Raw genomic sequence first — 72,089 nt, 5'->3', positions numbered from 1 at the left:
CCAAAGATTTCTTTTTCAGTAACCTTATTTTAATTGGAAGTACTCTGAGAAATGCATACTCCTGCTTGGAAGTTTAGGAAAAGGGTAAGAGGAGATGTGGTGGAAGAAAAATCATCAACTTCTTGCTCTGTGCCAATCAAACCATAGTGGGGAGGGAGGGAAGCATCCTGGTTTTTCTGTTAGTATTTAGCTGGAGTTGAAAATAGATTACCAGACAACATCTAATGTTGGGTTGTCCAGTTTGGGGCCATTTGGTTATAGTTTCAGGCTTTATTGGAGATTTTTTGGTTTGTTTGTATTGGTGATTCAGGATTGGATGCTTCTGTAGGACATTAAGAAATCCAGGGAACCCCCTGACATGCTATTCTTCAAGTCCTCCATTCTCCAAGCACCATGTTTTCTTATTCCCATCTTTCAGAGAGTTCCCATGCTTTATGTGCAGGGCTTTTTTGTTATGTGTGAGAAGACCCATGAGGAATGAAACTATTCCACACTGACAGAATTGGAAATCCATCTACGTTGCCCTATTTTTTTAGAATAAAATAAAAATTGAGAGAATGTTTGTGAGAATTACATGATGTGATGATTAACTCAAAGCCTGGAATATTAAAAGTATATACTTTGAGCTATTAAGGGTCTTCTAATGACTTTGATGAGAAATAAGTTCAGAAGCAGGAAGGGTGGGGAAGAAATGAGAAAAATGGAAAGTAAAAAAGGCCAGAGTATGAAGTACAGGTTAAAGCTCTGAAGGACTGAGGTGACAGATACTCAGTGCAAGCACACATCTGGTGACCTAAAAGTGCTGGGCGGGACTGGGCCATCCTCTCTCCTGTCTTTCAGTGCCAATCCACTTGCCTGATATCAGATATTTCTCAATGTCAGAGAAATACTGATATGGCTAATGGAGAGAAAGTGAAGATAAATTTTATTTTCATCTGAGGGTAGATAAAAATGAATTACTTTAATCATCTGTATTTTTTTTCTTGGCTTTACTACAAACTCACATTTAGAATATCTACTATAATCTAGTCATGAAAAACACAAATTTAAAGCTATGTCAACAATCATGCAATAATTCATAGAGGTAGGGGAAAAATACCTGAGACTTGAAAATAAAATATTAATATTTGGTGATTTAGAAATACTCCTAATAAGTAAAATAAAGCAAAGTCAGGAAATATAAACATAATCACAGTATCAATATTTAATCATAATATTTTATCAATCCATAAATCTCATTTCTCCAGAATTCTGAGTGAAGTTCATTTGAATCATAAAATAATCATCCATCTTTTATAAACTTCACTAATGTAAATAAAGTTAAATATTGACAACAAAATTAATTTTTTTATAAGACCATCAGATAAATATCTTTTTTTTTTCCCCCTGACAAGATAGTGGACATTTTTTTTTAACAGTTAATCTAACATTTTATTAGTTTACTGGTAACAGGAGGCTGAGAAAACTTCCACCAACCTTTAAGAATCACTGAATTCAACATCACTTCTTTCTAGAAAGGACCATATTCACATGCTGCTAGATAAATTAAGTTTTCCTTTCTTTCTTTTTTTTTTTTTCACTTTATGGCAAGCATTTTTATCTTTAAACAACTTTAAACTAACATAAAAATGACAAGAAAAGTACCAAGAATTTATTTTTGCTCTTCACCTGGATTCTGCAAATGCTGACATTTTGCCATATTTAATTTTATTACTGTCTTTCTGATTCATTAGAGAGTAGGCAGCAATCACAGGACTCCTTTCCTATTAAGTATGTCAGTTCAGATCCCCAAATTATCCACAAATAGGAAACAATATTAATAAAATAATATTGGCTAAGTAAAGATTTCAAGTTTTTTTTTTAATTAACACTTAATTTATTATTTGCCCCAGTGATACAGGTCTGTGAATTATCATGCTTACACATGTCCCAGCACTCACCATAACACATACCTTCTCCATTGTCCATACCCAGCGATCCTATCCCTACTCCTCCACCCTCCAGCAGCCCTCAGTTTGTTTCATGAGATTCAGAGTCTCTTATGGTTTGTCTCCTTCTGTTCCCATTAGATTTCAAGCTTTGTAGATCGTCTCAATAATGTTTGTTACGGCAAAAATTATATTTCTGCTCTATGATACAATCTTGAATCACATTTCACATTTAGATTTGGCATCTTTTTTATTAATAAAAACTAAAATTTAATGAGTATTTACTAAGCATCAGGCATTTGTGTAATGTTTTTGCATTGGTATTTTATTTATTTATTTACATGTTTTTAATGTTAAAAAACCTCATTAGTTTTTGAGGTAGTGTTCCATGATCCATTGTTTGTGTACAACACCCAGTCCTCTATGCAATATGTGCCTTCCATAATACCCATTACTGGGCTTACCCATCCCCTCTACACCCCCCAACCCTCATTTGATTCCCAGAGTCCACAGTCTCTCATGGTTCATCCAACCCTCTGAATCCCTCTCCCCCTTCATTTTTCCCTTCCTTCTCCTAATATTCTCCATGCTATTCCTTATGTTCCACAAATAAGTGAAACTGTATGATAATTGCCTTTCTCTGTTTGACTTATTTCACTTAGCATAATCTCCTCCGCTTACATCTGGGTTGATGCAAATATTAGGCATCCATCCTTCCTGATGGCTGAGTAATATTCCATTGTATATGTGGACCTCATCTTCTTTATCCATTCATCTGTTCAAGGGCATCTCAGCTCCTTCCACAGATTGGCTACTGTGGACATTGATGCTATGAACATCAAGGTGCATATGGCCCATCTTTTCACTATATCTGTATCTTTGGGTTAAATACCCAGTAGTTCAATTGCTGGTTCATAGGATAGCTCTATTTTTAACTTTTTGAGGAACCTCCACACTGTTTTCCAAAGTGGGGCACCTGGGTGGCTCAGTGGGTTAGGCCGCTGCCTTTGGCTCGGGTCATGATCTCAGGGTCCTGGGATCGAGTGCCACATCGGGCTCTCTGCTCAGCAGGGAGCCTGCTTCCCTCTCTCTCTCTCTCTGCCTGCCTCTCTGCCTACTTGTGATCTCTGTCTGTCAAATAAACAAATAAAATCTTTAAAACAAAAAAACAAAAAACACAAAGTGTTTTACCACCTTGTATTCCCACCAGCAGTGTAACAGGTTACACAGGGGAAAGGATCCCCTTTCTCCACAACCTCTGCAACATTTTTTTTTTCTTGTCTTGTTAATTTTTGCCAAGCTGATTGGTGTAAGATAGTATCTCAGTGTGGTTCTGATTTGAATTTCCGTGATGGTTAATGATAATGATCATTTTTTCATGTGTCTGTTAGCCATTTGTATGTTTTCTTTGGAGAAGTGTCTGTTCATGTCTTCCGCCCATTTTTTGACGTGATTATCTGTTTTGTGTGTGTTGAGTCTGAGGCGTTCTTGGATATCAATCCTTTGTCTGTAGTGTCATTTGTGAATATCTTCTCCCATTTCGTGGTTGTTGCTTTGTTTTGTTGACTGTTCTCTTTGCTGTGCAGACTTTTGATCTTGATGAAGTCCCAAAAGTTCATTTTTGCTTTTGTTTCCCTGGCCTTTGGAGACATGTCTTGATAGAAGTTGCTGTGGCTGATGTCAAAGAGGTTACTTTCTATGTTCTCTAGGATTTTGATAGATTCCTACCTCATGTTGAGGTCTTTCATCCATTTTGAGTGTATCTTGTGTATGGTGTAAGAGAATGGTCAAGTTTCATTCTTCTGGATGTGGCTGTCCAATTTTCCCAGCACCATTAATTGAAGAGACTGTCTTTTTCCATTGGATATATTTTTTTGCTTTGTCCATAGAGTTGAGAGTCCATATCTGGGCTCTCTATTCTGTTCCATTGATCCTTGTATCTGTTTTTGTGCTAGTACCATGCTGTCTTGATTATCACAGCTTGGTAATGTATCTTGAAATCAGAAAACATAATGCCCCAGCTTTGTTTTTCTTTTACAACATTTCCTTGGCAATTCACGTTTTTTTCTGGTCTCATACAAATTTTAGGATTATTTATTCTAGCACTTTGAAAAATGCCATTGGTATCTTGATTGGGATGGCGTTGAAAGTATAGATTGCTCTGGGCAGTATAGACTTTTTAACAAAGTTTATTCTTCTGACCCATGAACATGGAATGTTTTTCCATCTTTTTTGTGTCTTCTATAATTTCCTTCATAAGTCTTCTGTAGTTTATCTAGAGGATAGATCCTTCACCTCTTTGGTTAAGTTTATTCCAAGTTATCTTATGGTTTTTGGTGCTGTTGTAAATGGAATCAATTCTCTAATTTCTCTTTCTACAGTTGCATTGTTAGTGTATAGAAAAGCAACTGATTGCTGTGTATTAATTCTGTATCTTGCCACATTACTGAATTGTTGTATGAGTTCTAGTTATTTAGGGGTGGAGTCTTTGGGGTTTTCCACAGAAAAGGATCATGTCATCTGCAAAGAGAGAGAGTTTGACTTCTTCTTTGCCAGTTTGAATATCTTTTATTTCTTTTTGTTGTCTGTTTGCTGTTGCTAGGATTTCTAGTACTAAGTTGAACAATAGTGGTGAGAGTGAGTATCCTTGTCATGCTCCTGATCTTAAGGGAAGAGAATGATATTTGTTGTGGGCTTTCATAGACGGTTTTTATGAAATTGAGGAATTTCCCCCTCTATCTCTACAGTTTGATGAGTTTAAATCAGGAAAGGATGCTTATTTTGTCAAATGCTTTTTCTGCACCAGTTGAGAGGACTATATGGTTCTTCTCTCTCCTCTTATTAATGTGTTCTACCACATTGATTGATTTTCAAATGTTGAACCACCCTTGTATCTCTGGGATAAATCCCACCTGCTCATGATGGATAATCCTTTTAGTGTATTATTGGATCCTATTAGCTAGGATCTTGTTGAAAATTTTGGCATCCATATTCATCAGGGATATTGGTCTGAAACTCTTCTTGATGGGGTCTTTGCCTGGTTTTGGGATCAAGGTAATGCTGGCCTCATAGAACGAGTCTGAAAGATTTCCTTCTGCTTTTATTTTTTGAAAAAGCTTCAGAAGAATAGGTATTGTTTCTTTAAATTTTTGGTTGAATCCCCCAGGGAATCCATCAGGCCCTGGACTCTTGTTCTTTGGGAGGTTTTTAATCACTGCTTCAATCTTGTTTATGGTTATTGTTTGTGGAAACTGAGGCTGTCAGTTTCTCCTGTTTCAGTCTTGGTAGTTCATAGGTTTTCAGGAAGACATCCATTTCTTCCAGGTTGCTTAATTTATTGGCATATAGTGGTTGATAATAATTTCTAATAATTGTTTCTATTTCTTTGGTGTTAGTTGTGATCTCTCCCCTTTCATTCATAATTTTATTAATTTGGGTCCCTTCTCTTTTCTTTTGAATAAATCTGGCTAGTGGTTTATCGATCTTATTAATTCTTTCAAAGAACCAACTTCTAGTTTTGTTGATTCCCTATACTATATTTCTGGCTTCTAATTCATTGATCTCTGATCTAATCTTAATAACTTCTCTTCTAATTCATGATTTAAGCTTTATTTGTTGTTTTTTCTCCAGTTCGTTAAGGTGTATAGTTAATTTGTGTATTCAGGATATATATATATATATATATATATATATATATATACATATATATATATACATATATATATGTATATATATATATATATATGATTATTTTTATTTTTATTTTTTATTTTTTTGATTGAGGCTTGGATGGCTATGTATTTCCCTCTTAGGACTGCCTTTGCAGGATCCCATAGGTTTTCTCCAATGTGTTTTTATTCTCATTGGTTTCCATGAATTGTTTAAGTTCTTTCTTGATTCCCTGGTTGACCTAAACATTCCTTAGCAGGATAGTCTTTAGATTCCAAGTGTTTGAATTTCTTCCAAATTTTTCTTGTGATTGAGTTCCAGTTTCAAAGCATTATGGTCTTAGAATATACAGGAAATAATCTCAGTCTTTTGGTATCAGCTGAGTCTTGATTTGTGACCCAGTATGCGATCTATTCTGGAGAAATATCCAAGTGCATTCAAGAAAAATTAATATTCTGTTATTTTAGGGTGGATTCTGTATATATCTATGAGGTCCATCTGGTGTGGTATCTCATTCAGAGTTCTTGTTTCTTTATTGATTTTCTGCATCAATGACCTGTCTATTGCTGAGTTGAGGGCTGAGGTCTCCTCCTGTTAGCATGTTATTATCAGTATGTCTCTTTATTTTGGTTAATAGTTGGTTATGTAATTGGCTGCTACCATGTTGGTAGCATACCATATTTACAATTGTTAGATACTTTTGTTGGATAAACCCTTTAATATTTATATTGTGTCCTTCTGTAAAGACTATAGTCTTTAACTTAAAACCCAATTTGTCTGATATAAGAATTGCTACCCCAGCTTACTTTGAGGTCAATTGGCATCCCTTCACTTTCAGTCTGGATGCATCTTGAGGTTGAAAATGAGTATCATGTAGAGAGCGTATGGATGGGTCCTATCTTTTTATAATCTGCAACCTTGTGCTGTTTCATGGGAGCATTTAGGCCATTCATGTTGAGAGTGATTATTGAAAGATATGATTTTATTTTCATCATGTTGCCTGTGAAGTCCTTGTTTCTATAGATGGTAACTTTCTGTTCTATATCACTCTTGAGTTCTTTCTCCTTTTATAGACCCCCCTTTAATATTTCTTGTAGGGTTAGCTTGATGGTAACAAATTCTTTCCATTTCTGCTGGTCTTGGAAGCTCCTTATCTCTCCATCCATTCCGTTATCTTTCTGGATAAAGTATCCTTGGCTGCATGTTTTTTCACTTATTACCTTGAATATGTCTTATAGCCCTTTCTGGCTTGCCAAGTATCTGGGGACAGGTCTGACATTATTCTAATTTTCCTCCCTTTATAAATGAGAAACTCCCCTCTTCCTGCTTTCAAGATTGTTTCCTTGGATCTAAATTTGCAAATTGTGCTATTATATGCTGTGGCACTGGTCTGTTTTTGTTGATCTTGTGAAGGGTCCTCTCTGACTCTTGGACATGAATGCTTATATTTTTCCCTCAGATTAGGGAAGTTCTCAGCTACAATTTACTCAAATATATCGTCTAGAAACCCCCCTACCCCTTCAAGGATCCCAATAATTCTTAAATTGAACATTTCATTCTGTCAATAATCTCTTCCAGTTTGATTTCTTGGTTTTTAATTTGTTTTTCCCATGCCGCCTCAATTTCCATCTCTTCTATCATCTTATCTTCTATCTCACTAATTCGTTCTTCTGCCTCGTTTACTCTGACAGTCAATGTATCCTGCTTAGACTGCATTTCATTCACCACATTTTTAAGTTCAGCCTGATTAGATCCCATCTCTGTCCTTAGAGATTCTACATTGTTGTTAATATTTTTTCAGGCCTAGATATTGCCTTGATAACTGTTACTCTAAAATCAATTTTTGACATCTTGATTGTATCCATATCCAGTAGTTCTATGGCAGAGACCACTTTTTTGGTTCTTTCTTTTAGGGTTCCTTCTCCTAGTCATTCTGTTGAGGGGTGGTTGAAGGGATGTACCGAGTCCAAATTATTGACCACAACTCAAGCAAGATGCACCTGTTTTATAGGGACCTTAGGGATGTTGGCCTCTTGTTCTTCCAGCCTATTTTCTGGTGGATGGTGGATAGGCCTGTGGTGCTATTACTCAGGCAACCTTGTTTGGGCGAAATTACCCTGCCCCCTGTGGGGAGGGGATGTATTCATTGAAACCTTTTTAGTTTTGATTTTTGTTGTTGTTGTTGTTGTTGTCTGGCATCTTTCCCTGGCAGCTTTGTGCATCTCTTCTGAGAGTCAGAGCAGAAGTGATTGTATCCAAACCTTTGTCTCAGAATAGAGAGAATGCAGTCTCATCTTCATGGAACTCTCCAGGCCACACTGTCTCTGCTTTTGTATGTGCTGCTAAAAACCACAGTGTTCTGGGTTGTGCACCCCACAGCAGCACTCCCAGCCCTTGCTTCTAGGTCCAGGCATGTCTCTACCCTTTGTGCTTCTACAACTGCAAGGCACCCTTGGGTGGCTTGTGTGCTCCTAAAGCTCTAGGTATAAGTCTGGTGGACTGTCCTAAAGTCCTTCCTTACTGCTATGGATCTTCAAGTCTGTGCCTGGTCCATAGTGTGGGCAGATTTTGAGTGCTCTTGTGTTATTTCACCTTCCAGGCTGAAGAGAGAAGCAGGCCTCTTCTCCTTCTGTTTATCTTACAATATTTGTTCACATAATCATGGATCCCTGCTTCATACCTCAATACCAACCACCAGAGATATTCTGTTTGTGGAGATCTGGATATATCTTCTTATATCTCAGGCTGATTTTGTGGTGTTCTTACTAGTCTGGTAGATATCCTGCTCAATTCAGGGGACCAGTTGAAATAGGGTCCCCTACTTCTCTACCATCTTTTTCCTCTTTCTCTGTCATCTTTTTTATTGCTATGTAATTCACATATCATGACATTTACCCTATTAGAGTGTTGTTGGTTTTTTTTTTTTTTTTGTACTTATTTGGTTTTTAGTATATTCACAAGGTTGTATAAAAATCACCACTATTTAATGCTTGGAATATTTTTATTACTTCAAAAGAAAAACTGCATATATACTAGCAGTTATACTTCATTCTCCCCTCCCCCAGCCCTGGCTGCCACTAGTCTGATTTCAGTCTCTTAGATATGCTTTTTCTGGAAAATTCATTTTTATGAAATTATACCATATGCAGCCTTTTGTGTCAATCTTCTTTCACTTAGCATAAGGTTTAAAAATTAATCTGTATTGTAGCACATACAATATTTTATTTCTTTTAATAGTGAAATACTATTCCATTGTATGGATATATCACAATTTGTTTACCTATTTTTAGTTGTTGGACATCTGTGTTGTTTCCATTTGGAGCTGTTAAGAATAATGTTGTTATGAACACTCATATACATGGTTTTCTTTATGTAAACATATGTTTTCAGTTCTGTTAGAAATATATACCTAGTAGTAGAATTCTTGGTTTATATGATAACTCTAAATTTGACTTTTTGAGGAACTGTCAAATTGTTTGACAGAGGAAATCCATCATTTTATGTTTCTTTTTCTTTTAATTACTCCATTTGTATAGAATATTTAGTTTTTCAATTATTTTATGATGACTAATACTATGGTTGACATTCTTATAGATTAATTTTTGTACAGATACTTGATTATATCTTTAGCATAAATTCCTAGGTGTGGAATTATTTAAATCTTAAATGCATTTGATTTTTTATTTTTTCTTTGTTTTCTTTTCTTTCTTTTTTTTTTTAAGTTAACATATAATGTATTATTTGTTTCAGGGGTACAGATCTGTGATCCATCAGTCTTATACAATTCACAGTCTTCATTATAGCACATACCCTCCTCAATGTCCATCACCCCCATTTTATGTTTCACCAAGGAATAGTTGAGGATTCTAATTTCTCAACATATATGGCAACACTTTTTATTTTCTGACTTTACTGATTATTGCCATCTTGATTGGTATGAAGTAACATTTCATTGTGGCTTTAATAAGTATTTACCTAATGGCTTGTGATGTTGTGCCTGTTCACATGCCCTTATTGGCTATTTGTATTCTTGGAGAAATGTCTATTCAAGTTATTTCCTTATTTTCTAATTGGGTGGTTGTCTCTTGGTCATGTTGTAAGAGTTCTTGATATACTCTGGATGTGAAAGTCACAAGATATATGAATTGCAAATATCTTCACCCATTCTGTGGATAGTCTTTCATTTTCATGATCATGTCCTTGGAGATGGAGAAAAAAATAATTTTGGTGAAATCTTATTTATCTGTTTTTTCTTTGTATGTTGGACTTTATGAATTATTTCTAAGAAACTATTACCTAATTCAAGGTCAAAAATATTTACACATATGTTTCATTCTAAGAGTTTTATAGTTTTAGTTCTTATAGTTTATTTATTTATTTATTTAGATAGTTGTTTTTAAAAATTAGATAGTTAATTTTTATATATGGTATAAGGTAGGAGTCCAACTCGATTCCTTTGCATAAGATTACTAGCTGTCCTTCAGTACTAATTGTTGAAAAGACTATTCTTTCACCTACTGAGTTGTCTTGGGACCCTCATCAAAAGTCAGTTTCTCAAAGATATATGGTGTTATTTTGGAACATTAATTTTTATCCCATTAATTCATTCATCTACTCTTAATCCAATAACACACATAATTAAATTTCTAACTTTGTGATGAGTTGTGAATTCAGGAGGTATGAGTCTTCTAATTTTCTTCTTTCATTTTTTTTTTTTTTTTGCTATTTGGAGCCCTGCTGGTTTTGATAGAAATTGCATTATATCTATAGATCAATTTGAGTAGGATTGCCATTTTAATAGTATTAAATGCTCCAGCTCATGAACATGGTATATCTTTTAATGCATTTAGTATTTTATAAATTTTCTTTCGGTGATTTTTATATTTTTTACTGTACAAGTTTTGTAGTTCTTTTAAGTTTATTTCCACTTAATTTATTATTTTTTTCTATTGAAAATTAAATTGCTTTCTTAATTTCATTTCCAGATTGTTCATTTCTAGTGTATAAAATCACCACTAAATTTGTATATTGATATTGTATCCTGAAACCTTGCTGAATTTATTTGCTCTAAATTTCCTTGTGTATTTTCATATGTTTCTCTAGAAACATTTCATATGTTTCTATATACACAAGATCATGTCATGAAAATACAGATAGTTTTATCCCTTCCTTTCTAATCTTAATATCTTTTTAACTGTTCTTGCATTATTGCTTTGGCTACAATCTTTTAAAATATTAGATAGAAATAATAAGAGTGGCCATCCTAGTGTTGTTTTGAATTTATGGAGAAAGTTTTGGTCTTTCATCATTAAGTGTGATGTTAGCTGTGGGTTTTATCAAGTAGTTTATCATCATGGATTGATACAATTACATTTTCTCCCCTACTCTCTTAATAATACATATTGCATAAATACATAATCTTTTCTTGAAATACATCTTATGCTTGGAATAAAGACAATTTGAACTTAGATTTTTTTTTCAAAATATACTGTTGTGTTTGATTTAGCATACTTTATTTAATATGAAGGTGAATTATAATGAAATCAGTGGAAACATATATTTTTCCTAGACTACCTGGTGCTATCAAAAGTAGCTGAAACATGAGCAAAAGCATTTACTCTCTTTGTCACCCAAATCACGTCTTTATAAAAACTAAAATGTCATTTAACTCACATGTATATTTAAGGATTAAATAAACTAATATGGATGAAATTTTATGTTTTTTTCTATTTTTATAATTATTACTACTGCATTTTTTCTGTAAGAGAGTTGGTCTAAATTTTATATTTTTTATCTCTTTTTACTTTGTTTGATTTAAATCTTATTCTATCCTTATGAAGTTTGTTAGCCATTTCTTATTTATTGAACAAATATTCATGATGTGTTTTTCTTAAAAAAAATAAAAAGTATTGTAAGGGCCTATTTAGCCAGAGCAATTCCACCCGGTTAAACAATGACCTTGTTGTTTACACAGTAAAACTTAAACTGTCCCTGCTTCACCCCCCCCCCACTTCCCCCAGGGGACTTACTTAAAACAAGTCCTGGAAACTAGTCCCAGGTAACAAAGCCCAAATACAAGGGTGGGTCAGGCCAGGTGGAGGTATTCAATCAGTAGGGGCTCATATTGTCTCCCTAGCTACCAAGGAGTATGGGCCCCACCTTTGGGTGCCTTTTGGGCACTAATTCTGACCAAGGTGAAAGGCTAGTTCAAATATCTACTATAGGGTAAATTGTAATTCAATTGGTCACTTATGTGTGACCTAGCAGGACTATACAGCTTTCTCTGTGTTACAATCTCACTGGCCACCTGTGCATGGCCAGGCCCAACCACATGGCCTTTGCCCTTAAAAGCTAGTCTGTAAGGCAGAGAGAGGTCACCTCTTTGCATGAGATGGTCCTGGCTGGTCAGTTTGATTCTTGATGCTTGGCACAAAATAAAGCTTTGCTTGACCTTCTCTTTGGATCAGTCTTGCCCCCTCTTCCATGGACCCAATAGTACAATAAGGGAATTGCTACTTTATTGAAGGTTCCCTGGCATTAGCTTATAAAACATTTTCGAACTAACAAATAATATTTTTGGTAACTTTTACTTGCTGATTTAATCACTTTTATGGCTTTGGATATATTTAGATTTTATTTGTGTGTGTGTGTGTGTGTGTGTGTGTGTGTGTGTATGTGTAGAAAATTTATAAAGATATATTGATAGAAATGTCATTTTTACCTTTTTTCTTATATATCATTTGAAGTTGTTTATAATTTCTTCTGATTTTTATTTTTAATTTTAAAGATTTTATTTATTTGACAGAGAGAGAGAGAGAGAGAGATCACAAGTAGGCAGAGTCAGGCAGAGAGACAGGGGGAAGAAGCAGACTCCCCACTGAGCAGAGAGACCAATGTGGGGCTGGATCCCAGAACCCTGAGATCATGGCCTGAGCTGAAGGCAGAGGCTAACCCATTGAGCCATCCAGGTACTCCAATTCTGATTTTTAAATTTCATTTATATATCCAGAATTATTTTCAATTTTTCAAACCCAATATTGTTTGGGGATTTATTTATTTATCTTTAGTCAGTTGCGATAGAAGTTTGCCTTTTGAGGTTAATGTTCAGCATGAAATCAGCCATAATACTGGGCTTGCTAAAATGTAACACTAAGGCTGCTGGGGGGAAGAAGTTTTCAGAGAAGGGATAGGCCTTTGGAATGCCTAGGCCTGATGGACCTCTCTGCCTTTGGAATGCTGCAGAGACTTGCTTTCCCCAAGGCTCTCTTAACCCAAACAGCCACCCTGTGATCTAAGAGATATATGCATTGTCCCTTAAGCTATGTCTAGGAGGACAGGCAGATTAGCATATCTTATCTTTCCTGTAAACAGATCCTCCTAGTTTCAGAAAGACCCCTTGTCAACATCACAGGCCTCAGAAACAGTGATAAGGATTTGTGATTATTGTGAAGGATCAATAAAAGGAGGAGCAAAGAAGAGCAAAGGGTCTTTGCTCTGGGCATTGACCCCCTTGCCTTCTACTCTCTTTCACAGCCAAGTCTGGAGTGACCTTTCATTTGTTGGTATAGGGATTGCTGGCCATTCCCAGCATTTGCCTGTGTCTAGGTCTTCAGTCTCCTTCCAGGTTTCATACGTATATCTGTGTACAAATGACAGTCTGTGTTTGTGTTGTTTGTAATTAAATTAAACTCACACACACGTATGTGTGTAAAACTTTTATGTAGTTCAATAGATGTGTTCCTTATTAACTATAAATCTATATTATCTGGTGCAATGACAAAGTATCTTTAAAATATTATGCACAGTGAAACAATATTTTTATAAAATATATGCTTATATAATTGTAAAATGCACTACATGCATGGAACAAATCTAGATTTAAGTACACTAAAACATTAGTACTCCTTACCTCACTGTAGGTGAATTGGAGATGATTTTATTTACCTAACCTGCAGTTTAGCATTTCTCAGGAGCAACCATTACTGATTTTCATTTTAAGTGGAAAATTTTCTTTTATATTGTACTGACATTTTCCAAAACGATTCCTTTTAATTATATCAATCATTTTCTCAAAATGCTTCAGTGATTTGTTGTTCCCAAAGGGTATAGTTTAAATTCTTTATTATAATATTCAAAGTCCTCTGTCACTTGGCAGCAAACTGTATTTCTTCTCTTATCCTAATTCTCATACTAAATACAACAATTCCAACCAAATGCTTTTACCAGCTGTTCTCACAAATTTCTCTCTCCAATCTTCATACTTTTTGTGCACTCTGTTTCATCTACCCAACTGAAAATATCTCTATCTTTTTTTTTCTGCCTATGTGAATCCTACCTATTCTTCAAAATGCAATTACTCTTTCTTCATCTTTTATAAAGTCTTCCTGGGGGGAAGGGAAACAAAACAAAACAAAACAAAACAAAACAAAACAAAAGGGAGTTCTTTGAATATCTTAATGCCAATATTACTTTACTAATTTTCTAATTAATATTTTACTACTCTGGCATCCATTTTAGTGGCATTAACTCAGGATTGCATAAACTCGTTGCATTTGGGGACATGTTTGAAGCTGCCCAGCTAACAGGGTGAGTGGGGAAAGCTATCCAGTGCGTGCATGCTGGCTACTTAAGCTGTGTATCTTAGTATAAAGCTGCATCTGCCCAGAGCAAAGAAAGACTATTTTTTTTTAAGATTTAATTTATTTATTTGACAGACAGAGATCACAAGTAGGCAGAGAGGCAGGCAGAGAGAGAGAGAGAGAGGGAAGCAGGCTTCCTGCGGAGCAGAGAGCCCGATGAGGGGCCCGATCCCAGGACCCTGAGATCATGACCCGAGCCAAAGGCAGCAGCCCAAACCACTGAGCCACCCAGGCGCCCCGAGAAAGACTATTTTTATAAAAAGATTCCATCCATAGAGGAAGTCATGTTGCAATTATAGTCTGTCCAGAGACTGCATCCTTATATAAGCCACAGGATGTTCAGATAAATAAGTAATTTCATGGCTCCTCATAGTTAACATTTTAAAGGGATTATATCTGTTCCATCAAATTAGGATATGGAGTGTTTCTGTAATTTTTTGTATACATTAGATCACCTAGCACAATGCCACATGAATGGTTTATGAACAGATATGCACAATTCAGATATATCTGACATGAAACAAAATCTCAGATATCAAGACAGATTCCTACATTTCAAGCAAATTGTAGCTGCAGCAACTTTGCCACCTACTTTTACAAACGCCTGTGAGGCAATGAGAAGAGTTTGGAAGATAATAATCACCATAACCTTTACTGTTTATCAGTTATTACTTAACAATAGTAACTAGCATTTAAAGACTATTTTACAGGTTTAAGGTACATCATCATTAGATAATAACCATGTCCTTTCCATTTCTTTCTTTTATTTTAATATTTTATTTATTTATTTGACAGAGAGAGATTACAAGTAGGCAGAGAGGCAGGCAGAGAGAGAGAGAGGAGAAAGCAGGCTCCCTGCCGAGCAGAGAGCCCGATGCGGGACTCGATCCCAGGACCCTGAGATCATGACCTGAGCTGAAGGCAGCGGCTTAACCCACTGAGCCACCCAGGCGCCCCTCCATTTCTTTTTTGATGCCTAGGTTGGTACCTGGAATAGTAGCCTCCTGGCAAATATTTCTTAAAGGAATAAAATAAATTCAATATTAATTATCACTACATACATAAGTGAAACACCATGGACTTTTTCATACTGTTGAGCATCCTGTGATGGGAGTGGGAAAAATCAGAGTCACAAGGCCAGCAAGTGGAATGTACTCTCTGTTGTGGCTTTCTTATTAAAAGAAGGAGTGGAGAAAGCACATTTCCTGCAGAGTACAGGTAATAAAGAGTATACTAAACTATAAAAGTCACTTAAGCATTCTCTTACATGTTCATAATGGTATTTAAAATCAAATAATTTATTTTCCTCCAAATTAGAAATGTTTTTCTGGTAGAGGCCATGCTGCCTGTGTTTATTTGAGAAACAGACCCAAGTTAATATGCTTGTCCCTAGGGGTTTCAACAAGTGACCTTGGAAAGTTGTCACAACTAAATATAGAGCTGAATATTGTGATGAATGCTATTAGAAATAGCCACTTTGAGAGTTTGTCTCTAGCATATTAATTGTGGAGATGTCATCAAATCTGCCACATATGTTTACAATGGCTAGCTACAAAAGAATACAGGTTGAAGAGCTGTTCACACAGACGTGATGCAGTGTCATGCACCACTCTTCTGCTGAAGCCAGAACAATGTGTGCGGCCTTTTGCAGGGAACATGCACTTGGTTTATTCCATACACTCTCACTAAAAATGCATTCTGCTTCAAAGCACCAGAAAGTGGTGCTTTGTGATAACACAACACTTTTAACCTCCAGTTGTTCTATCGGCATTAGCTTCTGGGAAATTCTGATCTGAGCTAATAGCACAACTTTAAGAATTGTTCAAGTCCTTGCTGCATGCATATGTTTCTACGTGCTCACTTTCACTGTGGTTGAATACTTCATTTTCATTTTTCTTTGAGTTTAAAAATGTGTTTTATCTTAATTATTCATGTTTTTGGTAATTTGCCTGAAAGTCCTTAGAAGGAACTGGGGTAAACATGTAGACAAATTGTTCTCCAGTACAAGTTAAAAGTAGAAACAGAAAAATGTGGGAACCCATTTTACAGATAAAGAACCTGAGGCACTTCTCTCTGCCCACCTCCGATCTCTGTCTGTCAAATAAAAAAAAAAAAAAAAAAAGAACCTGAGGCACTGAAGTGTAACATGACCTAAGGACAAACACAGATTTTTAAACCATAGCTGTGTGAATCTTCTCAGTCCCATTTGTTTTCCTCTTCTCACAGGGACATGTGATGAGCGCACACAAACTTGCATAGTTTCATCCTTCACTGGTTTCCACTCTGTCCTCAGCTGTGCCCTCTGCCCCATTTGCAACAGAACCTAAAAAGGTAAAGAAAAAGACTGTTGACTTAGATTAGACTGTGCCCCCAGACACCCAGTGTGTTCCCACTTAGAAAATGGGTTGACGGGCACCTGGGTGACTCAGTGGGTTACAGCCTCTGCCTTCAGCTTGGGTCATGATCTCGGGGTGCTGGGATCGAGCCCACATTGGGCTCTTTGCTCAGCAGGGAGCCTGCTTACGCCCTCTCTCGGACTGCTGCTCTGCTTACTTGTGATCTCTCCCTCTCTCTATCAGGTAAATAGATAAAATCTTTAAAAAAAGAAAGAAAGAAAGAGAGAAAGGAAATGGGTTGACTCGAGTTCAACTTTTCTTTTTTTTTTAAATATTTTATTTATTTATTTGACAGAGAGAAAGATCACAAGTAGGCAGAGAAGCAGGAAGAGAGAGGGTGAAACAGGCTTCCACTGAGCAGAGAGCCCAATGAGGGGCTCGATTCCAGGACCCTGAGACCAGTGACCCACCCAGGAGCCCCTCAATTTTCTTTTGCAAAATTTCAACTAGGTATCTTAACACATGCCAAATATTAAACCTTGAATTTGAAATCTTTTCTGTGGACTTCTTATTGATAAGTAATGCTTGGGATGGGATTTGTTAAATGGCAAATATTGTAACATAGTATTCAAGTTAAAGTTCCCTAGTTTGACCAACTTTGAGAAGGAAACAAAAAATTGCATCTGCATCAGGACTATGTCAGAAACTGTGCCAAGGAAGGTCTGAAATGAATGAAGATATTACAAAGTGTCACAAAGCTAATTAGTGTGCTGAATCTTCCTGTAGAAGGAAATTTGCTGGCATCACCCCTGGGTCCTAATTTGAGAATGACCTCAAGTCATACTCCCCAAGGTACTATTAAAGAAATACCATACTGAGGAGGACTTTTGATAGATGAATAAAATAAATATTTATTCTCTCCATACATAAATAAGTTTATTTCTTTAACTGTTAAAGCTAAATCATTTATTTTTATTACAGGTTTCTTTATTACAGAGAGCCTTAATGTGTTAATAAACACTGTCAGTCTCAAAGAAAGGAAGGCAATGATCAGTTTCTCTTTAGTTTCTGTGGCCAAGGGTAAAAAGCTTCCTGAAGATTGTGCCCTACAAATCACAGTTTGTGAAATATTAAGACACATAAGAAATGATACATCACTTTACTTACTGTAATTCTAAAAAATAAAAATGTAAGTGTATATATAGTCTTAAATGCATATTTGATTTTATGGGTGTGGAATCCTGTTGCTTGAGTTTGTACATGGCTCTACCACTTACTAGTTGTGTGAACTGGAACAAATAATTTAGCTTTCTGTTCTTTGGTTTACTCATAGGCTAAATAAGGTTAATGAAAGAAGACAAATTGCAATGATAAATGTATTTAGAGCCTATAGCTGCACATTTTTCATTTTCTAATTCACGTTTTTTTCTTCTCACATGAACATATGTGTGGTGTGTGCATTAACTTGGCACAGCCTCCTTCCCCTCTTCACTGCTTTCCACTGATTCTTCAAGTGTGCCCTTCTCTTTTCAAGACAGAATTGGGTTGTTTTGATGATTCCTATGTATAGAAGAGCCTAGAAAAAACCTCAGTGAATATTAGCTAATGTACATGTGATTTATTTTTTATTAAATATATTATTATATATTATATATATGCATAAGAAATATATATGTATGCAATAATTATAAATAACATACTATTTATATATATATTTATATATCAGTATATTATAAGTCTTATATAAGTTATGTATTATGGAACATATATTACTAAATAATATTTATATATTATTATATTATAATTATATAATTATATATATAAGGCATATATATTTATAAGGCATAAATATTCCTACAATCATGAATAAAATAATTTAAAAATAATTATATTTAAAAACATCTCCAAGTTGTTAGCTTATATTTTACTGTTGTAACACATATACATTTAGTATCATGCATTTTCAGTCTTATAAAATCTCTCTAGCATGCCTCCAAGGCAAGTTCCCTCAAGAGCTGGAGAGGTCTTTTGGCCAGAACCTTTGCACATTTAACCTCTATACTGTTCTGAGACTAAGTATAAGCACATGTCTCCATAGGAAGCATTTAGCAAAGCATTTGCTACCATCAGCTGAGTCCCTATAATGTGCACAATTCTTGACACCTGCTATTTCAAATCCTCATGCTTGTCTTATAAGGTCAATAATGTCACTGTCAGATAAAGAAACTGGGGCTAGAGGAAGTTTCACAGCTAGTAACACATGGAACTTGGATTACAAACCAGGACTTACTGATGTGAAAGTTCACTTCTTTGAGCTCCCTGCTGCAGCCATAGGAGCCATAGGAGCTCGGAAATCCAATCCAGCCATGTCTCTCACGTGGAGAGGCTAGGTGGCAAGGCAACTGAAGCACACCAACCAGATTAAGGGCAGCAAAACACGGAATCAGGAATTATCCCAATGAATCTGAATACTCCATGCCGTCTTCTATGTTTAATGTAAGATGTGAGAAAAATGAAAGGATTATTTTCCCAATTTTCTATTTTTCTATTCATTAGATTTTTGAAAATGTCTGTTTAAGTTCTCCCCATAAATCAATATCAATGGTATGTCTTAGCTTAACAATGAGGCTTGCTTACTCAGTTGTATTGTTATGTGAGGTTGCACAGACATACACTTAGCACGTTTTCTTAAGAGGAAATAAAATATTTCATATTTTACTTCATTAATCTCCTCAGTACTCCTACAATTTCTAAGGAAGTATTCACTTATGCATACGAATCAGGTACACTGGATTCAGAAAGAGCGGCGTCAGTAGAAGCTTTAATTTGTCAAGTTGACAAAGGTATTTCCTTGTTCATGATGCCATATCTAAAACTCAGGCTTTCTTTAGTGGTCACAAATCACTAAATGAATTTATAATGAATAAGGTTTGGACATGGAAGAGATTATCATGTTTTCAAACTATGTATTACCTAGGTGCTCATTTTACAATATTTACCAAATACCTACTACATGCAGGCATTGTTTGAAGGGTTTTAGATACAGCAAAGGACAAAATAGGAAATAATCCCTGCATGTGTAAGACTTACATTCAAATGGGAAAAAAGATAATAAACTGGTGAATTACACAGACACACCCTTTACATGCACAACACCACCTTACATATAAAGGTGATAAATGCTATGGAGAAAATGAAAGCAGGAAAGAAGAGGAAATACAGTTCAAACAAAGGGAGGTCTGATTTTAAATAGTGTGTTCAGGAAAAATCACTGTGAGAAGTCGTTTCCTTTTTAGATTTTTTCCTTTTCGTTCCTTGTTCTTTCTTTCTTTCTTTTTTTCCTTTTTATTGCTCTTGTTTTGTGATTTTTTGTTTTTAAAATTTGAAGGTGGTCAAGCGCAACCTATGCTGGTGTTGGTCAGGAGTATTCCTGCCAGGAGAAATGATTGTAAAGATGGGCATGTACCTCGTGTGCCAGAGGAATAACAGAGAAATCAGTGGGGCAGAATGAGTTTGTGGTGAGGAGCCCAGGAACAAATGAGATCAGACAGTTAATAGAAGTCCAGCTCTTACTGGTCTGGAAGAAAGTTCTAAAGATTTTGGTTTGGGCTGAGAGAAGATAAGCTATCTAGTAGTAGGTTATCTAGCAAAGACTTTGAGAAGAATTATGTGATAAGATTTTTATTTTAAAAGATCACTCTGGACCTTTTTATCTAATTTATAAAAAGCTGCAGAAGACTGGCCCACAGATCTTATAATGACAAGAAGATATTTCACCAGAAGGCAGAAAACACAAAGAATCATAAATGAGCTAAATTCTGAATGGGTGAGTCTGTTCTTAGGAGTCTAGAGACCCATGGATGCTTTATCACTGGTTCAGAGGTAGAAGGAACAATCATAAAAGAGGGAATTGAAGAAAAAGCCCACCTTCAAATGACACCATGAGGCCTGGTATGAGGAATGAGAGTTCCCAGATATCCTACCACGGAGTGAATCGACAACAATCAGCACTCCCCGCCACCCTCACCCCGCCATGGGCCTTCCACTGCAGGCAGCAGTACAGAAAAGTCTCAGGAATAAGTGATAAAGTCCATAGAATTTCTCCCAAAATATCCAAGACCATTGCTTGGTGCTGAGCAGCAGCCTAATGAAGGGTTTTAAAATAACTATGGTAAATATATAATAAAACCAAGTGGAAAAGAAAAGTGATATATAGGATCAGATAAGGAGTCTCAGCAACTCAAGGGAAACTACAAAAAGTAAGTAATGGCAATTTTAGAATTTAAAAAATACATTAGAAATTAATAGTCATTTGGTAGATTTGACCATAACCCAGACACAACAAAGGAAAGGATCAGGAACTAACATATAAAGACCCAAATAGATTTTAAAGAACCAAACAGACCATCTGAGACTTGTAGGAGAGTATTAAATGGTCTAACATACTTGCAATTGAAGTCCTAGTAGGAGATGTGAGAGGGATAGAGATATAATGTTTTTGTTTTGTTTTAAATAATGAAGAAAATAAACCCACAGATCTAAGAACAGCAATAAACTCCAAACAGGAGAAATACGACTTAGACACACCAGAGACAAACTGTTGAAGACCTAAGATAAAATGAAAATCGATCAATCAACCAAGCAATTGGACACATGACATTCAGGAAAACAAAAATAAAGATGTCTAGGGGCACCTGGGTGGCTTAGTTAAGTGTCTGCCTTCAGCTCAGGTCATGATCCCAGGGTCTTGGGATCAAGCCCCACATTGGGCTCCCTGCTCAGCAGGAAGCTTGCTTCTCCCTCTCCCACTCCCCCTGCTTGTGTTCCCTCTCTTACTGGGACTCTCTGTCAAATAAACAAATAAATATAAAATCTTAAAAAAAAAAAAAAGATGTCTGTCTTCTACTCAGAAATAGTAGAAGCCCAAAGGCAGTGGCAGGGAATTTCACCTAAGGCAAGAAACATCCAATGTATAGCCAGTGGACATGGTTTTCAAAAATAAGGTGATATAAAATTATTTTATGGCAGACAAAGACAAAATAAATTAATTTTCAGGCTAAAGAAGGGAAATCATATGTACATGTGAAATAATGTGGATGAAACATATGACAAAATTCAAAATATATTATAATGAACAACTCTCCACAAATTAAGAATAGAGAGAAATCATCTTCATTTTCTGAAGAGTGTTTACAAAATTCTAATGATAGCCTACTCCTTAATGACAAAAGACTGAATGCTTTCTTTCTAAGACTGGGAACACAGTAATGATGCTTGCTCTCATCATTTTCATTTGACGCAGTACTGACATTTCTAGTCATTGCATTAAGGTAATAAAAATTAAAAGCCGGGGCGCCTGGGTGGCTCAGTGGATTAAGCCGCTGCCTTCAGCTCGGGTCATGATCTCAGGGTCCTGGGCTGCATCGGGCTCTCTGCTCAGCGGGGAGCCTGCTTCTCTCTCTCTCTCTCTCTCTCTCTCTCTCTCTCTCTCTCTCTGCCTGCCTCTCTGTCTGCTGTGATCTCTCTCTCTGTCAAATAAATAAAATCTTTAAAAAAAAAAATTTAAAAGCCTACATATTAGAAAGGAAGAGGCAAAGAACTACTTCTATTTATAGATGACTTCAATGTCTGTATGAAAAATCCAAAAGAATCTCTAAAAAACAAATCCTAGAATGAATACATGAGGTTGTTTAGGTCAAAGAATCCAAGCCCAATACACAAACATGAGATGAAAGTTCAAATTACCTCTTCCAGATTCATCTCTTGTAGTTACTAACAAGCTTCATTGCATGGTTTTCTCTGTGAAATGTAGTACTTATCTCTCCAACTGATATATCACTTCTAGAATAGGCATTTATATGAATAGAATTCATATAAAATATATATGAGAAGGCACTACAGTAACTAAAAAAAAATCTTGTAAAAGGAGAGTAAAGTGAGAAAAATCACTCTACCCTTATGGAAGAGCTAATATATATATATCTAGACTAATTACATAGTGTAGTCTTGGTAGAGGGAGAAGGGCTGCGGTCAGTGCAACAGAAGAGAGAACCCAACAATAGACCCACCTAAATCTGTCCAGCTGTGTTTTGACAAAGGTACAAAGGCAATTCAGTAGAATAAAGATACCCTTTTTCAGGAAGTGGTGCTGGAGCAACCAAAGGTCCATAGGGAAAAAAGAGCTTTTGTGGAGAGGTTAGGCCAAAAGCCTGAATGCGGTGGATGCAAGAAAGAACAAGGGAAAGATGTTTGCAAAACCCCAAGAACAAAATATTGTTTGGAACATAAGTATCATAAGGACCAGAAAGAATTATGAGAGTGGCAGGAAAAAGCAGGCCGGGTCACTTAGAAAGGGATTATAGATACCAGTCCTTTGTATTCATTAAAAGTCATGCCTATAATCCATCTAATTAATAGAAGCTATTTGCTTCTACAAATTTCTATTATTGCACATTGTAATTATAATTGGATTTTTACTACTTTTAGCTGATCTTCTCCTCTGATATACTAAAATATTATTTAATAACCTGTACTGTGGTTTTCCTCATCACAGTTCCAATGTCTAGTAACTGCCAAGCATATAGCTGAAACTGGAGAAATATTCATTAAATGCAATTAAACTAAATGAAGCCAAGTTACTAAATGGCTTGATTTCAGTTTTAAAGCCATTGCTCTCATGCTCTTTACCCCTGAAACTTTGCCTAAGCAATTTCCCCCCAGACTCTCTCCAAATGAGTCTAAATTCAGCCACAGGTCCCACTCCTTCTATGCTATTTGGATGCAAGTTCAAATTAACTCTTCCAGATTCATCTCTTGTAGTTACTAACAAGCTTCATTGCATGGTTTTCTCTGTGAAATGTAGTACTTATCTCTCCAACTGATATATCACTTCTAGAACGTCCCTAGAGTTCCCATAACCTTTAGATTTTGTTTGTTGATAGATTATATGTTCCCAGAGAGGGAACATGAATCTCCGATTTCTTCTGTTCCTTTGTGTTCATCCTTATTTCTAGCATTTCTTCAAATGTGAAGTCAATGCTGTGGTTATTCCATTCATGTACTAGATTGTATTTGACTCTATAATATTCCAAACCCTGAAACTAATGAAATAGATTTGCTTCTTGGGTAATTTATCATAGCAATGATATTTTCAGTCTAGATTTCTACAGCTTATCTTCACTAGATCATCCACTTAGTACATGACATTTCTAATAGTTACTTATAATCTGGTTAAGATATGTAGTATTAATACAGGTGTTTTTTTCTTCTTCTTTTTGTTCCTAACCACATGTCTCTGGTTGAGTAGAATTAGCTGTGGGGTGTTTAAGCCAATGGGTCAACAATGGCATGGAGTCCTTTCTAGGGAGAGCGTATCTCAATAAATGTTTGGATTGTTTATGGATAAACTTTTGCTTATCATCAATAGGCAAGAGAAATAAAGTAAGGGCTAATTAGGTCTACATAGTAACTAATAGCATTTATGAGCTATATGTTTGTATTTTGAGATGGTTGATGAGAATCCAGACAGCGGATGCAGAGAGTACTTCAGGAGAGAGCAAGATCCATATGAGGAAAAAGTGATAATTTAGACCTCAAAAAAAAAATTAAAAATTCTTGCTCTGTGACTGATCCCATTAAACAGGCAAAAGCAAGCTTAAAGAGTAGGAGAAAATATTTGCAGACTACATATCCAGCAAAAATAGCTCAGTAATTAAAATGTATAAAGAACTCCAAAAACTCAAAAGAATTAAGAAAAAAAAAAGAAAAAAAGAATCCACAAAATTCCAATTAGGAATTGTTGATGATGACAAATTTGTAATAGAGCTTGAAGTCTGGAACTGTGATGCCAACAACTTTGGCTTTCTTTTTCAATATTCCTCTGGCTATTCGAGGTATTTTCTAGTTCCATATAAATTTTAGGATTATTTGTCCCATTTCTTTGAAAAAAATGGATGGGATTTTGATAGGGATTGCATTAAATGTGTAGATTGCTTTAGGTAGCATAGACATTTTCACAATATTTGTTCTTCCAATACAGGAGCATGGGAAATTTTTCCATTTCTTTGTGTCTTCTTCAATTTCTTTCATGAGTACTTTAGAGTTTTCTGAGTATAGATTCTTTGTCTCTTTGGTTAAGTTTATTCCTAGGTATCTTAGGGTTTTGGGTGCAGTTGTAAATGGGATTCACTCTTTAATTTCTATTTCTTCTGTCTTGTTGGTATAAAAAAAAATGCAACCAATTTCTGTGCATTGATTTTATATCCTGACACTTCACAGAATTCCTATACAAGTTAGAGCAGATTTGGAGTGGAGTCCTTTAAGTTTTCCACATACAGTATCATATCATCTGCAAGCAGTGATAGTTTGACTTCTCTTTTGCCAATTTGGCAAAATTTGGATGCCTTTAATTTCTTTTTGTTGTCTGATTGCTGAGGCTAGGACTTCTAGTACGATTTTGATTAGCAGTGGTGATAACGGACATCCCTGCCATGTTCCTGACCTCAGCGGAAAAGTATTCAGTTTTTCTCCATTGAGAATGATATTTGCAGTGGGTTTTTCATAGATGGCTTTGATAATATTGATAATATGTGCCCTCTATCCCTACACTTTGGAGAGTTTTAATCAGGAAGGGATACTGCACTTTGTCAAATGCTTTTTCAGCATCTATGGAGAGTATCATATAGTTCTTGTTCTTTCTTTTACTAATGTGTTGTATCACATTGATTGATTTGCAGATGTTGAACCAACCTTGCAGCCCTGGAATAAATCCCACTTGGTCGTGGTGAATAATCCTTTGAATGTACTGTTGAATCCTATTGGCTAGTATTTTGGTGAGAATTTTCGCATCTGTGTTCATCAAGGATATTGGTCTGTAGTTCTCTTTTTTGATGGGATCCTTGTCTGGTTTTGGGATCAAGGTGATGCTGGCCTCAGAAAAAAAGAGTTTGGAAGTTTTCCTTCCATTTCTATTTTTTTGGAACAGTTTCAGGAGAATAGAAATTAATTCTTCTTTAAATGTTTGGTAGAATTCCCCTGGGAAGCCATCTGGCCCAGGGCTTTTGTTTGTTTGGAGATTTTTGATGACTGTTTCAATCTCTGTACTGGTTATGGGTCTGTTCAGGTTTTCTATTTCTTCCTGGTTCAGGTGTGGTAGTTTATATGTCTCTCGGAATGTATCCATTTCTTCCAGATTGTTGAATTTGTTGGCGTAGAGTTGCTCATAGTATGTTCTTATAATTGTTTGTATTTCTTTGGTGTTGGTTGTGATCTCTCCTCTTTCATTCATGATTTTATTTATTTGGATCCTTTCTCTTTTCTTTTTGATAAGTCTGGAAAGGGGCTTATCAATCTTATTAATTCTTTCAAAGAACCAGCTCCTAGTTTCTTTGATTTGTTCTATTGTTTTCTTTTGTTGTTGGTGGTGGATTTTTTTTTTTTTTTTTTTTGGTTTCTATGTCATTGGTTTCTGCTCTGATCTTTATTATTCCTCTTTTCCTGCTGGGTTAAGGCTTTCTTTGTTGTTCTTTCTCCAACTCCTTTAGGTGTAGGGTTACGTTGTGTATTTGAGATCTTTCTTGTTTCTTGAGAAAGGCTTGTACAGCTTAATATTTTCCTCTCAGGACTGCCTTTGCTGTATCCCACAGATTTTGAACACTTTTGTTTTCATTATCATTTGTTTCTGTGAATTTTTTCAATTCTTCTTTAATTTCCTGGTTGACCAATTCATTTTTTAGAAGGATGCTGTATAGTCTCCATGCATTTGTGGTCTTTCCAAATTTCCTCTTGTGATTGAGTTTTAGATTCAGAGCATTGTGGTCTGAGAATATGCAGGGGATGATCCCAATCTTTTGATAATGGTTGAGATCTGATTTATGACCCAGGATGTGGTCTAGTCTGGAGAATGTTCCATGTGCACTAGAGAAGAATGTGTATTCTGTTATTTTGGGATGGAATGTGTTGAATATACCTGTGATGTCCATCTTGTCCAGTGTGTCATTTAAGGCCTTTTTCCTTGTGGATCTGTTGCTTGGATGATCTGTCCATTTCAATGAGGGGAGTGTTAAATTCCCCTACTATTATTTTATTATTGTCGATGTGTTTCTTTGATTTTGTTATTAATTGGTTTATATAGTTGGCTGCTCCCATGTTAAGGACATAGATATTTAAAATTGTTAGGTCTTCTTGTTGGACAGATATAGTGTCCTTCCTCATCTCTTATTATAGTCTTTGGCTTAAAATCTAATTGATCTGATATAAGGATTGCCACCCCAGCTTTCTTCTGATGTCCATTAGCATGGTAAATTGTTTTCCACCCCCTCTCTTTAAATCTGGGGGTGTCTTCGGATCTATGATGAGTTTCTTGGGCAGCATATTGACGGGTTTTGCTTTTTATCCATTATGATACCCCGTGTCTTTTGATTGGTGCATTTAGGCCATTTACATTCAGGGTAACTATTGAGAGATATGAATTTAGTGGCATTGTATTGCCTATAATGTGACTGTTACTGTATATTGTTTCTGTTCCTTTCTGATCTACTACTTCTAGGATTTCTCTTTGCTTAGAGGACTCCTTTCAATATTTCCTGGAGAGTTGGTTTGGTGTTTGCAAATTCTTTCAGCTTTTGTTTGTCCTGGTAGCTTTTTAATCTCTCCTTCTATTTTCAATGATAGCCTAGCTGGATATAGTATTCTTGGCTGCATGTTTTTCTCACTTAACACTCTGAATATATCATGCCAGTTCTTTCTGGCCTGCCAGGTCTCTGTGGATAAGTCTGCTGCCAGTCAAATGTTTTTACTGTTGTACAATACAGACTTCTTTTCCCAGGCTGCTTTCAGGATTTTCTCTTTGTTGTTAACAGTTGTAAATTTTACTATCAGGTTGCGGGGTGTGGACCTATTTTTATTGATTTTGAGGGTCATTCTTTGCATCTCCTGGATTTTGATGTTTGTTACCTTTGCCATATTAGGGAAATTCTCTACAAAAATTCTCTCCAATATACCTTCTGCTCCCCTCTCTCTTTCTTCTTCTTCTGGGATCCCAATTATTCTAATGCTGTGTCGTCTTATGGTTTCACTTATCTCTCAAATTCTCTCCTCATGGCCCAGTATTTGTTTGTCTCTCTTTTGCTCAGCTTCTTTATTCTCCATAATTTGGTCTTCTATATCACTAATTCTTTTGCCTCATTTATCCTAGCAGTAAGAACTTCCATTTTTTATTGCACCTCATTAATAGCTCTTTTGATTTCAACTTGGTTAGATTTTAGTTCTTTTATTTCTCCAGAAAGGGCTTTTATCTCTCTGGAGAGGGTTTCTCTAATATCTTCCATGCCTTTTTCGAGCCCAGCTAGAACCTTGAGAGTTGTCATTCTGAACTCTAGTTCTGTCATATTACCAATGTCTGTTTTGATTAGGTCCCTAGCTTTTGGTTCTGCCTCTTGTTCTTCTCCTTGTGGTGAGTTTTTCCACCTTGTCATTTTGAGCAGATAAGAATATACAAAGGAGCAATAAAATGCTAAAAGCGTGGTTAAGACCCCAGGAAAATGTGCTTTAACCAAATCAGAAGAGACCCCTAGTTGTGGGAGAATGAAAGGGGATAAAAAAGAAGTTCAAGGGGAAAAAAGGTTTAAAAAAAAAAAACAAGGAAAAAATATTTAAAAAGAAAAAAATATATATATATACTAGACTCGTGACTAGAACAGGGTCACTCACTTAATTTTGGGAGTATTTTGGTCTCTTAGAAGAAACTACCTCCCAAGATTTTAAAGGATGAAAAACATATAAGGGTAGGCACAATGAAGGGATGGAATAATCCTATAAAAATGAGGAAAAAAATTTAATTTCTAAAAAATAAGTTGATAGAGCAAGTTGGTTGGGACAATAAAAAAAATAAACTGGAGAGAATTTGCTCAGGCTGGACAGTAGAACAATCTTGGAGCTAGACCTAGGGTATATTTTGATCTATTATGAAAATTTATACCCCAATTTTTTAGTAGAAAAAACCCTATATGTAAAAATATATATATAGTTAGATACAATGGAGGATAAAATATGACTATAATAATGAAGGTTCAAAATAGAGTATTATTTTTTAAGGTATTTTAAAAATACACTAGTTTAAAAAAATCACTTAAAGAGGAAAGGGTAAAAGTTAAAAAATATATTAGCCGAAGAAAAAAGAAAAAATATATAACTGCAAGACTAAAGAATCATTGGGAGAAAGCCATGAATTCCTTGTTTTGCTTTCTCCTCTTCTGGAATTTCACTGTTCTCCTTAGTAAGTGAAGTTGATCTTGGCTGGGTTTCTTGTTGGTCTTCTGGGGAAGGGGCCTGTTGTATTGATTCTCAAGCGTCTTTGCCCGAGATGGATTTGTCCTGCCCTTACCTGCGGTAGGGCTAAGTAATCCGGGAGCTTTTGTTCCCTGAAGGCTTTCCGTAAAGTTCTGGATGGTGGAATGATAATGGCGGTCTCACAATCTGGCCCAGAGGAGTGGAGAGCTCAGGGCCCCACTCCTCAGTGCACCCTCAGAGAAAAGTGCTTAATCACTCTCATCTTCCTGGCCTCTGGCCATGCTTGGAGAAAAGCGCTCTGTCACTCACACTTGGAGAAAAGTCCTTGGTCATTCTCATCTCCCTGGCCTCTGGCCGTGCTTGGAGAAAAGAGCTCAATTATTCCTGTCTCCCTAGCCCTTGGCCATGCTCCAAGCTCACCCTGCCTATGCCTGGTTCAAAGTAACCCTGGGTTGAGAACTCACTCCTCAGCTTTGTCTCTATAGCCGGCTTCCCCACTCTAATACCTGTGAGTTCTGTGACACTCAGATACCCCTGGTCCTTCTGTGACCCTGAGGGACCTGGGGCTATGCTGACCCCACTTGGGCTTCACTCTGGTTTAGCCTCTGGGGTGATATCCCTCATTGGATCAAACTTTTAAAAAGTCCTGATTTTCTGCTCCATTGCTCCACCGCTTGCCGGGAGCTGGTCCCTCCCCCTGCGGTCTACCTTCCCGTTCTTTGGGTTCACTTTTCCACCGGTTCTACCTTTCAGAAAGTGATCAATTTTCTGTTTCTAGAATTGTTGCTCACCTTCTCTTTGATTTCCCATTGGATTTGTAGGTGTTTGCAATGGTTAGATAAGCTATCTAACTGATCTCCTGCTACCTGATGTCGTCTTAGCCTGCTACTTCTCTGCCATCTTGAATCCTTCCACAGAATATGTGGTTTTGATTATGTTGATGTGTATTCTTTCTGTACCCAGTTTGGTGAGTATTTTTATTATGAAAGGGTGTTCAATTTTGTCAAATGCCTTTTCTGCATATATTGAATTGATCATATGAGTTTTTATTGATGATTCTATTAATATAATGCATCACATTTACTGATATGTGCTGGTGAATTCAGTTTTGTAGCATTTTGTAGAGAATTTTCACATTTTTGTTTATCAGGGATATTAACCAGTAGTTCTTTTTGTTGCTGCTTTGGTTTTTTGTTGTTGTTGTTGTTGTTGTTGTTGTTTTGTTTTGTTTTTTTGTTTTTGTTTTTGTTTTTGTTTTGGTAGTGCTCCTGTCTGGTTTTGATATCAAGATAATTCTGGCTTTGTAAAATGTGCCTCTGAGTATTTCAACCTCTTCAACTTTTTGGGAAGGGTTTTAAAAGTATTTGTATTATTTCTTCTTAAATGTTTGGTAGAATTCACTGTGGAAATCATCTGATTCTGGACTTTTATTTGTTAGAAGGTTTTTATTACTGATTCAATCTCCTTACCCCTTATTGGTCTGTTCACATTTTTTATGTCCTTATGATTCAGTCTTGATAGGTTGTATGTGCCTAGGAATTTGTCCATTTCCTCTAGGCTTTTCATTTGCTGGCATTTAACTGTCTTTTATCCTTTATATTTCTGTGGTATCTGTTATAATGTCTCCTTTTTCATTTCTGATTTTATTGAGTCTTCTCTCTTTTTTCTGAATTAGTCTAGCTGTCTTTTTTTATTTACCTTTACCAAGTCTAATTTTATTTACCATTTAAAAAAATTTTCTAGTTTTTTAATTCTATATTTCATTTATTTCTGCCCTAATTTTTATTTTTTTCCTTCCTTTTGCTACTTTTAAGTTTACTTTGTTCTTTCTGTACTTTTTTTGAGCTGTTATATTAAGTTCTTTATTTGAAATCTTTTTAAATATACATTTATAGCTATAAAATTTCCTTTTATAACTGCTTTGCTGCTTCTCATAATTTTTTGGTATATATTTTTTTACATGTTATGTAAAATGAAACAAAGAGGAACAGCTGTTAGTAGAAAGGATTAATAGGTGATTTGATGTTACTCTGTGAGATATTAAGTAATAGGCAAGGTATTTCCATATCATCATTTCAATATATTTCAGTAATACAGCATAGTTGTTATGCTTTAATTAAACCTTGTTTTTCCTAACTCACAAGTCCGCCCTTCATGTCCCATTCAAAACCCACTCATTTTATGGAATAATTGTTTATCTTCCCAGTACAATCTTCATTTAACATATTGCTCTGGTGTGCTCCTTTGGCAGCACATATATTAACTTATTGTTCTGGGTATACAAAAGGATAGGAATGGAATATTTTGTAATATGATATTTTGTCCTTTCTACACTACAGAGTCTGTGTAAGCATTCTTTGATCAGAGACCTAAGGAGGAGGTCCAAATTGAAGAAAAACAAACAGAAAAAAAGAAAATGTTCCCAGCCCTTTCTTGTAGTTTCATTTGCAGGAACCATAAAAGCAAAGACATTAAATTTTTTTTTCTTATTTTGTAAAATTAATTTTAAATTTTTTATTGGATTATGCCCCCTTAAACTCATCTGATACCATGAATAGAAAACCAAAGCAATCCACCAAACATTCTTTCATGATGTTGCCTGTAAACATGTTGCCTTTAAAAATTTTACACAGTAGTCTCACCTGTAGAGTAGATGAACCTTGACTCAAAAGCGTCATCATAGACTGTGGTGACACTTGTATTGCCACCCGCCTGATGTTCCTGCTTCACGACCGTTTCCCGAAAGCAAGTCCAACGGCTCCTTCTCTTCCCCAGGGGCGGTGTGCTGCGCCTTCCCCAGACATGCTCCTGGGGAGCGCAGTGACAGACATGTCACTTTCCATAAGGCTCTTTCCACAGGCGTAACCACAACAGACATTGGTAATATGACAGAACTAGAGTTCAGAATGACAACTCTCAAGGTTCTAGCTGGGCTCGAAAAAGGCATGGAAGATATTAGAGAAACCCTCTCCAGAGAGATAAAAGCCCTTTCTGGAGAAATAAAAGAACTAAAATCTAACCAAGTTGAAATCAAAAGAGCTATTAATGAGGTGCAATAAAAAATGGAAGTTCTTACTGCTAGGATAAATGAGGCAAAAGAATTAGTGATATAGAAGACCAAATTATGGAGAATAAAGAAGCTGAGCAAAAGAGAGACAAACAAATACTGGGCCATGAGGAGAGAATTTGAGAGATAAGTGAAACCATAAGACGACACAGCATTAGAATAATTGGGATCCCAGAAGAAGAAGAAAGAGAGAGGGGAGCAGAAGGTATATTGGAGAGAATTTTTGTAGAGAATTTCCCTAATATGGCAAAGGTAACAAACATCAAAATCCAGGAGATGCAAAGAATGACCCTCAAAATCAATAAAAATAGGTCCACACCCCGCAACCTGATAGTAAAATTTACAACTGTTAACAACAAAGAGAAAATCCTGAAAGCAGCCTGGGAAAAGAAGTCTGTATTGTACAACAGTAAAAACATTTGACTGGCAGCAGACTTATCCACAGAGACCTGGCAGGCCAGAAAGAACTGGCATGATATATTCAGAGTGTTAAGTGAGAAAAACATGCAGCCAAGAATACTATATCCAGCTAGGCTATCATTGAAAATAGAAGGAGAGATTAAAAAGCTACCAGGACAAACAAAAGCTGAAAGAATTTGCAAACACCAAACCAACTCTCCAGGAAATATTGAAAGGAGTCCTCTAAGCAAAGAGAAATCCTAGAAGTAGTAGATCAGAAAGGAACAGAAACAATATACAGTAACAGTCACATTATAGGCAATACAATGCCACTAAATTCATATCTCTCAATAGTTACCCTGAATGTAAATGGCCTAAATGCACCAATCAAAAGACACGGGGTATCATAATGGATAAAAAGCAAAACCCGTCAATATGCTGCCCAAGAAACTCATCATAGATCCGAAGACACCCCCAGATTTAAAGAGAGGGGGTGGAAAACAATTTACCATGCTAATGGACATCAGAAGAAAGCTGGGGTGGCAATCCTTATATCAGATCAATTAGATTTTAAGCCAAAGACTATAATAAGAGATGAGGAAGGACACTATATCTGTCCAACAAGACCTAACAATTTTAAATATCTATGTCCTTAACATGGGAGCAGCCAACTATATAAACCAATTAATAACAAAATCAAAGAAACACATCGACAATAATAAAATAATAGTAGGGGAATTTAACACTCCCCTCATTGAAATGGACAGATCATCCAAGCAACAGATCCACAAGGAAAAAGGCCTTAAATGACACACTGGACAAGATGGACATCACAGGTATATTCAACACATTCCATCCCAAAATAACAGAATACACATTCTTCTCTAGTGCACATGGAACATTCTCCAGACTAGACCACATCCTGGGTCATAAATCAGATCTCAACCATTATCAAAAGATTGGGATCATCCCCTGCATATTCTCAGACCACAATGCTCTGAATCTAAAACTCAATCACAAGAGGAAATTTGGAAAGACCACAAATGCATGGAGACTATACAGCATCCTTCTAAAAAATGAATTGGTCAACCAGGAAATTAAAGAAGAATTGAAAAAATTCACAGAAACAAATGATAATGAAAACAAAAGTGTTCAAAATCTGTGGGATACAGCAAAGGCAGTCCTGAGAGGAAAATATTAAGCTGTACAAGCCTTTCTCAAGAAACAAGAAAGATCTCAAATACACAACGTAACCCTACACCTAAAGGAGTTGGAGAAAGAACAACAAAGAAAGCCTTAACCCAGCAGGAAAAGAGGAATAATAAAGATCAGAGCAGAAACCAATGACATAGAAACCAAAAAAAAAAAAAAAAAAAATCCACCACCAACAACAAAAGAAAACAATAGAACAAATCAAAGAAACTAGGAGCTGGTTCTTTGAAAGAATTAATAAGATTGATAAGCCCCTTTCCAGACTTATCAAAAAGAAAAGAGAAAGGATCCAAATAAATAAAATCATGAATGAAAGAGGAGAGATCACAACCAACACCAAAGAAATACAAACAATTATAAGAACATACTATGAGCAACTCTACGCCAACAAATTCAACAATCTGGAAGAAATGGATACATTCCGAGAGACATATAAACTACCACACCTGAACCAGGAAGAAATAGAAAACCTGAACAGACCCATAACCAGTACAGAGATTGAAACAGTCATCAAAAATCTCCAAACAAACAAAAGCCCTGGGCCAGATGGCTTCCCAGGGGAATTCTACCAAACATTTAAAGAAGAATTAATTTCTATTCTCCTGAAACTGTTCCAAAAAAATAGAAATGGAAGGAAAACTTCCAAACTCTTTTTTTCTGAGGCCAGCATCACCTTGATCCCAAAACCAGACAAGGATCCCATCAAAAAAGAGAACTACAGACCAATATCCTTGATGAACACAGATGCGAAAATTCTCACCAAAATACTAGCCAATAGGATTCAACAGTACATTCAAAGGATTATTCACCACGACCAAGTGGGATTTATTCCAGGGCTGCAAGGTTGGTTCAACATCTGCAAATCAATCAATGTGATACAACACATTAGTAAAAGAAAGAACAAGAACTATATGATACTCTCCATAGATGCTGAAAAAGCATTTGACAAAGTGCAGTATCCCTTCCTGATTAAAACTCTCCAAAGTGTAGGGATAGAGGGCACATATTATCAATATTATCAAAGCCATCTATGAAAAACCCACTGCAAATATCATTCTCAATGGAGAAAAACTGAATACTTTTCCGCTGAGGTCAGGAACATGGCAGGGATGTCCGTTATCACCACTGCTAATCAAAATCGTACTAGAAGTCCTAGCCTCAGCAATCAGACAACAAAAAGAAATTAAAGGCATCCAAATTTTGCCAAATTGGCAAAAGAGAAGTCAAACTATCACTGCTTGCAGATGATATGATACTGTATGTGGAAAACTTAAAGGACTCCACTCCAAATCTGCTCTAACTTGTATAGGAATTCTGTGAAGTGTCAGGATATAAAATCAATGCACAGAAATTGGTTGCATTTTTTTTTATACCAACAAGACAGAAGAAATAGAAATTAAAGAGTGAATCCCATTTACAACTGCACCCAAAACCCTAAGATACCTAGGAATAAACTTAACCAAAGAGACAAAGAATCTATACTCAGAAAACTCTAAAGTACTCATGAAAGAAATTGAAGAAGACACAAAGAAATGGAAAAATTTCCCATGCTCCTGTATTGGAAGAACAAATATTGTGAAAATGTCTATGCTACCTAAAGCAATCTACACATTTAATGCAATCCCTATCAAAATCCCATCCATTTTTTTCAAAGAAATGGGACAAATAATCCTAAAATTTATATGGAACTAGAAAATACCTCGAATAGCCAGAGGAATATTGAAAAAGAAAGCCAAAGTTGTTGGCATCACAGTTCCAGACTTCAAGCTCTATTACAAATTTGTCATCATCAACAATTCCTAATTGGAATTTTGTGGATTCTTTTTTTCTTTTTTTTTTCTTAATTCTTTTGAGTTTTTGGAGTTCTTTATACATTTTAATTACTGAGCTATTTTTGCTGGATATGTAGTCTGCAAATATTTTCTCCTACTCTTTAAGCTTGCTTTTGCCTGTTTAATGGGATCAGTCACAGAGCAAGAATTTTTAATTTTTTTTTTGAGGTCTAAATTATCACTTTTTCCTCATATGGATCTTGCTCTCTCCTGAAGTACTCTCTGCATCCGCTGTCTGGATTCTCATCAACCATCTCAAAATACAAACATATAGCTCATAAATGCTATTAGTTACTATGTAGACCTAATTAGCCCTTACTTTATTTCTCTTGCCTATTGATGATAAGCAAAAGTTTATCCATAAACAATCCAAACATTTATTGAGATACGCTCTCCCTAGAAAGGACTCCATGCCATTGTTGACCCATTGGCTTAAACACCCCACAGCTAATTCTACTCAACCAGAGACATGTGGTTAGGAACAAAAAGAAGAAGAAAAAAACACCTGTATTAATACTACATATCTTAACCAGATTATAAGTAACTATTAGAAATGTCATGTACTAAGTAGATGATCTAGTGAAGATAAGCTGTAGAAATCTAGACTGAAAATATCATTGCTATGATAAATTACCCAAGAAGCAAATCTATTTCATTAGTTTCAGGGTTTGGAATATTATAGAGTCAAATACAATCTAGTACATGAATGGAATAACCACAGCATTGACTTCACATTTGAAGAAATGCTAGAAATAAGGATGAACACAAAGGAACAGAAGAAATCGGAGATTCATGTTCCCTCTCTGGGAACATATAATCTATCAACAAACAAAATCTAAAGGTTATGGGAACTCTAGGGACGTTCTAGAAGTGATATATCAGTTGGAGAGATAAGTACTACATTTCACAGAGAAAACCATGCAATGAAGCTTGTTAGTAACTACAAGAGATGAATCTGGAAGAGTTAATTTGAACTTGCATCCAAATAGCATAGAAGGAGTGGGACCTGTGGCTGAATTTAGACTCATTTGGAGAGAGTCTGGGGGGAAATTGCTTAGGCAAAGTTTCAGGGGTAAAGAGCATGAGAGCAATGGCTTTAAAACTGAAATCAAGCCATTTAGTAACTTGGCTTCATTTAGTTTAATTGCATTTAATGAATATTTCTCCAGTTTCAGCTATATGCTTGGCAGTTACTAGACATTGGAACTGTGATGAGGAAAACCACAGTACAGGTTATTAAATAATATTTTAGTATATCAGAGGAGAAGATCAGCTAAAAGTAGTAAAAATCCAATTATAATTACAATGTGCAATAATAGAAATTTGTAGAAGCAAATAGCTTCTATTAATTAGATGGATTATAGGCATGACTTTTAATGAATACAAAGGACTGGTATCTATAATCCCTTTCTAAGTGACCCGGCCTGCTTTTTCCTGCCACTCTCATAATTCTTTCTGGTCCTTATGATACTTATGTTCCAAACAATATTTTGTTCTTGGGGTTTTGCAAACATCTTTCCCTTGTTCTTTCTTGCATCCACCGCATTCAGGCTTTTGGCCTAACCTCTCCACAAAAGCTCTTTTTTCCCTATGGACCTTTGGTTGCTCCAGCACCACTTCCTGAAAAAGGGTATCTTTATTCTACTGAATTGCCTTTGTACCTTTGTCAAAACACAGCTGGACAGATTTAGGTGGGTCTATTGTTGGGTTCTCTCTTCTGTTGCACTGACCGCAGCCCTTCTCCCTCTACCAAGACTACACTATGTAATTAGTCTAGATATATATATATTAGCTCTTCCATAAGGGTAGAGTGATTTTTCTCACTTTACTCTCCTTTTACAAGATTTTTTTTTAGTTACTGTAGTGCCTTCTCATATATATTTTATATGAATTCTATTCATATAAATGCCTATTCTAGAAGTGATATATCAGTTGGAGAGATAAGTACTACATTTCACAGAGAAAACCATGCAATGAAGCTTGTTAGTAACTACAAGAGATGAATCTGGAAGAGGTAATTTGAACTTTCATCTCATGTTTGTGTATTGGGCTTGGATTCTTTGACCTAAACAACCTCATGTATTCATTCTAGGATTTGTTTTTTAGAGATTCTTTTGGATTTTTCATACAGACATTGAAGTCATCTATAAATAGAAGTAGTTCTTTGCCTCTTCCTTTCTAATATGTAGGCTTTTAAATTTTTTTTTTAAAGATTTTATTTATTTGACAGAGAGAGAGATCACAGCAGACAGAGAGGCAGGCAGAGAGAGAGAGAGAGAGAGAGAGAGAGAGAAGCAGGCTCCCCGCTGAGCAGAGAGCCCGATGCAGCCCAGGACCCTGAGATCATGACCCGAGCTGAAGGCAGCGGCTTAATCCACTGAGCCACCCAGGCGCCCCGGCTTTTAATTTTTATTACCTTAATGCAATGACTAGAAATGTCAGTACTGCGTCAAATGAAAATGATGAGAGCAAGCATCATTACTGTGTTCCCAGTCTTAGAAAGAAAGCATTCAGTCTTTTGTCATTAAGGAGTAGGCTATCATTAGAATTTTGTAAACACTCTTCAGAAAATGAAGATGATTTCTCTCTATTCTTAATTTGTGGAGAGTTGTTCATTATAATATATTTTGAATTTTGTCATATGTTTCATCCACATTATTTCACATGTACATATGATTTCCCTTCTTTAGCCTGAAAATTAATTTATTTTGTCTTTGTCTGCCATAAAATAATTTTATATCACCTTATTTTTGAAAACCATGTCCACTGGCTATACATTGGATGTTTCTTGCCTTAGGTGAAATTCCCTGCCACTGCCTTTGGGCTTCTACTATTTCTGAGTAGAAGACAGACATCTTTTTTTTTTTTTTAAGATTTTATATTTATTTGTTTATTTGACAGAGAGTCCCAGTAAGAGAGGGAACACAAGCAGGGGGAGTGGGAGAGGGAGAAGCAAGCTTCCTGCTGAGCAGGGAGCCCAATGTGGGGCTTGATCCCAAGACCCTGGGATCATGACCTGAGCTGAAGGCAGACACTTAACTAAGCCACCCAGGTGCCCCTAGACATCTTTATTTTTGTTTTCCTGAATGTCATGTGTCCAATTGCTTGGTTGATTGATCGATTTTCATTTTATCTTAGGTCTTCAACAGTTTGTCTCTGGTGTGTCTAAGTCGTATTTCTCCTGTTTGGAGTTTATTGCTGTTCTTAGATCTGTGGGTTTATTTTCTTCATTATTTAAAACAAAACAAAAACATTATATCTCTATCCCTCTCACATCTCCTACTAGGACTTCAATTGCAAGTATGTTAGACCATTTAATACTCTCCTACAAGTCTCAGATGGTCTGTTTGGTTCTTTAAAATCTATTTGGGTCTTTATATGTTAGTTCCTGATCCTTTCCTTTGTTGTGTCTGGGTTATGGTCAAATCTACCAAATGACTATTAATTTCTAATGTATTTTTTAAATTCTAAAATTGCCATTACTTACTTTTTGTAGTTTCCCTTGAGTTGCTGAGACTCCTTATCTGATCCTATATATCACTTTTCTTTTCCACTTGGTTTTATTATATATTTACCATAGTTATTTTAAAACCCTTCATTAGGCTGCTGCTCAGCACCAAGCAATGGTCTTGGATATTTTGGGAGAAATTCTATGGACTTTATCACTTATTCCTGAGACTTTTCTGTACTGCTGCCTGCAGTGGAAGGCCCATGGCGGGGTGAGGGTGGCGGGGAGTGCTGATTGTTGTCGATTCACTCCGTGGTAGGATATCTGGGAACTCTCATTCCTCATACCAGGCCTCATGGTGTCATTTGAAGGTGGGCTTTTTCTTCAATTCCCTCTTTTATGATTGTTCCTTCTACCTCTGAACCAGTGATAAAGCATCCATGGGTCTCTAGACTCCTAAGAACAGACTCACCCATTCAGAATTTAGCTCATTTATGATTCTTTGTGTTTTCTGCCTTCTGGTGAAATATCTTCTTGTCATTATAAGATCTGTGGGCCAGTCTTCTGCAGCTTTTTATAAATTAGATAAAAAGGTCCAGAGTGATCTTTTAAAATAAAAATCTTATCACATAATTCTTCTCAAAGTCTTTGCTAGATAACCTACTACTAGATAGCTTATCTTCTCTCAGCCCAAACCAAAATCTTTAGAACTTTCTTCCAGACCAGTAAGAGCTGGACTTCTATTAACTGTCTGATCTCATTTGTTCCTGGGCTCCTCACCACAAACTCATTCTGCCCCACTGATTTCTCTGTTATTCCTCTGGCACACGAGGTACATGCCCATCTTTACAATCATTTCTCCTGGCAGGAATACTCCTGACCAACACCAGCATAGGTTGCGCTTGACCACCTTCAAATTTTAAAAACAAAAAATCACAAAACAAGAGCAATAAAAAGGAAAAAAAGAAAGAAAGAAAGAACAAGGAACGAAAAGGAAAAAATCTAAAAAGGAAACGACCTCTCACAGTGATTTTTCCTGAACACACTATTTAAAATTAGACCTCCCTTTGTTTGAACTGTATTTCCTCTTCTTTCCTGCTTTCATTTTCTCCATAGCATTTATCACCTTTATATGTAAGGTGGTGTTGTGCATGTAAAGGGTGTGTCTGTGTAATTCACCAGTTTATTATCTTTTTTCCCATTTGAATGTAAGTCTTACACATGCAGGGATTATTTCCTATTTTGTCCTTTGCTGTATCTAAAACCCTTCAAACAATGCCTGCATGTAGTAGGTATTTGGTAAATATTGTAAAATGAGCACCTAGGTAATACATAGTTTGAAAACATGATAATCTCTTCCATGTCCAAACCTTATTCATTATAAATTCATTTAGTGATTTGTGACCACTAAAGAAAGCCTGAGTTTTAGATATGGCATCATGAACAAGGAAATACCTTTGTCAACTTGACAAATTAAAGCTTCTACTGACGCCGCTCTTTCTGAATCCAGTGTACCTGATTCGTATGCATAAGTGAATACTTCCTTAGAAATTGTAGGAGTACTGAGGAGATTAATGAAGTAAAATATGAAATATTTTATTTCCTCTTAAGAAAACGTGCTAAGTGTATGTCTGTGCAACCTCACATAACAATACAACTGAGTAAGCAAGCCTCATTGTTAAGCTAAGACATACCATTGATATTGATTTATGGGGAGAACTTAAACAGACATTTTCAAAAATCTAATGAATAGAAAAATAGAAAATTGGGAAAATAATCCTTTCATTTTTCTCACATCTTACATTAAACATAGAAGACGGCATGGAGTATTCAGATTCATTGGGATAATTCCTGATTCCGTGTTTTGCTGCCCTTAATCTGGTTGGTGTGCTTCAGTTGCCTTGCCACCTAGCCTCTCCACGTGAGAGACATGGCTGGATTGGATTTCCGAGCTCCTATGGCTCCTATGGCTGCAGCAGGGAGCTCAAAGAAGTGAACTTTCACATCAGTAAGTCCTGGTTTGTAATCCAAGTTCCATGTGTTACTAGCTGTGAAACTTCCTCTAGCCCCAGTTTCTTTATCTGACAGTGACATTATTGACCTTATAAGACAAGCATGAGGATTTGAAATAGCAGGTGTCAAGAATTGTGCACATTATAGGGACTCAGCTGATGGTAGCAAATGCTTTGCTAAATGCTTCCTATGGAGACATGTGCTTATACTTAGTCTCAGAACAGTATAGAGGTTAAATGTGCAAAGGTTCTGGCCAAAAGACCTCTCCAGCTCTTGAGGGAACTTGCCTTGGAGGCATGCTAGAGAGATTTTATAAGACTGAAAATGCATGATACTAAATGTATATGTGTTACAACAGTAAAATATAAGCTAACAACTTGGAGATGTTTTTAAATATAATTATTTTTAAATTATTTTATTCATGATTGTAGGAATATTTATGCCTTATAAATATATATGCCTTATATATATAATTATATAATTATAATATAATAATATATAAATATTATTTAGTAATATATGTTCCATAATACATAACTTATATAAGACTTATAATATACTGATATATAAATATATATATAAATAGTATGTTATTTATAATTATTGCATACATATATATTTCTTATGCATATATATAATATATAATAATATATTTAATAAAAAATAAATCACATGTACATTAGCTAATATTCACTGAGGTTTTTTCTAGGCTCTTCTATACATAGGAATCATCAAAACAACCCAATTCTGTCTTGAAAAGAGAAGGGCACACTTGAAGAATCAGTGGAAAGCAGTGAAGAGGGGAAGGAGGCTGTGCCAAGTTAATGCACACACCACACATATGTTCATGTGAGAAGAAAAAAACGTGAATTAGAAAATGAAAAATGTGCAGCTATAGGCTCTAAATACATTTATCATTGCAATTTGTCTTCTTTCATTAACCTTATTTAGCCTATGAGTAAACCAAAGAACAGAAAGCTAAATTATTTGTTCCAGTTCACACAACTAGTAAGTGGTAGAGCCATGTACAAACTCAAGCAACAGGATTCCACACCCATAAAATCAAATATGCATTTAAGACTATATATACACTTACATTTTTATTTTTTAGAATTACAGTAAGTAAAGTGATGTATCATTTCTTATGTGTCTTAATATTTCACAAACTGTGATTTGTAGGGCACAATCTTCAGGAAGCTTTTTACCCTTGGCCACAGAAACTAAAGAGAAACTGATCATTGCCTTCCTTTCTTTGAGACTGACAGTGTTTATTAACACATTAAGGCTCTCTGTAATAAAGAAACCTGTAATAAAAATAAATGATTTAGCTTTAACAGTTAAAGAAATAAACTTATTTATGTATGGAGAGAATAAATATTTATTTTATTCATCTATCAAAAGTCCTCCTCAGTATGGTATTTCTTTAATAGTACCTTGGGGAGTATGACTTGAGGTCATTCTCAAATTAGGACCCAGGGGTGATGCCAGCAAATTTCCTTCTACAGGAAGATTCAGCACACTAATTAGCTTTGTGACACTTTGTAATATCTTCATTCATTTCAGACCTTCCTTGGCACAGTTTCTGACATAGTCCTGATGCAGATGCAATTTTTTGTTTCCTTCTCAAAGTTGGTCAAACTAGGGAACTTTAACTTGAATACTATGTTACAATATTTGCCATTTAACAAATCCCATCCCAAGCATTACTTATCAATAAGAAGTCCACAGAAAAGATTTCAAATTCAAGGTTTAATATTTGGCATGTGTTAAGATACCTAGTTGAAATTTTGCAAAAGAAAATTGAGGGGCTCCTGGGTGGGTCACTGGTCTCAGGGTCCTGGAATCGAGCCCCTCATTGGGCTCTCTGCTCAGTGGAAGCCTGTTTCACCCTCTCTCTTCCTGCTTCTCTGCCTACTTGTGATCTTTCTCTCTGTCAAATAAATAAATAAAATATTAAAAAAAAAAGAAAAGTTGAACTCGAGTCAACCCATTTCCTTTCTCTCTTTCTTTCTTTCTTTTTTTAAAGATTTTATCTATTTACCTGATAGAGAGAGGGAGAGATCACAAGTAAGCAGAGCAGCAGTCCGAGAGAGGGGGTAAGCAGGCTCCCTGCTGAGCAAAGAGCCCAATGTGGGCTCGATCCCAGCACCCCGAGATCATGACCCAAGCTGAAGGCAGAGGCTGTAACCCACTGAGTCACCCAGGTGCCCGTCAACCCATTTTCTAAGTGGGAACACACTGGGTGTCTGGGGGCACAGTCTAATCTAAGTCAACAGTCTTTTTCTTTACCTTTTTAGGTTCTGTTGCAAATGGGGCAGAGGGCACAGCTGAGGACAGAGTGGAAACCAGTGAAGGATGAAACTATGCAAGTTTGTGTGCGCTCATCACATGTCCCTGTGAGAAGAGGAAAACAAATGGGACTGAGAAGATTCACACAGCTATGGTTTAAAAATCTGTGTTTGTCCTTAGGTCATGTTACACTTCAGTGCCTCAGGTTCTTTTTTTTTTTTTTTTTTTTTTTATTTGACAGACAGAGATCGGAGGTGGGCAGAGAGAAGTGCCTCAGGTTCTTTATCTGTAAAATGGGTTCCCACATTTTTCTGTTTCTACTTTTAACTTGTACTGGAGAACAATTTGTCTACATGTTTACCCCAGTTCCTTCTAAGGATTTTCAGGCAAATTACCAAAAACATGAATAATTAAGATAAAACACATTTTTAAACTCAAAGAAAAATGAAAATGAAGTATTCAACCACAGTGAAAGTGAGCACGTAGAAACATATGCATGCAGCAAGGACTTGAACAATTCTTAAAGTTGTGCTATTAGCTCAGATCAGAATTTCCCAGAAGCTAATGCCGATAGAACAACTGGAGGTTAAAAGTGTTGTGTTATCACAAAGCACCACTTTCTGGTGCTTTGAAGCAGAATGCATTTTTAGTGAGAGTGTATGGAATAAACCAAGTGCATGTTCCCTGCAAAAGGCCGCACACATTGTTCTGGCTTCAGCAGAAGAGTGGTGCATGACACTGCATCACGTCTGTGTGAACAGCTCTTCAACCTGTATTCTTTTGTAGCTAGCCATTGTAAACATATGTGGCAGATTTGATGACATCTCCACAATTAATATGCTAGAGACAAACTCTCAAAGTGGCTATTTCTAATAGCATTCATCACAATATTCAGCTCTATATTTAGTTGTGACAACTTTCCAAGGTCACTTGTTGAAACCCCTAGGGACAAGCATATTAACTTGGGTCTGTTTCTCAAATAAACACAGGCAGCATGGCCTCTACCAGAAAAACATTTCTAATTTGGAGGAAAATAAATTATTTGATTTTAAATACCATTATGAACATGTAAGAGAATGCTTAAGTGACTTTTATAGTTTAGTATACTCTTTATTACCTGTACTCTGCAGGAAATGTGCTTTCTCCACTCCTTCTTTTAATAAGAAAGCCACAACAGAGAGTACATTCCACTTGCTGGCCTTGTGACTCTGATTTTTCCCACTCCCATCACAGGATGCTCAACAGTATGAAAAAGTCCATGGTGTTTCACTTATGTATGTAGTGATAATTAATATTGAATTTATTTTATTCCTTTAAGAAATATTTGCCAGGAGGCTACTATTCCAGGTACCAACCTAGGCATCAAAAAAGAAATGGAGGGGCGCCTGGGTGGCTCAGTGGGTTAAGCCGCTGCCTTCAGCTCAGGTCATGATCTCAGGGTCCTGGGATCGAGTCCCGCATCGGGCTCTCTGCTCGGCAGGGAGCCTGCTTTCTCCTCTCTCTCTCTCTGCCTGCCTCTCTGCCTACTTGTAATCTCTCTCTGTCAAATAAATAAATAAAATATTAAAATAAAAGAAAGAAATGGAAAGGACATGGTTATTATCTAATGATGATGTACCTTAAACCTGTAAAATAGTCTTTAAATGCTAGTTACTATTGTTAAGTAATAACTGATAAACAGTAAAGGTTATGGTGATTATTATCTTCCAAACTCTTCTCATTGCCTCACAGGCGTTTGTAAAAGTAGGTGGCAAAGTTGCTGCAGCTACAATTTGCTTGAAATGTAGGAATCTGTCTTGATATCTGAGATTTTGTTTCATGTCAGATATATCTGAATTGTGCATATCTGTTCATAAACCATTCATGTGGCATTGTGCTAGGTGATCTAATGTATACAAAAAATTACAGAAACACTCCATATCCTAATTTGATGGAACAGATATAATCCCTTTAAAATGTTAACTATGAGGAGCCATGAAATTACTTATTTATCTGAACATCCTGTGGCTTATATAAGGATGCAGTCTCTGGACAGACTATAATTGCAACATGACTTCCTCTATGGATGGAATCTTTTTATAAAAATAGTCTTTCTCGGGGCGCCTGGGTGGCTCAGTGGTTTGGGCTGCTGCCTTTGGCTCGGGTCATGATCTCAGGGTCCTGGGATCGGGCCCCTCATCGGGCTCTCTGCTCCGCAGGAAGCCTGCTTCCCTCTCTCTCTCTCTCTCTGCCTGCCTCTCTGCCTACTTGTGATCTCTGTCTGTCAAATAAATAAATTAAATCTTAAAAAAAAATAGTCTTTCTTTGCTCTGGGCAGATGCAGCTTTATACTAAGATACACAGCTTAAGTAGCCAGCATGCACGCACTGGATAGCTTTCCCCACTCACCCTGTTAGCTGGGCAGCTTCAAACATGTCCCCAAATGCAACGAGTTTATGCAATCCTGAGTTAATGCCACTAAAATGGATGCCAGAGTAGTAAAATATTAATTAGAAAATTAGTAAAGTAATATTGGCATTAAGATATTCAAAGAACTCCCTTTTGTTTTGTTTTGTTTTGTTTTGTTTTGTTTTGTTTCCCTTCCCCCCAGGAAGACTTTATAAAAGATGAAGAAAGAGTAATTGCATTTTGAAGAATAGGTAGGATTCACATAGGCAGAAAAAAAAAGATAGAGATATTTTCAGTTGGGTAGATGAAACAGAGTGCACAAAAAGTATGAAGATTGGAGAGAGAAATTTGTGAGAACAGCTGGTAAAAGCATTTGGTTGGAATTGTTGTATTTAGTATGAGAATTAGGATAAGAGAAGAAATACAGTTTGCTGCCAAGTGACAGAGGACTTTGAATATTATAATAAAGAATTTAAACTATACCCTTTGGGAACAACAAATCACTGAAGCATTTTGAGAAAATGATTGATATAATTAAAAGGAATCGTTTTGGAAAATGTCAGTACAATATAAAAGAAAATTTTCCACTTAAAATGAAAATCAGTAATGGTTGCTCCTGAGAAATGCTAAACTGCAGGTTAGGTAAATAAAATCATCTCCAATTCACCTACAGTGAGGTAAGGAGTACTAATGTTTTAGTGTACTTAAATCTAGATTTGTTCCATGCATGTAGTGCATTTTACAATTATATAAGCATATATTTTATAAAAATATTGTTTCACTGTGCATAATATTTTAAAGATACTTTGTCATTGCACCAGATAATATAGATTTATAGTTAATAAGGAACACATCTATTGAACTACATAAAAGTTTTACACACATACGTGTGTGTGAGTTTAATTTAATTACAAACAACACAAACACAGACTGTCATTTGTACACAGATATACGTATGAAACCTGGAAGGAGACTGAAGACCTAGACACAGGCAAATGCTGGGAATGGCCAGCAATCCCTATACCAACAAATGAAAGGTCACTCCAGACTTGGCTGTGAAAGAGAGTAGAAGGCAAGGGGGTCAATGCCCAGAGCAAAGACCCTTTGCTCTTCTTTGCTCCTCCTTTTATTGATCCTTCACAATAATCACAAATCCTTATCACTGTTTCTGAGGCCTGTGATGTTGACAAGGGGTCTTTCTGAAACTAGGAGGATCTGTTTACAGGAAAGATAAGATATGCTAATCTGCCTGTCCTCCTAGACATAGCTTAAGGGACAATGCATATATCTCTTAGATCACAGGGTGGCTGTTTGGGTTAAGAGAGCCTTGGGGAAAGCAAGTCTCTGCAGCATTCCAAAGGCAGAGAGGTCCATCAGGCCTAGGCATTCCAAAGGCCTATCCCTTCTCTGAAAACTTCTTCCCCCCAGCAGCCTTAGTGTTACATTTTAGCAAGCCCAGTATTATGGCTGATTTCATGCTGAACATTAACCTCAAAAGGCAAACTTCTATCGCAACTGACTAAAGATAAATAAATAAATCCCCAAACAATATTGGGTTTGAAAAATTGAAAATAATTCTGGATATATAAATGAAATTTAAAAATCAGAATTGGAGTACCTGGATGGCTCAATGGGTTAGCCTCTGCCTTCAGCTCAGGCCATGATCTCAGGGTTCTGGGATCCAGCCCCACATTGGTCTCTCTGCTCAGTGGGGAGTCTGCTTCTTCCCCCTGTCTCTCTGCCTGACTCTGCCTACTTGTGATCTCTCTCTCTCTCTCTCTGTCAAATAAATAAAATCTTTAAAATTAAAAATAAAAATCAGAAGAAATTATAAACAACTTCAAATGATATATAAGAAAAAAGGTAAAAATGACATTTCTATCAATATATCTTTATAAATTTTCTACACATACACACACACACACACACACACACACACACAAATAAAATCTAAATATATCCAAAGCCATAAAAGTGATTAAATCAGCAAGTAAAAGTTACCAAAAATATTATTTGTTAGTTCGAAAATGTTTTATAAGCTAATGCCAGGGAACCTTCAATAAAGTAGCAATTCCCTTATTGTACTATTGGGTCCATGGAAGAGGGGGCAAGACTGATCCAAAGAGAAGGTCAAGCAAAGCTTTATTTTGTGCCAAGCATCAAGAATCAAACTGACCAGCCAGGACCATCTCATGCAAAGAGGTGACCTCTCTCTGCCTTACAGACTAGCTTTTAAGGGCAAAGGCCATGTGGTTGGGCCTGGCCATGCACAGGTGGCCAGTGAGATTGTAACACAGAGAAAGCTGTATAGTCCTGCTAGGTCACACATAAGTGACCAATTGAATTACAATTTACCCTATAGTAGATATTTGAACTAGCCTTTCACCTTGGTCAGAATTAGTGCCCAAAAGGCACCCAAAGGTGGGGCCCATACTCCTTGGTAGCTAGGGAGACAATATGAGCCCCTACTGATTGAATACCTCCACCTGGCCTGACCCACCCTTGTATTTGGGCTTTGTTACCTGGGACTAGTTTCCAGGACTTGTTTTAAGTAAGTCCCCTGGGGGAAGTGGGGGGGGGGGTGAAGCAGGGACAGTTTAAGTTTTACTGTGTAAACAACAAGGTCATTGTTTAACCGGGTGGAATTGCTCTGGCTAAATAGGCCCTTACAATACTTTTTATTTTTTTTAAGAAAAACACATCATGAATATTTGTTCAATAAATAAGAAATGGCTAACAAACTTCATAAGGATAGAATAAGATTTAAATCAAACAAAGTAAAAAGAGATAAAAAATATAAAATTTAGACCAACTCTCTTACAGAAAAAATGCAGTAGTAATAATTATAAAAATAGAAAAAAACATAAAATTTCATCCATATTAGTTTATTTAATCCTTAAATATACATGTGAGTTAAATGACATTTTAGTTTTTATAAAGACGTGATTTGGGTGACAAAGAGAGTAAATGCTTTTGCTCATGTTTCAGCTACTTTTGATAGCACCAGGTAGTCTAGGAAAAATATATGTTTCCACTGATTTCATTATAATTCACCTTCATATTAAATAAAGTATGCTAAATCAAACACAACAGTATATTTTGAAAAAAAAATCTAAGTTCAAATTGTCTTTATTCCAAGCATAAGATGTATTTCAAGAAAAGATTATGTATTTATGCAATATGTATTATTAAGAGAGTAGGGGAGAAAATGTAATTGTATCAATCCATGATGATAAACTACTTGATAAAACCCACAGCTAACATCACACTTAATGATGAAAGACCAAAACTTTCTCCATAAATTCAAAACAACACTAGGATGGCCACTCTTATTATTTCTATCTAATATTTTAAAAGATTGTAGCCAAAGCAATAATGCAAGAACAGTTAAAAAGATATTAAGATTAGAAAGGAAGGGATAAAACTATCTGTATTTTCATGACATGATCTTGTGTATATAGAAACATATGAAATGTTTCTAGAGAAACATATGAAAATACACAAGGAAATTTAGAGCAAATAAATTCAGCAAGGTTTCAGGATACAATATCAATATACAAATTTAGTGGTGATTTTATACACTAGAAATGAACAATCTGGAAATGAAATTAAGAAAGCAATTTAATTTTCAATAGAAAAAAATAATAAATTAAGTGGAAATAAACTTAAAAGAACTACAAAACTTGTACAGTAAAAAATATAAAAATCACCGAAAGAAAATTTATAAAATACTAAATGCATTAAAAGATATACCATGTTCATGAGCTGGAGCATTTAATACTATTAAAATGGCAATCCTACTCAAATTGATCTATAGATATAATGCAATTTCTATCAAAACCAGCAGGGCTCCAAATAGCAAAAAAAAAAAAAAAATGAAAGAAGAAAATTAGAAGACTCATACCTCCTGAATTCACAACTCATCACAAAGTTAGAAATTTAATTATGTGTGTTATTGGATTAAGAGTAGATGAATGAATTAATGGGATAAAAATTAATGTTCCAAAATAACACCATATATCTTTGAGAAACTGACTTTTGATGAGGGTCCCAAGACAACTCAGTAGGTGAAAGAATAGTCTTTTCAACAATTAGTACTGAAGGACAGCTAGTAATCTTATGCAAAGGAATCGAGTTGGACTCCTACCTTATACCATATATAAAAATTAACTATCTAATTTTTAAAAACAACTATCTAAATAAATAAATAAATAAACTATAAGAACTAAAACTATAAAACTCTTAGAATGAAACATATGTGTAAATATTTTTGACCTTGAATTAGGTAATAGTTTCTTAGAAATAATTCATAAAGTCCAACATACAAAGAAAAAACAGATAAATAAGATTTCACCAAAATTATTTTTTTCTCCATCTCCAAGGACATGATCATGAAAATGAAAGACTATCCACAGAATGGGTGAAGATATTTGCAATTCATATATCTTGTGACTTTCACATCCAGAGTATATCAAGAACTCTTACAACATGACCAAGAGACAACCACCCAATTAGAAAATAAGGAAATAACTTGAATAGACATTTCTCCAAGAATACAAATAGCCAATAAGGGCATGTGAACAGGCACAACATCACAAGCCATTAGGTAAATACTTATTAAAGCCACAATGAAATGTTACTTCATACCAATCAAGATGGCAATAATCAGTAAAGTCAGAAAATAAAAAGTGTTGCCATATATGTTGAGAAATTAGAATCCTCAACTATTCCTTGGTGAAACATAAAATGGGGGTGATGGACATTGAGGAGGGTATGTGCTATAATGAAGACTGTGAATTGTATAAGACTGATGGATCACAGATCTGTACCCCTGAAACAAATAATACATTATATGTTAACTTAAAAAAAAAAAGAAAGAAAAGAAAACAAAGAAAAAATAAAAAATCAAATGCATTTAAGATTTAAATAATTCCACACCTAGGAATTTATGCTAAAGATATAATCAAGTATCTGTACAAAAATTAATCTATAAGAATGTCAACCATAGTATTAGTCATCATAAAATAATTGAAAAACTAAATATTCTATACAAATGGAGTAATTAAAAGAAAAAGAAACATAAAATGATGGATTTCCTCTGTCAAACAATTTGACAGTTCCTCAAAAAGTCAAATTTAGAGTTATCATATAAACCAAGAATTCTACTACTAGGTATATATTTCTAACAGAACTGAAAACATATGTTTACATAAAGAAAACCATGTATATGAGTGTTCATAACAACATTATTCTTAACAGCTCCAAATGGAAACAACACAGATGTCCAACAACTAAAAATAGGTAAACAAATTGTGATATATCCATACAATGGAATAGTATTTCACTATTAAAAGAAATAAAATATTGTATGTGCTACAATACAGATTAATTTTTAAACCTTATGCTAAGTGAAAGAAGATTGACACAAAAGGCTGCATATGGTATAATTTCATAAAAATGAATTTTCCAGAAAAAGCATATCTAAGAGACTGAAATCAGACTAGTGGCAGCCAGGGCTGGGGGAGGGGAGAATGAAGTATAACTGCTAGTATATATGCAGTTTTTCTTTTGAAGTAATAAAAATATTCCAAGCATTAAATAGTGGTGATTTTTATACAACCTTGTGAATATACTAAAAACCAAATAAGTACAAAAAAAAAAAAAAAAACCAACAACACTCTAATAGGGTAAATGTCATGATATGTGAATTACATAGCAATAAAAAAGATGACAGAGAAAGAGGAAAAAGATGGTAGAGAAGTAGGGGACCCTATTTCAACTGGTCCCCTGAATTGAGCAGGATATCTACCAGACTAGTAAGAACACCACAAAATCAGCCTGAGATATAAGAAGATATATCCAGATCTCCACAAACAGAATATCTCTGGTGGTTGGTATTGAGGTATGAAGCAGGGATCCATGATTATGTGAACAAATATTGTAAGATAAACAGAAGGAGAAGAGGCCTGCTTCTCTCTTCAGCCTGGAAGGTGAAATAACACAAGAGCACTCAAAATCTGCCCACACTATGGACCAGGCACAGACTTGAAGATCCATAGCAGTAAGGAAGGACTTTAGGACAGTCCACCAGACTTATACCTAGAGCTTTAGGAGCACACAAGCCACCCAAGGGTGCCTTGCAGTTGTAGAAGCACAAAGGGTAGAGACATGCCTGGACCTAGAAGCAAGGGCTGGGAGTGCTGCTGTGGGGTGCACAACCCAGAACACTGTGGTTTTTAGCAGCACATACAAAAGCAGAGACAGTGTGGCCTGGAGAGTTCCATGAAGATGAGACTGCATTCTCTCTATTCTGAGACAAAGGTTTGGATACAATCACTTCTGCTCTGACTCTCAGAAGAGATGCACAAAGCTGCCAGGGAAAGATGCCAGACAACAACAACAACAACAACAAAAATCAAAACTAAAAAGGTTTCAATGAATACATCCCCTCCCCACAGGGGGCAGGGTAATTTCGCCCAAACAAGGTTGCCTGAGTAATAGCACCACAGGCCTATCCACCATCCACCAGAAAATAGGCTGGAAGAACAAGAGGCCAACATCCCTAAGGTCCCTATAAAACAGGTGCATCTTGCTTGAGTTGTGGTCAATAATTTGGACTCGGTACATCCCTTCAACCACCCCTCAACAGAATGACTAGGAGAAGGAACCCTAAAAGAAAGAACCAAAAAAGTGGTCTCTGCCATAGAACTACTGGATATGGATACAATCAAGATGTCAAAAATTGATTTTAGAGTAACAGTTATCAAGGCAATATCTAGGCCTGAAAAAATATTAACAACAATGTAGAATCTCTAAGGACAGAGATGGGATCTAATCAGGCTGAACTTAAAAATGTGGTGAATGAAATGCAGTCTAAGCAGGATACATTGACTGTCAGAGTAAACGAGGCAGAAGAACGAATTAGTGAGATAGAAGATAAGATGATAGAAGAGATGGAAATTGAGGCGGCATGGGAAAAACAAATTAAAAACCAAGAAATCAAACTGGAAGAGATTATTGACAGAATGAAATGTTCAATTTAAGAATTATTGGGATCCTTGAAGGGGTAGGGGGGTTTCTAGACGATATATTTGAGTAAATTGTAGCTGAGAACTTCCCTAATCTGAGGGAAAAATATAAGCATTCATGTCCAAGAGTCAGAGAGGACCCTTCACAAGATCAACAAAAACAGACCAGTGCCACAGCATATAATAGCACAATTTGCAAATTTAGATCCAAGGAAACAATCTTGAAAGCAGGAAGAGGGGAGTTTCTCATTTATAAAGGGAGGAAAATTAGAATAATGTCAGACCTGTCCCCAGATACTTGGCAAGCCAGAAAGGGCTATAAGACATATTCAAGGTAATAAGTGAAAAAACATGCAGCCAAGGATACTTTATCCAGAAAGATAACGGAATGGATGGAGAGATAAGGAGCTTCCAAGACCAGCAGAAATGGAAAGAATTTGTTACCATCAAGCTAACCCTACAAGAAATATTAAAGGGGGGTCTATAAAAGGAGAAAGAACTCAAGAGTGATATAGAACAGAAAGTTACCATCTATAGAAACAAGGACTTCACAGGCAACATGATGAAAATAAAATCATATCTTTCAATAATCACTCTCAACATGAATGGCCTAAATGCTCCCATGAAACAGCACAAGGTTGCAGATTATAAAAAGATAGGACCCATCCATACGCTCTCTACATGATACTCATTTTCAACCTCAAGATGCATCCAGACTGAAAGTGAAGGGATGCCAATTGACCTCAAAGTAAGCTGGGGTAGCAATTCTTATATCAGACAAATTGGGTTTTAAGTTAAAGACTATAGTCTTTACAGAAGGACACAATATAAATATTAAAGGGTTTATCCAACAAAAGTATCTAACAATTGTAAATATGGTATGCTACCAACATGGTAGCAGCCAATTACATAACCAACTATTAACCAAAATAAAGAGACATACTGATAATAACATGCTAACAGGAGGAGACCTCAGCCCTCAACTCAGCAATAGACAGGTCATTGATGCAGAAAATCAATAAAGAAACAAGAACTCTGAATGAGATACCACACCAGATGGACCTCATAGATATATACAGAATCCACCCTAAAATAACAGAATATTAATTTTTCTTGAATGCACTTGGATATTTCTCCAGAATAGATCGCATACTGGGTCACAAATCAAGACTCAGCTGATACCAAAAGACTGAGATTATTTCCTGTATATTCTAAGACCATAATGCTTTGAAACTGGAACTCAATCACAAGAAAAATTTGGAAGAAATTCAAACACTTGGAATCTAAAGACTATCCTGCTAAGGAATGTTTGGGTCAACCAGGGAATCAAGAAAGAACTTAAACAATTCATGGAAACCAATGAGAATAAAAACACATTGGAGAAAACCTATGGGATCCTGCAAAGGCAGTCCTAAGAGGGAAATACATAGCCATCCAAGCCTCAATCAAAAAAATAAAAAATAAAAATAAAAATAATCATATATATATATATATATATACATATATATATATATGTACATATATATATATATGTATATATATATATATATATCCTGAATACACAAATTAACTATACACCTTAACGAACTGGAGAAAAAACAACAAATAAAGCTTAAATCATGAATTAGAAGAGAAGTTATTAAGATTAGATCAGAGATCAATGAATTAGAAGCCAGAAATATAGTATAGGGAATCAACAAAACTAGAAGTTGGTTCTTTGAAAGAATTAATAAGATCGATAAACCACTAGCCAGATTTATTCAAAAGAAAAGAGAAGGGACCCAAATTAATAAAATTATGAATGAAAGGGGAGAGATCACAACTAACACCAAAGAAATAGAAACAATTATTAGAAATTATTATCAACCACTATATGCCAATAAATTAAGCAACCTGGAAGAAATGGATGTCTTCCTGAAAACCTATGAACTACCAAGACTGAAACAGGAGAAACTGACAGCCTCAGTTTCCACAAACAATAACCATAAACAAGATTGAAGCAGTGATTAAAAACCTCCCAAAGAACAAGAGTCCAGGGCCTGATGGATTCCCTGGGGGATTCAACCAAAAATTTAAAGAAACAATACCTATTCTTCTGAAGCTTTTTCAAAAAATAAAAGCAGAAGGAAATCTTTCAGACTCGTTCTATGAGGCCAGCATTACCTTGATCCCAAAACCAGGCAAAGACCCCATCAAGAAGAGTTTCAGACCAATATCCCTGATGAATATGGATGCCAAAATTTTCAACAAGATCCTAGCTAATAGGATCCAATAATACACTAAAAGGATTATCCATCATGAGCAGGTGGGATTTATCCCAGAGATACAAGGGTGGTTCAACATTTGAAAATCAATCAATGTGGTAGAACACATTAATAAGAGGAGAGAGAAGAACCATATAGTCCTCTCAACTGGTGCAGAAAAAGCATTTGACAAAATAAGCATCCTTTCCTGATTTAAACTCATCAAACTGTAGAGATAGAGGGGGAAATTCCTCAATTTCATAAAAACCGTCTATGAAAGCCCACAACAAATATCATTCTCTTCCCTTAAGATCAGGAGCATGACAAGGATACTCACTCTCACCACTATTGTTCAACTTAGTACTAGAAATCCTAGCAACAGCAAACAGACAACAAAAAGAAATAAAAGATATTCAAACTGGCAAAGAAGAAGTCAAACTCTCTCTCTTTGCAGATGACATGATCCTTTTCTGTGGAAAACCCCAAAGACTCCACCCCTAAATAACTAGAACTCATACAACAATTCAGTAATGTGGCAAGATACAGAATTAATACACAGCAATCAGTTGCTTTTCTATACACTAACAATGCAACTGTAGAAAGAGAAATTAGAGAATTGATTCCATTTACAACAGCACCAAAAACCATAAGATAACTTGGAATAAACTTAACCAAAGAGGTGAAGGATCTATCCTCTAGATAAACTACAGAAGACTTATGAAGGAAATTATAGAAGACACAAAAAAGATGGAAAAACATTCCATGTTCATGGGTCAGAAGAATAAACTTTGTTAAAAAGTCTATACTGCCCAGAGCAATCTATACTTTCAACGCCATCCCAATCAAGATACCAATGGCATTTTTCAAAGTGCTAGAATAAATAATCCTAAAATTTGTATGAGACCAGAAAAAAACGTGAATTGCCAAGGAAATGTTGTAAAAGAAAAACAAAGCTGGGGCATTATGTTTTCTGATTTCAAGATACATTACCAAGCTGTGATAATCAAGACAGCATGGTACTAGCACAAAAACAGATACAAGGATCAATGGAACAGAATAGAGAGCCCAGATATGGACTCTCAACTCTATGGACAAAGCAAAAAAATATATCCAATGGAAAAAGACAGTCTCTTCAATTAATGGTGCTGGGAAAATTGGACAGCCACATCCAGAAGAATGAAACTTGACCATTCTCTTACACCATACACAAGATACACTCAAAATGGATGAAAGACCTCAACATGAGGTAGGAATCTATCAAAATCCTAGAGAACATAGAAAGTAACCTCTTTGACATCAGCCACAGCAACTTCTATCAAGACATGTCTCCAAAGGCCAGGGAAACAAAAGCAAAAATGAACTTTTGGGACTTCATCAAGATCAAAAGTCTGCACAGCAAAGAGAACAGTCAACAAAACAAAGCAACAACCACGAAATGGGAGAAGATATTCACAAATGACACTACAGACAAAGGATTGATATCCAAGAACGCCTCAGACTCAACACACACAAAACAGATAATCACGTCAAAAAATGGGCGGAAGACATGAACAGACACTTCTCCAAAGAAAACATACAAATGGCTAACAGACACATGAAAAAATGATCATTATCATTAACCATCACGGAAATTCAAATCAGAACCACACTGAGATACTATCTTACACCAATCAGCTTGGCAAAAATTAACAAGACAAGAAAAAAAAATGTTGCAGAGGTTGTGGAGAAAGGGGATCCTTTCCCCTGTGTAACCTGTTACACTGCTGGTGGGAATACAAGGTGGTAAAACACTTTGTGTTTTTTGTTTTTTTTGTTTTAAAGATTTTATTTGTTTATTTGACAGACAGAGATCACAAGTAGGCAGAGAGGCAGGCAGAGAGAGAGAGAGAGGGAAGCAGGCTCCCTGCTGAGCAGAGAGCCCGATGTGGCACTCGATCCCAGGACCCTGAGATCATGACCCGAGCCAAAGGCAGCGGTCTAACCCACTGAGCCACCCAGGTGCCCCACTTTGGAAAACAGTGTGGAGGTTCCTCAAAAAGTTAAAAATAGAGCTATCCTATGAACCAGCAATTGAACTACTGGGTATTTAACCCAAAGATACAGATATAGTGAAAAGATGGGCCATATGCACCTTGATGTTCATAGCATCAATGTCCACAGTAGCCAATCTGTGGAAGGAGCTGAGATGCCCTTGAACAGATGAATGGATAAAGAAGATGAGGTCCACATATACAATGGAATATTACTCAGCCATCAGGAAGGATGGATGCCTAATATTTGCATCAACCCAGATGTAAGCGGAGGAGATTATGCTAAGTGAAATAAGTCAAACAGAGAAAGGCAATTATCATACAGTTTCACTTATTTGTGGAACATAAGGAATAGCATGGAGAATATTAGGAGAAGGAAGGGAAAAATGAAGGGGGAGAGGGATTCAGAGGGTTGGATGAACCATGAGAGACTGTGGACTCTGGGAATCAAATGAGGGTTGGGGGGTGTAGAGGGGATGGGTAAGCCCAGTAATGGGTATTATGGAAGGCACATATTGCATAGAGGACTGGGTGTTGTACACAAACAATGGATCATGGAACACTACCTCAAAAACTAATGAGGTTTTTTAACATTAAAAACATGTAAATAAAAAAAAAAAAAAAAAAAAAAACATGTAAATAAATAAATAAAATACCAATGCAAAAACATTACACAAATGCCTGATGCTTAGTAAATACTCATTAAATATTAGTTTTTATTAATAAAAAAGATGCCAAATCTAAATGTGAAATGTGATTCAAGATTGTATCATAGAGCAGAAATATAATTTTTGCCGTAACAAACATTATTGAGACGATCTACAAAGCTTGAAATCTAATGGGAACAGAAGGAGACAAACCATAAGAGACTCTGAATCTCATGAAACAAACTGAGGGCTGCTGGAGGGTGGAGGAGTAGGGATAGGATCGCTGGGTATGGACAATGGAGAAGGTATGTGTTATGGTGAGTGCTGGGACATGTGTAAGCATGATAATTCACAGACCTGTATCACTGGGGCAAATAATAAATTAAGTGTTAATTAAAAAAAAACTTGAAATCTTTACTTAGCCAATATTATTTTATTAATATTGTTTCCTATTTGTGGATAATTTGGGGATCTGAACTGACATACTTAATAGGAAAGGAGTCCTGTGATTGCTGCCTACTCTCTAATGAATCAGAAAGACAGTAATAAAATTAAATATGGCAAAATGTCAGCATTTGCAGAATCCAGGTGAAGAGCAAAAATAAATTCTTGGTACTTTTCTTGTCATTTTTATGTTAGTTTAAAGTTGTTTAAAGATAAAAATGCTTGCCATAAAGTGAAAAAAAAAAAAGAAAGAAAGGAAAACTTAATTTATCTAGCAGCATGTGAATATGGTCCTTTCTAGAAAGAAGTGATGTTGAATTCAGTGATTCTTAAAGGTTGGTGGAAGTTTTCTCAGCCTCCTGTTACCAGTAAACTAATAAAATGTTAGATTAACTGTTAAAAAAAAATGTCCACTATCTTGTCAGGGGGAAAAAAAAAAGATATTTATCTGATGGTCTTATAAAAAAATTAATTTTGTTGTCAATATTTAACTTTATTTACATTAGTGAAGTTTATAAAAGATGGATGATTATTTTATGATTCAAATGAACTTCACTCAGAATTCTGGAGAAATGAGATTTATGGATTGATAAAATATTATGATTAAATATTGATACTGTGATTATGTTTATATTTCCTGACTTTGCTTTATTTTACTTATTAGGAGTATTTCTAAATCACCAAATATTAATATTTTATTTTCAAGTCTCAGGTATTTTTCCCCTACCTCTATGAATTATTGCATGATTGTTGACATAGCTTTAAATTTGTGTTTTTCATGACTAGATTATAGTAGATATTCTAAATGTGAGTTTGTAGTAAAGCCAAGAAAAAAAATACAGATGATTAAAGTAATTCATTTTTATCTACCCTCAGATGAAAATAAAATTTATCTTCACTTTCTCTCCATTAGCCATATCAGTATTTCTCTGACATTGAGAAATATCTGATATCAGGCAAGTGGATTGGCACTGAAAGACAGGAGAGAGGATGGCCCAGTCCCGCCCAGCACTTTTAGGTCACCAGATGTGTGCTTGCACTGAGTATCTGTCACCTCAGTCCTTCAGAGCTTTAACCTGTACTTCATACTCTGGCCTTTTTTACTTTCCATTTTTCTCATTTCTTCCCCACCCTTCCTGCTTCTGAACTTATTTCTCATCAAAGTCATTAGAAGACCCTTAATAGCTCAAAGTATATACTTTTAATATTCCAGGCTTTGAGTTAATCATCACATCATGTAATTCTCACAAACATTCTCTCAATTTTTATTTTATTCTAAAAAAATAGGGCAACGTAGATGGATTTCCAATTCTGTCAGTGTGGAATAGTTTCATTCCTCATGGGTCTTCTCACACATAACAAAAAAGCCCTGCACATAAAGCATGGGAACTCTCTGAAAGATGGGAATAAGAAAACATGGTGCTTGGAGAATGGAGGACTTGAAGAATAGCATGTCAGGGGGTTCCCTGGATTTCTTAATGTCCTACAGAAGCATCCAATCCTGAATCACCAATACAAACAAACCAAAAAATCTCCAATAAAGCCTGAAACTATAACCAAATGGCCCCAAACTGGACAACCCAACATTAGATGTTGTCTGGTAATCTATTTTCAACTCCAGCTAAATACTAACAGAAAAACCAGGATGCTTCCCTCCCTCCCCACTATGGTTTGATTGGCACAGAGCAAGAAGTTGATGATTTTTCTTCCACCACATCTCCTCTTACCCTTTTCCTAAACTTCCAAGCAGGAGTATGCATTTCTCAGAGTACTTCCAATTAAAATAAGGTTACTGAAAAAGAAATCTTTGGGCCTAGATTGCTTCTCTAGAGAATTTTACCAAATATTTAAAGAAAAATTAATACCTATTTTATAGAATTACCTCCAGAAAACAGAAGAGGAGGAAACACTGCTCAAGTAATTTTCATGAGGCTAGTATTATTTTGTTACCAAAACCAGACTAAGACAATATAAAAAGAAAAAAAAAATACTCTACAGATACTGTCTCTCATGAACTTAGATACAGAAGTTGTCAACAAAGTATAGCAAATCCAATCGAGCAATGTCTACAAAGAATATATATACCATTGTCAAGCAGGATTTATTCTGGTTATGATAAAGTGTTTTAACATTCAAATACCAATCTTTATAATCTACCATCTATATGAACAGACTAAGGAAATCATATTTTGATATCAATTGATAAAGTAGTATTTTACAAAATCCAAAACCCCTTCAACATGAAAACTTTTGCCAAACAAGATACATATGGGAACTTCTTCAGCTTAATAAACAGCATCTACAAAAACTTCCTATAACCCACATTATATTTAGTAATGAAAGATTGATAGCTTTCCATCTAAGATTGGCAAGAGGGCAAAGATCCACTCCCTCATTCTTATTTAAACAAAATATGAAGGTTCTAACCACTACAATGAGATAAGAAAGAAAGAAATATATAGACTGGAAATAAGTAAATAAAACTTCTCCTATCTGCTGATGGTATGACTGTCTATTAAAAATCCATAGGAAGCTAACAACAACAATAATAAAACCCTAGAACTAATCAGTAGTTCAGCAAGGTCATAGGATACAAGACCAACACACAAAAATTCACCACATTTCTGTATACTAACAATGAATATGAAAACTAAAACTAAAAACACAATATCCAAGAAAGCGTTTTTGCAAAGATAAACTCATAATAAAATTTAAACAAAAAGGCACACATCCTGCAATAGCAAAAACAAACTTGACAAAGGAAAATATGGTGGGAGGAATCACTGTACCTAATATAAAGCCTGATAAGCACCTACAGATATATATTAAGGCGGTATGATGTTGGAAAAATGGAAAACACATAGATCAATGAAACAAAACAAGATAACCCAGAAGCAGGCCCATAGAAATGTACCTAAATGATTTGTTATCAAAAATGCAAAGAAAAACAAACAAACAAGCAAAACACAATTCAGTTGAGGAGAGCCTTCTTAGCAAATGGTACTGAAGCAGCTGGGTACCCATAAGCAAAATTTTTTATTTTTATTTTATCTCTATTTTATTTTTATTTATTTAGAAAAAGAGGGGGGAGGGCAGATAGAGAGAGAGAATCTTAAGCAGGCTTCATGCCCAGCTTGGAGCCCAATGTGGGACTCGATCTTACAACCTTGACGTCATGACCTAAGCCAAAATCAAGAGTCAGACAGATTCAACTGAGCTACCCAGTTTCTCCCCATAAGAAAGTTTTAAAAAGAACCTCAGCCTAAGCCTCACATTGTACAAAAAATTAATGCAAAATATATCCCAAATTTAAATGTAAAACATAAAACTATAAAAGTCTTAGACAAAACTAAATAACAAATAATAAAAGAAAAACATCTTAGGATCCAAGATCTAGGCAAGATTTCTTTGACTTGACATTAAAAGCATGATCCATAAATGAAAGAACTGAGCAACTGTACTTCATCACACTTAAAAACATTTGTTCAACAAAAGACCCTGTGAACGGGGGGTGGGGGGGAGTGAAGGTACAGAATGGGATAAAATATTTTCAAATCACATATCTGACAAAGAACTTTTCTCTAAAATACAAAAAAAAAATCAAAACTCAACAATATGGAAACAATTCATTTAGAAAACGAACAAAAGATATGAATAGACGCTTCACCAAAGAATACATATAAATATAAATTAAGCAAATAAAAATATTCAACATCATCATCAATCATGGAAATGTAAGTTAAAATCACAATGAATTTTCACTTTGTACTTATCACAAAGACTGAAATTAAAAATAATAGTCTCAACATCAAATATGCTTGAGGATATAGGAAAACTAGATCATTCATAGGTTGTTGATGGGATTATACAACGGTACAGTGATTCTGAAAAACAGGGTGTTAATTTCTTTTTTATGATATTCCATGTATTTTATTTATTTTTTTAAGATTTATTTATTTATTTGACAGAGAGAAACACAATGAGAGAAGGAACATAAGCAGGGGGAGTGGGAGAGGGAGAAGCAGGCTTCCCACTGAGTAGGGAGCCTGTTGCAGGGTTTGATCCCAGGACCCTGGGACCATGACCTGAGCCAAAGGCAGATGCCCAATGACTGAGCCACCCAGGCGCCCCCAGGTTGTTAATTTCTTATAAAACAAATTATGTAACTATCAAATGACCCAATTGCATATTTGATCATTTATCTCCAGGAAATGAACATTTATGTTCACCCAGAAACCTGTACACAATTATTCCAAGAAGATCCATTCATAATTGCCAAGAACTAGAGATACTAAACACATTCTTTAAGGGGTGATTGGTTAAATATCCTGGGTTCATCCATATCAAGGAATATTACTCAGTAACAGACTCCTGATGTACACAACTACTTGGATAAATGTCTATGTAATTTTCTAAGGGGGGGGGGAGCCAATCCCAAAAGTTTATACACCCCATGATTTATTTATATGACATTCTTACAAATTAGTTGTCACTGGCATTCAGAGACCAGAAGAGGGAGGTGGGAAGAAGATGGATGTAGTGTTAAAAAAGCATCAGGAAAAATCCTTGTAGTAATGGATCTGTTCTGTATCTTGACTCTATCAATGTCAGTATCCCAGTTGCGATATTTTACTCTACTGTTGCACGATGCTACCATTATGGGAAACTAGGCATGTTAGTTTTCTAGGGCTGCCATAACAAAATACCATACACTTGATGACTTAAGCAAAAGAAATTTATTTCCTTGCAATTCTAATGGCTGGAGGTCTGTGATTAAGGTGTCAGCAGGTGTGGCTTTACGAGAGAAGGTTCTTTTCTTTCTTTTGTTCTTTCGTTCTTTCTTTTTAATGTTCAGTTAGCTGTTCTAGGCCTCTCTTCTTGGCTTGTCAGTTGCTGTCTTCTCCCTATGTCTCTTCATATCATCTTCCCTCTACGTGTCTCTGTCTCTCTGTCTACATGTCCCATTTTTATCAGGATAACAGTTCTTTTGGATTAGGGGCCACCCAAATGGCCTCGGTTTAACTTAACTCTATAAAGATCCCATTTCCAAAACAGAATTACCTTCTGAGGTGCTGGAGATTATGATTCTAACATATTTTTTGTAGAGTATAGGGGACAGAATTCAGTTAGAACAAAGAATGGGAAGTAATTTAAATGGATAGCCTCCCCTATACTCACATAGTTTATAATTACTGTGATAGACATGGATACTACTTTTGAGTCAGATGGGTCAGTCATTTATCTCATCCCCAAATTGGGGATTGAATATGTGTTAAAATGTACAGATAGACTGAGAAGTATTTTCCTGATTGGCAGTCATAAAAATAGAAATAACAGTAATGTTATTTGACCTTGTGTACCAGGTGTCTTACTGCATAATATTCTAGGGTAATAGTTGAGACCTTCTGCCAATAGAAGAGTAGAAGATATTCTCAGTTAGGATTATTTCTCTACCCTTTTACTGAAAAGCTTTGCTACTGTATGATTCTGATGTTACAACTACTATTTCTAGGGCTGGGTCTCTCTCTCTGTCTATATACTGAAGGAATAGAGTCTAGAGCCTTTAACAGCAGAAATATATATGTATAGAGAGGTTAAAATATAGCCAGGAACCTGTACTATTTTTACTTCTTGTGTTACCCTGATTGTTTGATATTTTAATAAAGATAGAGTTAGAAATTAAATTTGAACTAGAAATTATACTAAACTCAGGGTTCCTGGGTGGCACAGTGGGTTAAGCCTTTGCCTTCAGCTCAGGTCATGATCTCAGGGTCCTGGGATCGAGCCCCGCATCAGGCTCTCTGCTCAGCGAGAGCCTGCTTCCCCCTCTCTCTCTGCCTGCCTCTCTGCCTACTTGTGATCTCTGTCAAATAAATAAATAAAACCTTTAATAAAAAAAGAATCACTGCTCAATATACTGATTGTAACATCTCATATGGGTACAAATATGTATATAATGACATAAATATGCATAGTTATGTATATATAGAAATATAACTATTTTCTCATTGATGGAAGCATGAGAGTCAAAGTTGTTCTTCTGTTTATCCTTCTTGTGCCATAAATGTGTGATTATTTTTACCCCACCTGATCTGAAAAATGATTTGAGATAACCTATACAATGAAATCAGTCCAACAGTGTAAAGGTAATCCAAAAACTTGTAATAAAGGAAAATATCAGTAAAATAATATAAATTCAATAGTATGTTTACTATGTAAAATATGGTAACACATTACATTACATTTCATTACATTAAAGAAAGAATCTAATCCAAATATTCAAGGATGATTTATCATTTGAGTATCAGGCAATGTGTCACTGTGCAAAAAAAAATATGTATCTTGGTAGATGTCATAACATTTTAAGAAAGATTTTATTTGAGAGAGAGAAAGAAAGCACAAGTGAGGAGAGGGGCAGAGGAGAAGGAGAAGCAGACTCCTTGAGCAGGCAGCCCTACATGGGGCTCCATCCCAAGACTCCCAAATCATGACCTGAGCCAAAGGCAGATAGATACTTAACCTACCAAGGCACCCATAGACCCCATAACAACATTTTATAAAGTTCAGTATTTTCAGTGATTACAAAATTTTAAAACACTAGGCATAAAAGGGAACTTTTTTTTAGCACAACAAAACCTGCATATTTAAAGACATCATATATGCAATGAACAAATTTTAAGACATCCCATCCCTTGCCAGGTGCTCTTTTGTTGAACTTATTTCTCTGACTTTTCAGGAATTCCACATTTGGAGATCTCTAGTTTACTTTCCAACCTTGGAACTCAGAACTTGTTAATACCATTCAACTAATAATATTTCCTGTTTTGGCCCTGTCTGCCACCTTTGGAGGCTAGAAGATATATACTTCCTAAGGAGATAATTGGCCATTCAAAAAAACCTCCAATTCGCTAATAGGCCAGCTAGAAATTTATGAAAACTTGTACAATTTTAATTGATATGAACCATTCCTTCTTTATAAACTATTTTCCTGGTTTATTTCTCAGTTTGTGTATGCATTTTATATTCTTGTTTTTGTAAGAATATGAGTATATAGTATACATGTATGTGCACATATTATGTAAACAGAGAAATGTCATAAATTTATGATTCTCAAATGATGTTTATGAGTACATTGGTTTTGGTTTTATTTTTAGAACATTATTAGAAATATTAAGAATACAGATTCTATTAGGCTATTTCTGACCTAGAGTGTTGACCTCTGATCAATAGATCAGACAGATCTCTCTAAAATAATTTGGGGAAAGGAAGATACAAATGGAAGAAAAAAAAAACAGAATTTGGAGTCCTTGAGATTACAAATAATAATGCCAGCTCTTAATATATTTCTTATTTAGGGGATTTAACCACACCCTAGCCTTCTGGTCCTTTGACAGAGCCTAAGTGACCTAAGAGGAGCAAAATACTCAATTCCATTCCGTTGGAGCCATATTGTCCCACCTAATAGTGTAAGTTTTTGACCCTCCATAAGATTGAACAAGTACAGACGGACATTTACTGTGCTTTTGTTTATTTGCTCATTCATCTAACAAATCTTTATTGTACATCTGATGTGTGCTAGGTACTGTATTCAATGAGGATATAGCAGCAAAGAAATACAGTTCCTGCCCTCCTAAACTTGATATTCTAGTGTAGAAGAGAGATGGCAAGTAAGTAAACAAACAAAGGCACTACGTCATTTTATGTGTTAAAATTTTCCATAAGTAAAATCAATTAGGTTAAAAACAGTAATGCATGAAATGAATTATCATAAGGTTTTTGCCTTTGTAAGTGAACTGTGTTCATAATGTTTGATATGCCTACTATGGAAATGGAGGTACATAAAAGCAAAATTCCATGTGGACAGTACAAATATAAAGCAATTAAGAAAAAATAAAACCCTGAAATCAATAAGTTATTGAGTTATATTGGGTTAACTATGTGATTTTGCTATTTAGATATATTGTGATATGGTGTTGAAGTGAAATTACTGTGTTTGCATTGGAAACAAGTTCTATAGTGCTTTCAAAGGCCAGGTCCTCAGACCCCATGATAGACAGCAACATTGAAATATAAGAAGAGATCATGCTTAAGTCGAGCACATTGGCAAAGTGACAAAAATCGAAGTTCTCCTATTCCTCAGCATACACAGAGGCAAAATTTTAATGACTCACACGTATGAAATTACCAGTAAGAACTTGCCAATTATGAGATTCATTAAAAAGTTTTGTTTTTGTTCTAGAGATTTAGAAAGGTCTGCAGATAATAAACAGGATGTCTGCTGTTTGACTGTATTGATTAAAATTTCTTAATTAGTATCTTTTCAAGGTGTAAAGGGAAAAATGAATGAAACAAAACAATTAAAAGACCACAATGAACACATTATTGGATAACTAATTTATTTCAGGTACCAGGTAAAGCACTTTTGTATAGATTATCTCAATGCAAAGAGGAGAAAAAAGAAAAAATAATGACCTACGTGGCAGTGGATTTTAGTGACTCTAAACCTTCCTTCCATCTGTCATTAATAAGGGGTTAAATGAAGGCAAACTCTGGATGTTTGTAAGCAATGTTGATTTCTGTAAGTGTGTCCTACTGGGAGAATGGAGCCATAGGGTCTAATTCTTAGTCCCAAGGATTGTGGTTGCTTTGAAGTTCTCACAAACTTTTTCTTTTGACTGAATCATCTATTTTACTGCATAAAAACTGATTTATATCTTGAAAAACTTGAGGCTAAAAAAAAAGGATGACTGTCAGTATCAATTGAAATGGTGGGGGACAGAAACATTCAGTGAATCTTTGCTGTTCATTGGGACATATCTTTATAAGCATATAACCCCCCTAAGACAGACCGTGGAGATTAGATCAGATCTGGCTATGATGTGCTGAATTTTGGTACAGAAATGAAGGGTAATATATTTGTCCCCATGGGGACAGATCCATGACTGCATTTTTCAAAATGTCAAGGTTACATTTGAAAAGTAGTTGCAATTTTCTCCCATTTCCTAAAGATAATTCTCTGCTTGTACTTCACACATAAAATCCATGACTTAATGAAAATTTTCTTCACAGTATTAGGATAATAATTCCAACCTAACATGGCTTCGAGTAGAGTGTATTTTTTCCTTAATCTCCAGATTCCAGCGAATAAAAACATAGAATTGTTGGCTATTTAGTAATATTTTGTCTTTTCAACCACTTCAGTTTTGTAGGAGGTCATAGTTTGTTTCAGAAACTTTGTCAAATAAGCTATCTCTTTTTGGAAGTATTAATCTATAAAAGAAGAAAACATATTCCTATTTGTTCGAGATACTCCTATATAAAACAGTCTACCTCAGATAAATTGAATCTTACTGGATAAAAAATGTACATTTGTGTATATTTGGTATGCTTTACCAAGTCCTGATTTTATATGCAATAGCAGTATAGCTAAACATTGCAGTATACTTTGACAACTATTAAACCATCAAAGTTTATTGTGGTATAAATGTTAAAAATGCTAGTAGCTATTTGGAGGTAGATATTAGATAGTGATGTTTAATGAGATGGAATAAATGGCAAATGTAAAATAAAATTCTCAAATAATTTTAAGGAAAATTAATTTTAATTTATTAGAAATCTTTTTTTAAAAGATTTTATTTATTTATTTGGCAGGCAGAGATTATAAGTAGGCAGAGAGGCAGGCAGAGAGAGAGAGAGGAGGAAGCAGGCTCCCTGCCGAGCAGAGAGCCTGATGCAGGACTCTGGGACCATGACCTGAGCCGAAGGCAGAGGCTTTAACCCACTGAGCCACCCAGGTGCCCCTAGAAATCTTAATATAAGAATTATTTTTAAAAGTCCATGTAAGAAAATTTTGGAGGATCGTCAGTTGTAGAAAATCAATAACTAGAAGCATTAATTAAAAATTCTGTCACCATGCTGGGAAGTGAGAGGACATATGGACAAGATTTTAAAGATTTAAGTCATTTTGCAGATGTCAACAGGTAATTTGCCTTTATATTGGACAATTATTTTTAGTCCATAAACCACTGATACAGAAAAATGGTACCAAAATTATGGCCTTTCTGCAGAAATTAAACAGTGTATCTTTGTAAGAAATACTCAAACATGAAACATCATTTGGATTCAACTAAATATCATAAATATTATAATTTGTATATGTTAAAAACAGACATTTTCACATGGATCAACTTTTTTTTCAAGATTTCATTTGTTTATTTGAGAGGGAAAGAGAGGGAGAGAGTGTGGGCACACAAGTGGGATGGAGCAGGGGTAGGGGCAGAGGGAGAAGGACAAGTCAACTCCCCACGGAGCAGGGATCCAAATTCTGGGCTTGGTCCCAGGACCCTGAAATCCCACCTGAGCTGAATGCAGCCACTTTAACAGAGTGAGCCACCCAGGCACCTCTTCATGTGGATTGTCTTAGGTCATCTTCACAAGGACCTTGTGGAGCAATTATTTCAATTTTAAAGATAAGCAGATTAGACTTAGAGAGTTAGAGAGTCTAAGGAACTTGTTCAGAATCTCAGCTACTTGATGGTCAATGTGAACCTTAACTGAGCTCTTCTACCCCCAAATATTGTGATTTTCCCACTACCTACACCAACTGAAGTAATTAATAGCCTCATTTGGACATCTCAATAAATGTCTTATCTCTTCAGTAAATATCTACAAGATTTCTACTATTTCTGACATCTCTGCATTACATTGTGGAGATTGAAGAGTTACCTTGACTGATCTCAAGTAAATTTTGTTCTTCTGTATGTTGTTTAATATGTTGTTTTTCTATGGCTGCTTTCAAAACTCTCAAATGAAGCATACATTTGACTGTCTGTGTGTAGATGTTATTTTCCTTGCACTTACTATGCTTATGTTCTAATGAGCTTGAATTTGTACATTTATGTTTTTTACCAAATTTGAGAAACAAGCCACATTTTTTAATCCATTTATTCTGTCCCTTTATTTTTTTTTTTTTCCTCTCCTGGTACAATCACTGCATATATGTTAGGCCATCTTCAATTGTTGCACCTTTTCTGAGTCTGTTCATTTTTTGCATTTAATTCTCTCTTATCTAATTTATTATTTATCTGTCTTAAAGTTTATTTACTTTATCCTCGATATGTTGTTAATCCTGTCAGGTGAAATTTTTATTTCAGATTGTATTTTCCACTTTTTAATTTCTTTTTTATTCTTATAGCTTCTATTCCTTTGCTGAGATTTGTCTTTTTATTCATCATCAATGTATTTCCATATCCATGAAGATAATTATAGTAGCTTGTTTAAAATCTGTTCTGATGCCAACATCTTGATCCATCTCTACTTTTGTCTTTGCTGATTGTTTTTTTCTTTGAGTGTGGCATTTTTCCATTTCATTGGAATTTGTGTAATTTGGATTTGTGTTCTGGGTATGAATTATACATTGTAGAGATTCTGGATTAGGTTAATATACTTTCAAAGAATGTTGTTGTTGTTGTTTTTGAGTGTGCAGTTTGACAGAACTCAAACTACATTTTTTTTCCATGTGATGCATGGCAAGTTCGCCAAATATTTAGGCATAATGTGATGTTTCTACCTTATCTCTCTTTTTAGAAATCCTGCCCTCACTCTACTCTGAACCCTCTTAATTTTTCAGCTGTGTAGTTGTCCCAGACTCTGCTCTTCTTGGTTCATCAGTCTATTAAAAAAGTTTTATCACATCCATATTGTAGTTGCACAACATTGCACTAATGTTGGTGCTGTCTGTCCTCAGGCTCTGAGTGGTGAAACTAGGAAGCTTACCTAGGATTTTTCTCTTCTAGCAAGTGTTGACTTACCTGTGACATATGTCTGCTTTGCTCAGTCTTCAGTGACCTTAGATAATTGCTTTTCTTTACACATTACACTGTAGTTTATGGAATCATATAACATCTGGTGTTTGTACCTGGCTTCTTTTACTTAGCATAATGCTTTAAAATTAATTTGCAATGTTGTATATATAAGAGATTATTCCCTTATGTTCATATTCTTTTACTATTGAGTAGTATTTTGTTGTGTGAATATGCCACAATGTGTTAATCCATTAACTATTTAATGAACACTTGGGTTGTTTTTAGTTTGGGCTATTCTGAATAAAGTTCTTTAAAAATTCAAATAGAAGATGTTGGGTGGAAATATAGTTTTATTTTTTATTTTTTTTTGGAAATACTTGGTCATGTGTAGGTGTTACATGTAACTTAAAGTATAAATTTTTTTTTCAAAAGCAATGACATTATTTTATATTCCCATCAATAATGTTTGAGATTTCTTGTAGATCCACATTTTCACTTGGTATTATCAGTCTTTAAAACAGTAATCATTCTAGGGATGCCTGGGTGGCTATATCCTCAGAACTTATTCATCTTTTACCTGAAAGTTTGTACCCTTTGACCAACATCTCTCCATATTCCTCAGCACCTAACTCTTTGCAACCACCATTCTACTCTCTAAGTAGAAAGCCTTTTTCAGATTCCAAATATAAGAGAGAACACATGATATTTTTCTTTTCTGACTAATTTCACTTGGCATGATGCCCTCAGTTTCCACCCATGTTGTTACAAAAGGAAGGACAGGAAAATACCAGGGACTGACACTGACAGAGTCACCACGATCTGGAGCAATGCTGATCAATGTTTCTGGGGGAAGACAATATAGCACTGCCTCTTGAAGTTTTCTAGCATCAAAGCAACACATGTTGCTTCTGCTCTTATTTTATTGGCCAAAACAAATCACATGGCCCGACCTATCTTCAAAGCACATTCTTACCATGAATCTGGAAGGTTATTGGTTATTAGTTTTCATGTCAACCATCACTCATTAAAAATAACATTAGATAAGGATTCTAATTAAAAATGTGTAGCCTGCATAATCATTTTAGTCTTGTGGTTTTAAAGTCAAAGGTCAAAAGATTATGCATAATATTGGAATATTTAAGAGAACTTGATGTCCATCATGTCTATAAGTTTAATTTATTATGTATAGAAGAGTTAAATATATGAAAGATTTTAAATATGTCTGTAAATTGGACAATTAATTATCCAAATAGATATAGATGCAATTAAAAATATTTAAAGAAATCTAAACTAACATTTAAAAAATTTTAAAAAGATTTTATATATTTATTTGAGAGGGAAAGAGACGGTGTGTGTGCGTGCATGTTTCTGAGAGCAAGGGGGAGGGGCAGAGGCAAAGGGAGAGGTACAGGCAGACATGCTGGGTGAAGTGCCCACCTTGGGGCTTTCTCACAGCCCTGAGCTCACCACCTGAGCCAAAACCAGAGTCAGATGCTTAACTGACTGAGCCACTCAGGTTACCTAAGCTAACTTTTTAATGTGTTTATAAAGTAATCTCAGTCTCCTGAGAAGTGATTGTTAATATTTTTTGAGTTATAAAGGGAGTAATAAATTTTGCCTGTTGAGCTTAAAAATATAAGAATGAATTAGGTTTATGAATTTATTACTCAAATAAATAAATATTAATTTTTAAAACCAAACTAAACTTGAACAAATGCTATCCTTTTTGGGTATCAAATTCTCACATTTAATACTAGTCAATGCTATTATAATCTCAAGGTCTCCTTTATTTTCCTTTCTGAGCACAAAAGCCTGTGAAATGAATACTATTAGAGATTTAGTATGAAGGACATACTAAAAATATATGTTATAACAGAGGAAGACCTGAAGATGCAGTGGGCTAAGTTTCTAACAGAATGGTTATCTTTTCTTTTTAGCTTACATTAAAAAAGAGACAAAATTTTAGAAGGAAAAAATACCATGTTTTCGAGACCCTTTAACATTTCTTTTTTACAAGAATAACCAGTACAGGTTAAGTTGACGGGATTTAGTGTAAGTAAAGTACTTACTGGAATTGGATGAGGGTACAAAGAGAAGAAAAATATTATATTTGATGAAACCCACTGTGCACACTTCCTTTAAGTATGGGCCTATGCAGTGATTTACCTCTGATGAGTAAGAGCAAGTAAGATACTCAAAAACATATGAGACAATTTATGTAATATGTGTATATTTATAAATATACTTATTTATAAGTATAAATAAAGTATAAAGTATATATATAAATATACTTATTTATAAATAAATATAAATATATTTATTTATGGCTTCATCTGTACCACAAGAGAAATTGTAATGACTCTGCAAAGACCACAAATCTTTTGC

This window comes from Mustela lutreola, chromosome 10, assembly GCF_030435805.1.
Source record: "Mustela lutreola isolate mMusLut2 chromosome 10, mMusLut2.pri, whole genome shotgun sequence".
Lineage (NCBI taxonomy): Eukaryota > Metazoa > Chordata > Mammalia > Carnivora > Mustelidae > Mustela > Mustela lutreola.
Note: the sequence above shows the minus strand (reverse complement) of the source record.